The sequence below is a fragment of the Bidens hawaiensis genome, unplaced genomic scaffold (assembly GCF_021521415.1).
Source record: "Bidens hawaiensis isolate Kalapana, Puna unplaced genomic scaffold, B.hawaiensis_p1.1 tig00046678_1, whole genome shotgun sequence".
Taxonomy (NCBI): Eukaryota; Viridiplantae; Streptophyta; class Magnoliopsida; order Asterales; family Asteraceae; genus Bidens; species Bidens hawaiensis.
Genome location: NW_027498323.1, coordinates 284 through 72372, shown reverse-complemented (window position 1 = coordinate 72372; position 72089 = coordinate 284). Strand labels below are relative to the sequence as shown.

The window sequence follows — 72089 nt, the reverse complement described above, 5'->3', positions numbered from 1 at the left end:
AACCCATTTAGAATATATCTACTCCCTGCTTTCTCTCCCTAGGAACCGTAGCTATATTCTCTTCCATCTGTCTCCCACGTATCGATCTTTGTCGCCAACATCAAATCGATTTCAGGTGTGATTCCATCTAATCTCCATCTAATCGATATACTTTTAATTGATTTATGGTTAAAGGCCTGATTTTGAATTTCATCTGTTAATCGAATTAGGGTTTCTCTTGTGTAAGGCCCCGTTACCGGTAGCCCTAATTTAGTGTTGGATTTACTCATAAACGCAGTTCTAAATATCAGAGTTAATTAAAACATTCGCGGAATATTAAAACTTCAACCAGAATATATTACATGGATTTCAAATCTCATCATAATAAACTTTCAAAGTAGTTTAAACATAAAACATTGTCCTTGAAATAACATAACACTTCCTTGAGATGTCAGTATCTTCAATTCCATGCCATGCGTTCCCCTCAAGCGAGCTGTCTCATCCTACTCACCTGCGTGCATACTAAAATTCAGCTACGCTGAGTGAGTCCTAGTTAATCACATAACATACAGTACATTCATAACTACATACTTTCATACTTTCGTTTATGATATACTTACTTACCTTCGTACTTTCTTTCTTTCATTTACTTACCTTATGTTTTAAAGAGCATTACGCCCTATAACATTCGCATATATTATTAGGGTATGCAACCCTTTATCCTTCGCATACATTATTAGGGTATGCAATCCTTTATCCTTCGCATATATTATTAGGGTATGCAACCCTTTATCCTTCGCATATACTACTAGGGTATGCAACCCTTTAGCCTTCGCATATATTGTTAGGGTATGCAACCCTTTAACCTTACCTAGCCTTTCATTATCATATCCATACATATAATATCATACACAACATAATCGTACATACTCCCTTATTCATATACACATATCATACATACTACACTATATTTGCCTTAATAATACGTGCAATACCCGAAGGTCGTTCACGTACTGTCAAGCATTCATTCATATATAAATCATATAAGGCATGCACTTACCACATACGGTAAGTGTATTACTAATCACATCGAGTATGCACACAGCCCCGAAAACATAACAAGGAATGGGGCTAGAAACTCACCTGAATTCGGTTACGTTCACCGTTTATCGTTATTCCCTTCTTTGAGCTGTGCACGACTAACTGTATAACAATTACACGTATCAATTAACTATCACTATCCATATCATCTTTCTAGTTTGATTATTACCCACAACGAACGCCCCTAGGGGTGGCAGCCCCTAGCGGGGTCCAAGGGGCAGAGCCCTTGGCTGGGGTTAAGCTGGCAGGTCAGCTTGGAAAAATTTTATTTTCATTAACTGTCTTAACACATTTTCCATTAGCATTTTAAGTTATTTTCTAAGTTGGGCTTGTTTGTTTAAGCTCCAAGATAATGTGCTAGTTTGTCTAAATTGGATATGGGCTTAGCTGATTCAGGCCCAACTGTCCATTATGGTATCTGGGCCCAACTGGACTCAGGCCCAAATCCAAACAGAGAACAGAGTGACCGAGAACGCTTGGCAGAGAACCAGGATGACCGAGAACCTGTTCTGACCGAGAACCCTTTTCTGGTCGAGATCTCTTTTCTGGCCGTGAACTCTTTTCTGGCCGAGAACACAAGATTTCCGAGAACATCCTGGCCGAGAACCCTTGTTGGCTGTCCTTTTGACCGAAAACCATAAAGGTTGATCATGGATTCCCAAACTTGGCCGAGAACCCCCAGTTCAGCCCATTTTTTATCTTATGTTTCCATTCTACCCAGATTACTTGGTTCACGGTCAAATCATGAACTTTTAACCCTTAATCATCAACATTCATACCCGTTCTACACCCATGGCTATCACGGCTTCAAGGTCTAACCCAACCTAGTCATAAAGATTGAACCTTTAATCCTAAAAACGTTCTTTAAGCTAGTTCTAGGGTTTTATTCATAAGCTGTATCTAACCATGAGCTCTCACGTCCATATAAATCATCAAGTTTGAAGCTTTATGATTTATCTAGTCCCGACCTAGTTTATGTTCAAGTTTCATGGCTAACCGTTCATAAAAATGCAAGCTTTAAGATCAAGAACATACCTTTATATGGTTATTAGGTCACGGCTAGCTTGTTATGAAGTATTGATCTTGTATCTAGCTTGTATCCCAAGATCTATCAATAGAAGGTTTGGTTTTGATCTTGGTTCCTTGATCTAGGTTGCGACCAAAAAAGGAAAGAGTGGTATGTGTTATGGAGGTGTAGGGAGAATAAGATGGATGGAAATGGAAAGATTTAGGGTTTAAGGGGTATTTATACTCCCTTAAGCCCATGGACCTAAGGACCATTTTTCCTTTCTAGTACATGCTTAATTCCCTTTATTAGCCTACTTATCCATCCATCTTGGTTATTTTATTATTTGCCCATCAACTCACGTAAACTTTTCCATTATAAGAAATAATATGTAAAATATTATTATTTGAAAATTTCGGGGTGTTACATCTTGGATCTAAACAACATTGCTCATAGGTTGCCCTTCAATCCAAACAAGATCAAACTGATTAACCTTTAGCTGTCATATATAACTGAATATTATGTTTCATTATTGGCGTCGGTTTCAGTTTTCGTTTTATATTTGTGACGTTTATTTTCTAGCAAATCGATTCCTTTTAATATTTATGTCGGAATCGAATTTTGTATGAAGTTCGTTTGAACAATCATCACGATTACTGTTTTTCTGACCCTTAAATTACAACGTTAATGTTGATGAGCTCAAATAATTGTATTGTTGATTACCTAGCCATTAGAGAGTTATTGCATTGTTGCAAGTATGGGGTTTTTCTTGAAAGTTTTGGCAGTTTTATACCAATTTGCAGGTTGAAGTAATGAATCTTATAACTTTTTTTATGAATTGGTGTAGTTTATTACTAACACTTTTGGCTTTTATTATGAAATATTTGTTGAATTTAGGTCAAGTAGATAATTTTAGGTAATACACAAGTGTGGTCTTCAAATGTTAGTCACACAAGATTAGTTTTCTTGATTGTTTTCATATGTGTCGTTAACTTGAAATTCGAGAATTTTTGTAGAGATTGAGATTCTTTAGGCTGTTATATCTACCCTAACAACAACAATTGAATTTCTATATTACTAATATATGTTTTTAGTTACTTTACTTATTTTTCTTAATTTTATTTTTGCTGCTTATCGCATTTGCCATACCTGTTTATTAAATTTTTAACGGAGGTAAGCATTTTGTATGTTTGGTTGTTTCTTCATATATATTCACTTTAGCATATTAACATATATATATATATATATAGGGAAAGGTTAAAATAAAAATCCACTCCATTTGAGAAAACCATGTAAACCCTATGCTAGCCATTGATCTTGATAAATGGATGGTTGAGATTGGATGATTTAAAAAAGTCTCATTTTGTAATTAAATAAAACATAAAAAAAGGTACAAAAGGACAATTTGGACAATTTACAATTATTGCTTTATGTCACTAGTCAAGATGCAGATGAAAGACCCCCCCCCCCCCTCTCTCTCTTCATTACCAAAACCAATAATTCAAAACCAAAACTCTCTCTCTCTTCATTCATCTTCAATTCACACAACCAAGACTATTTCTCTCTCTTCCTTCATCTTTCATGTTTCCATTTTCCTCCATCAAAACCACGACCAAAGCATATCGAAGCCAAGATCCACGGTGATGACGGCGGCGAAGGCCTTGGTGTATCGGAAGCTGATGACGGCGGCGAAGGCCTTGGTGTATCGGAAAGTTCCATGTAGCGGCGGTCGATCCACCACTTGATCCGGTGATTTTTCTCTACAAAAGGTTCAGATCTGAAGATTTTATATTGACAATGTTCTGAACAAGATTTTATGGATGAAAGCTGTGACATCTGCCCGATCCGACCCGACCCAGGTACCCGTTTCTCTGACCCGATCTCTTTCTTTTATGATTTAATATTTATTTATACTTATATTTTACTTTTAATAATAATAATATATTTTCCTTCCCGCCTCTTTCTCTCTCTTTCCGCCGTCCCCTCCCTCTTCCTTCTCTCTTTCCGCCTCTTGTCGCCGTCCCGCCCTTACGCCTTGTTTCCCTCTTTCTTCTAACTCTTTGCTTGTCCTTTGTTCCTTCCCGCCTAAGGTTGTCTGCGCAGCTCCACGCGCCAGACCCCTTACAAGGAATCCTGCGTGAAGACCACCTGTTACAGCGATACGCGAGACGAACTCTTCTCGCAGCGCGCTAAGAATTGTAATTCTTCTCGCAGCGCGCTAAGAACGGTAGTTCTTCCCGCGACGCGCTAAGGATTTGTAGTTCTTCTCGCAGCGCGCTAAGAATCGTAGTTCATCCCTCGACGCGCGAAGAATTATAGTTCTTCCCGCGGCGCGCTAGGAATTTTAGTTCCTCCCGCGGCGCGCTAAGAAATGTGATTCTTCCCGCGGCGCGCTTAGAAATGTAGTTCTTTCCGCGACGCGTTAAGGTTGGTTCTGTCTGCCTTCGCGCTCGCGCTCTCTTGACCTTCTGTGTCTGCCTTCGCGCTCGAGCCTTCTCGCGCTAAACCCTTTGAGTTTTCTTCTGTTTAATCTAGCCGTTTGCTTTTGTGTTGTCTTATCTGTTGTGCTGTTGACCTAATCTGCTTTATGTCTGAAAAGCCACTTTTGGCGCAGCATGCGCACCAACCCCATTGGTTGGCAGAAAAAGTGACTGACATAATCTTTGGAGATCTACTTTTGCCATGCTTGACCAGTACCTTTATCTGATCCGCCCATGCCTGTTACTGTTCCCTGTCAGCCTTTTTCTCTTTTTCCCTGCTGCCATATCTTTTGATATCTTTTGCTTTTGGAATCTTCTGCTTTTTGAGATCTTTTTCCCCTTTTCTAGGGATTGTGTTCCCTAGGGTTTCTCTATAAATAATAGTATTATTTTTCCTAACACTACACACACAAGCACTTAATCTCTCCTGTTCTCCTTGCTCTCTCTGCCGCCTCCCTCTCTGCCTCCGTCTTCCTCCCTGTTCTGTCCTGCTTTTCCGGTAATATATATATTATATATAATAATTTACTTATTAATTATGCTAACTTATAATCAAGACTTAAAACAATAATCTTATTTATAGGTTAACTTGTGCTTGTTTAAAGTTGGTTCTTGCTTTATCTTACACCGCATCGTTTATCATGTGAGTAATCTCGTACCTAATCCCTTTTTGCTTTTAATGTTTTGGGATGTTCATGTGTTCGTACAAACTTAGAGTCTTAAACTTGTTTATGAACTTTAGTCGCGCAGTATCCCATGTGTTGAGGACGTTTACTTGGCTGTTTATTTGTATGTGTGTATCATTAACCGCTTTGTTCGGCCTATTCCGAAGTTTTCATGGATCCATTAGATGAACACGGGAGACCTATCGTTTACGGTTTTCTTTGTTTACACTTGCACAGATGTTTTCTCGTTTTTGTGCTCAATTGGGAGCACGGATTGAACTATGAACTATGAGCTATGATCTATTTAGGCTTGATCACAATCTGATTGCACCCTTGTTAAACACCAGACATACACGTGTTGCGCGCAGATTTATTGTTATCTATGTATTGTATTAAACTTGATTTCTCACCAACACGCAAGTGTTTGACGTTTATTTTAACACATGTTCAGGTTTGCAGTAGCTGTTTTGGAGCTTGTGGACACATAGGAAGTTTTCTTTATTTTGGACCTAGATTAAAATGTATCAAGACAAGTTACTTGTTGTTCTAATATTGTGCCTTATAATATGTTGATTTATGTTATCTTGTGTTTACTCTGCGCGTGCGCGAATGAATGTATTTATTAAATATTGACACCCAATAGTGTCACGAGTAATGAAACAATATGTGGCGCCCCGATGTATAATCCGCCTTTGGTCGGGGTGTTACAGATTGGTATCAGAGCTCGTTGACTTTAGGATAGGTGGTTAGACGTAACGGCCTAGAATACCTAAGAGTCCCTTCTCGCGCATGAGAGAAATCTCATGTTTGCACGCTTATTGTTAATTACTCGTTATTTATGAATATGCTCGCGCTTGCGCAGTATATGATTTTATGTTTTATTTCGCGATATTTCAATTTTTGTTGAATTTCGATTTTTATTGATTTTTCTTACATATTCGTTTGTTGGATTTGAAAATCCGAAAAGTCATGGTGATACATGAATAGTTGATTTTCAATTTCCATTTACGATTATGTTCTGAGGTTGGAGACTTGAAAAGTCATGGTGATACATGAATTGTCAACCTCCAATACTCATTTTCTTGTATATTTTATATTGAAGATTGAAAAGTCATGGTGATACATGAATCGTCAATCTCCAATACTCGTTTGCCCGTATATTTTAAATTGGGAATTCGGAAAGTCATGGTGATACATGAATTGTCGATTCTTGATTCGAATTTGTTACCTTTATTAAGTCTGCATTTAGGGTCATTTATTTTACTTTAACTTTTGACAGTAACTGACTCCGCGAAACCAAGCTTTATAAGGTTATACTTTGCGATAAAACCAAGATATTAACTAAAATTAAAACTTTTATAGAATGCCTCCACTATCAGCTCGCCATCTCAAGAAGAAAGAAGCCGCGCGCAGACGTTCGCAGCAACGTTCCCAGGAAATGGCCGCCGCAATAGCCCAAGCTTTGAGCCAAAACAATACCAACACCTCTGGTTACAACATTAAGTCCTTTAACGCGGGTAACCCTCCAAAGTTCACAGGTCTTGAAGGAGCCACCGTGATGCTCCAGTGGCTTGAGAAAATAGAAAACACTTTCCTCCATACCCAATGCCCCTCAGACAGACGAACCCTATATGCTTCCAGTGTCCTGGAATCTAGAGCGCTTACATGGTGGAATGGAGTAGCTCATGCGCGTGGCGCAGAAACTGCTTCCAACATGCTCTGGGAGGAATTTAAGGAAATTCTGACGCGAGAATTCTGCCCTCCCAACGAAGTTAAGCGCTTGGAGGAAGAATTTTGGAATCTTAAGCAATACAGTGGCGAAGCGCGCGAGTACGCGACGCGTTTCCATGAACTAAGCCTGCTTGTCCCTCACCTTGTTACCCCTTCCCGCCGAGCCATAGAGAAATTCCTTGGGGGTCTCCCCATGGAAATTCAAGATTCTGTATGGGCCAGAAACCCAGTAACCCTCTCTGACGCCATCGAGTTGGCCGCTGTGCTCAGCGACAACCATGTCAGAGCAGGAACCCTGTTCCTGCGGGGAACAGAAAAGACCAAACTCACCAAGACTGCCCCTGAACCAACAGAAACCAAACCAGAACCCTCAAACCGTAACAACCTCAAGCGCAGGCGCAAAGCCTATGCGCTTACCAACCCGCCCATTGTCCAGCAACCCATCTACCAACCTCCAGTTTACACGCCTACCCCACTGACAGCCTACCCAACACCTCCTGTAGTCCACAACTATGCCTTAACCAATCCAGCACTCCTTGCCCCGCCACTTAAGAAACCTTACACAGGAAATCAACCCTTTTGCCCAACCTGTAGACTTCACCACCCAACCCAAACCCCGTGTCGACAATGTAACCGATGTGGCCGCGTTGGTCACTCTGCCGAATACTGTAGAGTCCCTCTCGCCAACACAATTGCGCCAACACCACCAGTCTACCCGCAGAACCCACAACCAACCTACCAAAACCCACGAACCAGGTCGTGCTATAACTGCGGTGATCCCAGTCATTTCCGGAACGCGTGCCCGAGACTACAAGTGCAAATCACACAAGCGAATCCGGTGAACCAGATTTCGAACCAAGTGACACGCGGACGAGCTTTTAACATAACCGCGCACCAAGCGCAAGCGAATAATGACGTAGTTAATGGTACATTTTTGCTTAACGGATTTTATGCTTCTGTACTTTTTGATACTGGCGCCGATCGAAGTTTTATCTCTCGCGCCTTCGAGCAGAAGCTTGCGCGACCGCGCGATAACTTAAAAGAAGATTTTTCAGTTGAATTGGCTAATGGCGAAACTGTTTTAATTAACTCTGTGATTAAAGATTGCACGCTTAACCTTAACGAAAACGATTTTCTGATCGACCTCATCCCCATGCCTCTTGGAAGCTTTGATGTTATTATTGGTATGGACTGGCTTACGCATAATCGCGCCGAAGTTATTTGCGCCAAGAAGATGATTCGCATTCCTCGAGAAAATGGTGATCTTCACATCTACGGCGAAAAACCCTCCCGCGGTCTTAAACTTATGTCTTGCGCCGAAGCCCGAAGGCTCATGCGAAAAAGGTGTATTGCATTTTTAGCCCATGTGGTTAAACCTGCCGAAGAAAAGAAGAAGCTTCGCGATATCCCTGTTGTGCGTGATTTTCCTGAAGTTTTTCCTGATGATCTTCCTGGTATCCCTCCCGTTCGGGAAGTCGAGTTTCGTATTGATCTTGTCCCTGGTGCTTCCCCCGTAGCTAAATCTCCTTATCGTCTTGCACCCGCTGAAATGCAAGAATTGGCAAGCCAACTTCAAGAGTTGACTGCTAAAGGATTCATTCGCCCTAGCTCTTCGCCCTGGGGTGCTCCGGTGTTGTTCGTTAAAAAGAAAGATGGTTCGTTTCGCATGTGTATTGATTACCGCGAGTTGAACAAACTCACCATTAAAAACCGGTATCCCTTACCGCGTATTGACGACCTCTTTGATCAACTCCAAGGTGCCTCTTGTTTTTCTAAGATCGATCTCCGCTCTGGCTATCACCAGTTGCGCATCCGCGATGAAGATGTTCCGAAGACTGCTTTTCGAACTCGTTATGGCCATTTTGAATTCTTGGTCATGTCCTTCGGTTTAACCAACGCACCCGCCGTTTTCATGGATCTAATGAATCGGGTGTGTAGGCCCTTCTTGGATAAATTCGTGATTGTGTTTATCGATGATGTTCTGGTGTATTCTAAGACCAAGGCCGAGCATGAGCAACATCTTCGGTTGGTGTTGCAAAAGCTTCGAACCGAGCAGCTATTTGCTAAGCTTTCCAAGTGTGAATTCTGGTCTGATGAAGTACAGTTTCTTGGTCATGTTGTCAACAAGATGGGTATCCATGTCGACCCATCCAAAATTGAAGCAATCAAGAACTGGATTACGCCGACCACTCCTTCTGAGATCCGTTCCTTTTTGGGCTTAGCTGGTTATTACCGGCGCTTCATTTCGAACTTCTCGAAAATCGCTTTGCCTTTAACAGCTCTAACGCACAAAGGTAAACCATATATTTGGGGCTCGAAGCAAGAAGAAGCCTTTCTAACGCTCAAGCGATTGTTGTGTGAAGCTCCTGTTCTTGCGCTACCTGAGGGTAATGATGATTTTGTCGTGTACTGCGATGCCTCCAACCAAGGTCTCGGTTGTGTTCTTATGCAACGAGGCAAGGTTATCGCTTACGCATCAAGGCAACTTAAGGTTCACGAAAAGAATTATACAACTCACGACCTCGAACTTGGTGCAGTTGTTTTTGCCTTGAAGATCTGGAGACACTACCTTTATGGTACTAAGTGTATCCTCTACACTGACCATAAAAGCCTTCAGCATATCTTTGATCAAAAGGAACTTAACATGAGACAACGCCGATGGAACGAACTCATCAGCGATTACGATTGTGAGATCCGGTATCATCCTGGTAAGGCTAATGTGGTAGCCGATGCGCTCAGCCGAAAACCCTGCCAGCTTAACTGTATTTTGCCGCTCACCCAGCTTCACTTCGCGCCGATTCAAAGCAACCTTGAATCGCGTATTCGTGACGCGCAGCGCGCATCCATCAGTAATGGTAGCCTTCGCGCCGAGTTAGCGTGTGGCGCGGAAGCGCATTTTGTGCCTAATCTGAGTGGAATTCTCTGCTATCTCAATCGCATCTGGATTCCCTTTGATGAGAATCTTCGCGCTGATATCCTGAGTGAAGCGCACAAATCTCGATATTCCGTTCATCCTGGCGCTGATAAGATGTACAAGGATTTGCGCATAACTTATTGGTGGCCCGGTATGAAAAAGGATATTGCTATGTTCGTAGCTAAATGCCTGACTTGTTCTAAGGTAAAAGCTGAACATCAACGCCCATCTGGTTTGCTCGAACAACCAGAAATTCCTACGTGGAAATGGGAAGGTATAGCGATGGACTTTATTACCAAGTTACCTTTGACAGCAAGCAAACATGATAGCATTTGGGTAATAGTGGATCGTTTGACTAAGTCTGCTCACTTTCTGCCCATTCGTGAAAACTACCGTGTTGAGCAACTCGCGCAGCTTTATGTCAAGGAAATTGTCTGCCGCCATGGTACTCCTTTGAGCATCATATCCGATCGCGATGGCCGTTTTATATCTCGCTTTTGGAAATCTCTCCAATCTGCGCTAGGAACTCGCTTGGACATGAGTACGGCATATCATCCTCAGACTGACGGTCAGTCTGAGCGAACTATTCAAACTCTTGAGGATATGCTCCGATCTTGTGTTCTTGATTTTGGAGGTAATTGGGATTCACACCTGCCTTTGATTGAGTTCTCTTATAATAACAGCTATCATTCCAGTATCGGTATGGCCCCATTTGAAGCACTTTACGGTCGTAAGTGCCGCTCCCCGATTTGTTGGAGCGAAGTGGGTGAAACTCAAATCACAGGACCCGAACTTGTTCAAGAGACAACCGATAAAATCGCCAAGATCCGTGATCATCTGCTGACTGCCAGGAGCCGACAGAAGAGTTACGCAGATCGTAGGCGGAAGCCTCTCGAATTTCAAGTTGGTGATCTTGTTCTCCTCAAAGTGTCGCCCTGGAAGGGTGTTGTCCGCTTTGGGAAGAAAGGTAAGCTTGTTCCTCGATATGTTGGACCATTTAAGATTCTCGCGCGTGTAGGAAAAGTTGCCTACAGACTTGACCTGCCGCCCGCGCTCAGTAATGTGCATCCAACGTTCCATGTATCCAATCTCAAGAAGTGTTTAGCTGACGAGAACCTTCACATTCCACTTGATGAAGTTCAAGTTGATGAAACTATGCATTTCGTTGAGAAGCCTGTTGAGATTATGGATCGCGAGGTAAAGCAAACCAAGCGCAGTCGTATCCCTATCGTGAAAGTTCGCTGGGAGTCCAAGCGCGGAGCCGAGTTTACATGGGAAAGGGAAGATCAGATGAAGATCAAGTACCCGCACCTGTTCTCTGCGCAACCTACTTCGAGATAAATTTCGGGACGAAATTTCTTAAAGTAGGGGAGACTGTGACATCTGCCCGATCCGACCCGACCCAGGTACCCGTTTCTCTGACCCGATCTCTTTCTTTTATGATTTAATATTTATTTATACTTATATTTTACTTTTAATAATAATAATATATTTTCCTTCCCGCCTCTTTCTCTCTCTTTCCGCCGTCCCCTCCCTCTTCCTTCTCTCTTTCCGCCTCTTGTCGCCGTCCCGCCCTTACGCCTTGTTTCCCTCTTTCTTCTAACTCTTTGCTTGTCCTTTGTTCCTTCCCGCCTAAGGTTGTCTGCGCAGCTCCACGCGCCAGACCCCTTACAAGGAATCCTGCGTGAAGACCACCTGTTACAGCGATACGCGAGACGAACTCTTCTCGCAGCGCGCTAAGAATTGTAATTCTTCTCGCAGCGCGCTAAGAACGGTAGTTCTTCCCGCGACGCGCTAAGGATTTGTAGTTCTTCTCGCAGCGCGCTAAGAATCGTAGTTCATCCCTCGACGCGCGAAGAATTATAGTTCTTCCCGCGGCGCGCTAGGAATTTTAGTTCCTCCCGCGGCGCGCTAAGAAATGTGATTCTTCCCGCGGCGCGCTTAGAAATGTAGTTCTTTCCGCGACGCGTTAAGGTTGGTTCTGTCTGCCTTCGCGCTCGCGCTCTCTTGACCTTCTGTGTCTGCCTTCGCGCTCGAGCCTTCTCGCGCTAAACCCTTTGAGTTTTCTTCTGTTTAATCTAGCCGTTTGCTTTTGTGTTGTCTTATCTGTTGTGCTGTTGACCTAATCTGCTTTATGTCTGAAAAGCCACTTTTGGCGCAGCATGCGCACCAACCCCATTGGTTGGCAGAAAAAGTGACTGACATAATCTTTGGAGATCTACTTTTGCCATGCTTGACCAGTACCTTTATCTGATCCGCCCATGCCTGTTACTGTTCCCTGTCAGCCTTTTTCTCTTTTTCCCTGCTGCCATATCTTTTGATATCTTTTGCTTTTGGAATCTTCTGCTTTTTGAGATCTTTTTCCCCTTTTCTAGGGATTGTGTTCCCTAGGGTTTCTCTATAAATAATAGTATTATTTTTCCTAACACTACACACACAAGCACTTAATCTCTCCTGTTCTCCTTGCTCTCTCTGCCGCCTCCCTCTCTGCCTCCGTCTTCCTCCCTGTTCTGTCCTGCTTTTCCGGTAATATATATATTATATATAATAATTTACTTATTAATTATGCTAACTTATAATCAAGACTTAAAACAATAATCTTATTTATAGGTTAACTTGTGCTTGTTTAAAGTTGGTTCTTGCTTTATCTTACACCGCATCGTTTATCATGTGAGTAATCTCGTACCTAATCCCTTTTTGCTTTTAATGTTTTGGGATGTTCATGTGTTCGTACAAACTTAGAGTCTTAAACTTGTTTATGAACTTTAGTCGCGCAGTATCCCATGTGTTGAGGACGTTTACTTGGCTGTTTATTTGTATGTGTGTATCATTAACCGCTTTGTTCGGCCTATTCCGAAGTTTTCATGGATCCATTAGATGAACACGGGAGACCTATCGTTTACGGTTTTCTTTGTTTACACTTGCACAGATGTTTTCTCGTTTTTGTGCTCAATTGGGAGCACGGATTGAACTATGAACTATGAGCTATGATCTATTTAGGCTTGATCACAATCTGATTGCACCCTTGTTAAACACCAGACATACACGTGTTGCGCGCAGATTTATTGTTATCTATGTATTGTATTAAACTTGATTTCTCACCAACACGCAAGTGTTTGACGTTTATTTTAACACATGTTCAGGTTTGCAGTAGCTGTTTTGGAGCTTGTGGACACATAGGAAGTTTTCTTTATTTTGGACCTAGATTAAAATGTATCAAGACAAGTTACTTGTTGTTCTAATATTGTGCCTTATAATATGTTGATTTATGTTATCTTGTGTTTACTCTGCGCGTGCGCGAATGAATGTATTTATTAAATATTGACACCCAATAGTGTCACGAGTAATGAAACAATATGTGGCGCCCCGATGTATAATCCGCCTTTGGTCGGGGTGTTACAAAAGCTGCTGGGATCTCGTCGTTTTTGTCGACATAGTTCAGATCTGGTCGTTTTAGTATTTTTGTTTTTTGAGATATTCTTTGAAATTTTGTTTGGATTTGAATCATATTTTATATTTTTTGAAATTTGTTATTTCAGAGTAGAAAAATAACTTCATTATTCTGTTTATTGTTGGCCCTTAAAAAGATTTGGTTTTGTTGCAATTCTTGAAGAAATCTTGAATTTGGTAATAAATCTTCATCTTATTTTTTGCTGGAAAAATAAGACATTGGAGTGGAGCGGTGTTTAGAGTTTGTATTGAAAAATATTATTATCCAGCTTTTTTAAAATATATACGTACATTTTTAAAACATATGTTACACTTGTCTATAAACGTATGTTTTAATGTGCAAAACATATGTTACACTTTTCTATAAACGTATGTTTTAATATGAAAAAACGTATGTTTTTTTGTATCGAAATATAATTATTTAAGTGGACCATTTACACACTTTATTTGTATCGAAATATTAATAAACGTATGTTTTTTTGTATCGAAAACATATGTTACATTTGTCTATAAACGTATGTTTTAAATATGCAAAACATATGTTACACTTTTCTATAAACGTATGTTTTAATATGAAAAACATATGTTTTTTTGTATCGAAATATTAATACTTAGCACAGATATTAAAATATGGATTTCGATATTAAGTTTGTTGATACCATTACTTAATTTACACACTTTTTATGAATCTTCCTTAATTACTTAATAAACAATATACATAATTTGGTAAGATTAGATGAATAGTAGACCCTTGAAGGTGATGGAAAGTGATGGTGACATAAAGTAATAGAAAATGATATATTTTATTTGTTTAATAATAGTACACACTTAAAAATGATGAAAAGTACTATGATTCTTGTCAACTTTTTTACTTTTGATACATTTTAATATTGAGTATTTAAATATTCAAACCCCTATCATCCAACAAGATATTTAATCCAAGATTTAGATTTATATAAATTAGAAATAATAAATAACATATAAATAAATCATAAAATATAAATAAATAAATATAAACAAAGGTAGCATGCCCTACATATTTTTTTCTTGTAACCTACTCTTTTTCCTATATGTTTTTTCTCTTTCTATATTTTTATTTCAAAAAAAAAGATTGAATTTAAATCTACATATATTCATGGAAAATTTGAATATCCAAATTAAAACATCAAAAATATCCCTTATGTAAACAAACCCTACTTACAATTGTAAACAAACACATGGCTGGAACAAAAAATTCAAAAACTTGCCGGAAAAAACCTTCAAAAACTTGGTCGGAACACCCTTGGCCGGAACAAAAACCAACCTTGGATCTTTGAAGTCATTGCCTAAAAAGAGTCGGTGAAGATGCAGATCTGAAACTAGCCTGGACAAAACCAACCATATCTGAGAAAGCGTCGATGCTAGGATTCAAATGTAATACAATAAAGATGCGGGTATGAAAAATGGAGATATGACCAGAGACGATGAAGATGCATATCAAATATCAGCTACTCTACCGGATTTGATGATGCAGCTTACAAATTTAGTGATGGTGAGGGATGGTGGTGATGGAAGAGATAAAGAGAAATATAATAAATTTGTGTGGTTTGTGTTGGATACATGTGTGAATGTAGGGAAGAAAGAGAGACATTATAGATTAGATAGTTTTGGGAAAGACAAAGTGGGCAAATAAAATTACATAACTAACGTTGATGATTATAAAACAATAAACTCAAAAAGCACCCATGTGGCTGCATCTAGAACCACATAATAGACTTTCCAGGGTTTTCTCAACTCAATCAAGTTTTCTTCTTATACTTTCCATATATATATATATCTTTCAATCAATATGGACATTTAAATTATAAGATTAATGTAGAATTTAAATTATTATTATTATTATTATCTTTTAATACAGTTGACTTTACATGTATCCATAGCGTATAGTAACCACACTCATATATTATATTTAAATAAACCTAGTACATTTTAAAGGATTTTAAATGTATTTTGACTCACAGAGGTGAGTCCAAGCTCGTATAAGCTTAAGCTCGGTTCCTTTATTTTAAAAGTACTCGAGCTCATACCAGCAATCAATGGATGTGTTTTTGAAATACGTATTAGATTTAACTCGAGTCATAGCTCGACAAGTCATTCTTTTGATAATCATCTCCGTAGTCTCTTTATTGAAATAAGACCTTCCAAAATCAACATATGTGTATGTGAAATGCTTATCATATTTAAGTGCATTATAGAATAACTATTGATTTCCATTAGTGATCATGACTTGTTTTGTTATCCTTTCACTTTTATTGGAAGTGTACATTCAGCATGTATGATAGCTGACATGTATTCTTGATGTTAGCAATTATAACATGGCTTGATGAAAAAAGGTTTACAACGATCACTTAAACTTTTTTAGCTAGGTGTTAATCGACAAACAATCAACACATCAAATCTACTTCTACTTATAACACTAATATTTAATTTTCAAATCCATATCTTCAAGAGTTAGAGAAAATAATTAACGTGTGGAAGAACTGTGTCTATTCTTGTCAAGAAGGGCAAATAAAATATGTTGAAACAATAAGCGATGAAGAAATGTATATTTTCAATATATTTTAAAGTAAGAAAGAGGTGTATTGCGATATCACACTTACAATAATGGATGATGTGCTTCATTCTTGTGTCGGATAAAAGAAATACATGACCTTCTATAGATCCTAAAGTGCTCACATAGACATCAGGCTTGAGGGTCAATTTTGATAAACGTTTGGTATATGGTATTGTTGGTTGCATTCAAGGAGGGATCAATGAAATGAAATGAAATGAAATGTGGTGATTTTAAGGAAAACATAAATCGTTGTTTACATTGTAAACGGTCATTTATAATCATCTTCGTTCAGTAAGTTTGACGGACCAACACTAACAGTGGCCGCGTTCGTGAACATCTGGTAATGATTATACTTCTTGAATTAATATGTAATCGTCTATGTCTGTATGTTCATTAGAATTGTTTATGTATGTTGTCCATTAATGTTTATTAGTGTCTGTTAGTGTTTGTTTGTTTATGCCTGTGTGTTTGGTCCGTTAGTGTTTGTTTGTTCATTAGCGTCAGTTTACAATATTAACGAACGTGCACCGACAAACTCCATTCTTTAATGGAAAGAACACAAACACAAATTTTTGTTCGATAGAGTATTCATGAACCGTCCGTTTATGCGCTGAAAGCTTAATGGACGAATACATATAAATTCTATATCGTATGGTTCGATTCGATCCATTTACAGCCTTAAGGGCATGGGACGGGTCGGGAATGCTTAATGCAAAATTACTCGTGAATTATTTTCTAGACTAGAAGATACACAAATAACTTGCTCAGGAGGTTATGACTGACTTTCGAGGGTGCTTGAAGTCTATCTGGAAGGAACTAGACCATTCCATTCCATTCCGTCTTCAATTACTTGATTGATTCCACTCTCCGATCAACGATCCAAACGCCTCACGATCTGCTTCAGCTTCTGTTCCTAAACGTGTTTTGTTTTATTTTATTTAACATAATAATATTCATTTGGTAGACTCGAGATCGATCGAAGATGGTGAGGAGAAACATCTCCAACGGCATGATACCCTTGATGTTATTACAGGCTGCCGAAACCTACCGGAGGCTTGAACGCAAACCTCCCGTCACCGCCGCTCTTCTTGCCGCCAACACCATCATTTATCTTCGCCCTGCCTTCCTTAATCACGTCATTCCCCCAATTGATGACGTCTGGTTCAATGCGTATCTCATCCTCAAGGTACGCTTTGGGTTAAGGATTCTTTTCTTCTTGATTTTGATCATAAAACCCACCCATGTTTGTAATTGAAAAATTGAACATGGGTTTCATTTATTTTTAAAAATTGAACATGGGTTTCTTTTATTTTTAATTTTTGTACTAATTTCATTTTGGGTTCTTGATTAAAAATTGAACTTGAGTTTCATTAAATTGAACATGGGTTTCCTTCATTTTTAACTTTTGTACTGATTTCAATCAAATGTTAATCAAATTGAACATTGTTTTGATGAAATTATTACTATGAATTTGCATAAAGCACTAAACTTTTGGTTAGTTTTAATCAAATGTTAAACCCTAGGGCTTGTAATTAAGAAATGAACATTCTTTAGATGAAATTAGCATAAAGCCCTAAACTTTTTGTTAATTGTGTCAACAACAGCATAAATATGTGAAGCGATTGTTGTTATCTGCGTTTTATCACCTCAATGAGCCCCATCTGTTCTACAACATGACGTCTTTGTTATGGAAAGGCGTACAATTGGAGAATTCAATGGGAAGTGTTGAGTATGCAACAATGATTGCAGCCTTAGTTGGATTGTCACAAGGAATCACATTATTGTTAGCTAAATCCCTTCTGTGTTTCGATTATGAAAGAGCTTATTATAATGAGTATGCAGTCGGATTCTCGGGTGTACTCTTTGCGATGAAAGTGGTACTCAATTCACGGTCGGATAGCTACACTTCTGTTCATGGAATCATGGTGCCTGCAAAACACGTGGCTTGGGCGGAGCTGATTATTATCCAACTACTTGTTCCTGGAGTGTCTTTTCTAGGTCATCTTGGTGGGATTCTTGCAGGCATTGTTTATGTTCAGTTAAAAGGTTCATCTTCGGGTCATTCGCCTTTGACAAACATGGTTAAAGGGTTGACTGCTGTGTTGGGTTGGCCTTTAAGGTCACTGCTAGGTTTCTGGCGGCCCGCCAGCCACGGGTCTCTGGTAGGGGGAGAATTGGTGGTGGTGAGCGGAGCACGCGCGATGTGTGGAGGTGTCGGGCTTGCACGTTTGATAATTCTGGGTGGTTAACTGAGTGTGAGATGTGTGGGACAGAGTACGGTGACGATGGATTGTCTTCGTCACATGGGTCAAGCTTGGATCATGTTTTTTTGGATGAGATACGCCAGCGTAGGATTTATAGGTTTGGTAGATGATTTTTAGCATATAATGTAAGATAACTTTGTGATGTGTTATAAAGATCACAAATATGCATTTTCTTTTGTTAAAAGATAGTAATATCAAGATACTGCATCCTTCTTGAGGTGAATCCTTGCCAAGTCTAACACACTTAACAGAAAGTTAAAACACAGGAGTTTTACTAGAATTCATACTAAACTCATGGTTCTCACACGGTGTAAACGCATTATGAACCTGTTATGTCAACTAAGTCAATCTGCTTGCAGAACCCACCATTTTGGGTCCAACTATTAAAGTTCTTTGCATATTTCTTATGAAAATCACATTCAACCATGTCAGCTGAATTAACTCTTTTAAGTTTTAACTTCTAGCTAAGAATTCTGTTAATGATTAAACAAGTAAGGTCTTAGGACTTGTAAATAAAAGATTATGAGCATATGTATATAGTCATGCTAAGGCTTTCTCACGCCAGCGACACACCATCTCTATCATTTAGCCACATCCACCCTTTGATACTCATGTTAGGAATTTCCTTTAGTATAAACGTCTATGTGGTTAAAATCACCATTACAACTGTAACAACACGGGTTTTCAAATTATTATTTATTAACTGTTACCCGAGCCGTTTTCGTATTCGGGAAATTTTTATCAAATAGAAATATCACGTTATTCGAGTATTTATTATTTTATTAATAATTCTCAATGTTTTCAGACCCGGCCCGGTCGTTGACCCGGACACCTTACTGGGTCAAAGGTCGGACCGACCCGGGAGGGCGGACCGGTGTTTGACCCGGATGACGTCATGAATAATTTATATATATATAATTCATATACATATAAAAAAATAATAATAATAACAAACTTTAATGTTTATTTATATTTCACTACGTTATTGACCAGTGGGCGCCACGGGTGGAAAAATATAAACCATGTAACATTCACACGTTTCTAGCATCAACTGATATATATAAATCATGTAAAAACATAACATTCAACTAAAATAACATCCATTTTACAATTATAAATAAGTAAATAGTTCCTTATAAACCACATTTGTAGTTTTATTTATAATTTTACCTTCCTTGTTTAATATAAGCATTTTAACACCATCTATACTTTTCACTCGTGATAAAGCCACATATAGGGGCTGTTTGTTTTTTCTCAAAAGCTCTTCCAGACCACTTTTCTCTTCGCCGCGCAAAACACGCGCAGAGGTTTTGGTCTGCAGTGTGTTTGTTTTCCCGAAGAGATTTCATTAAAAAACCTCTTCGCGCCCTCTTCTCCTAGAAGTGTTGTTCCCACCTCTTCCCACCTCTTCATTCTTATTTTTTTCATCAGACCCTTCTCCTCTCAAACCCTCCTCTCAAACCATAGCCAAGCTCCACCATCTCTTCTCCTTCACTTCGCCTCCTCCACCCTCCACCCCCACTGCCGGCTGCCCTCCTCCACTCCGGCCACCCTCCTCCACCGCGGCCACCCTCCTCCACCGCCGGCCACCCTGAACAGCCGCCATATCTCTCTCTTTCTCCACCTCAGATCCGCAAATCTCTCCCTCTCCACCACAGGTTTGCTTCTCTTTTTCCCTCTTATGCTAATATCTATTACCTTTTGTTTGATTTTCATATGTGATTTTGTTAGATTTTGTTAGATTGTTAAAGTTTTAGATTAAAAGATTTTGTTAGTTTTTTGTTAACTTTGTTAGATTATTAGATTGTTAAAGTTTATTGTTAGATTTTGATAGTTTTTTGTTAACTTTGTTAGATTATGTTACATTGTTAAAGTTTTAATTTTTGTTAATTGTTAAAGTTTTTTATTAATTTGGTTAGATTGTTATTAGTTTGTAGAAAGTTTAGGTTTGTTGAATATTGTTATTAGTTGTTGTTGAATAAAGTTTGTAGTTTTTTGTTAATTGTTAAAGGTTTTTGTTAGTTTTGTTAGATTGTTATTAGTTTGTAGAAAGTTTAGGTTTGTTGAATATTGTTATTAGTTGTTGTTGAATAAAGTTTGTAGAACGTTTAGGTTCGATGAATTGTTGTTTTAATAGAATTGTTGTTTCTTATTAGTTGATCATAAAAATGGGAGAGAAACAACAATGGTCGAAAGAGCAAATAAAATGTTTATTAGAAACTTGCATTGAAGAGATGAACTCCGTGGGTAAAAAAGGGTTGAGTTTGCACAAAGACTCATGGGCTAAGGTAATAAGTGTTCTTAAGGAAAAGTTTGGGTTGGATTTGTGTCAAAGACAAGTGAAAAACGCTTATGATAAAATGATGTTTTTCGCCAAAGATATGATAGTACCAACTTCTTTCAATCCGAATCCAAACATTCCGGGACATAACAAGAGGCTATGAAAGATTTTTAAAGGAGCGGTTGGTGCACTAGATGGGACCTTGATACATGCTGTTGTTCCTACTAGGCAACAAGATTTATATAGAGGAAGGGGAAAGGGTGATTGTTATCAAAACGTATTAGCAATTTGTGATTTTAACAGGATTTTCACTTTTCTTGTGACCGGATGGGAAGGAGTAGCACATGATTCTATAATATTATCAGAGGCATTATCAGATCCACATGCGCCATTCCCATTTCCACCATCAGGTATTTTTATTGTTGTTAATTATTTATATGTTAGTCTAATATTGTAATTAATTGTAAATATTTACTGAGAAATACTATCTTTGTGACGCCGCCTATGCACACATACGAGGATTTATGGCTCCATATCGTAATGTGAGGTATTGGCTTGGAGATTTTCGTCGGAGACGTGCGTTAACCAATAAAGAAAAATTTAATCATGCACATGCAAAACTTCGAAACGTCATTGAGCGTGCTTTTGGTGTCTTGAAAGCAAGATTCCCTATATTGAAGAGGATGGCACCATTTCCATTGGAAACACAAAGGAACGTTACCGTTGCATGTTTCGCGCTACATAATTTTATTAGGAAACAGGGTTTGGACGATGAGTTGTTTACACAATACGATCAACCCGATGTGTCGCTTGGAAATAGTCGTGGGCAAATTGATGCTGATGAAGACGGGGTTGAAGCACTTGACACTACATCAGATCGGGAATATATGACTCAGTTACGAGATGAAATTGCTGAGCAGTTAATGCAAAGTACGGAATAAATGATTTAAAAAATGTTTGTGGTACTATTAATATTATTTCAGTGTTGTTGACTATTATTTAAATTTGGATGTTGAAGACCTTTTTTATTTATATTTCAGTTTATTTAAATTTCAGCTTATTTTAACAGTCTGCAGATGTTAAAAAACAAACAGTCTTCTTGTTGCAGACTGCAGAGTTTTGGTCCACCTCTTCTGCTACAGATGTTGGCAGATGTGGTTTCGCAAACTTCTGACATTTTACCTCTGGAAAACAAACAACACCATAGTTGACCATGTGTAGACACCGGTTCTCGCAGGTATATGCCAACTCTTGCTAGTGATTGGTCTTGACTTTTATTAATGGTCATTGCAAAACAAACCGCAACAGGAAACTGTCTTCGTTTCAATATGAATAGCAGTTTCTTATCTGAAGGAGTTAGACCACTACGAGCTATATAGGTGCGAAACCCAGTGTTAGTACCTGAAATAACCTTTACTTTGATAAAATGCCTCCCCATGTTAATTACTTGTAATCTGGTTCTGTTGCATAAACCGTTCTTTTGATCAATGTTCCTTAGTAACATTATTGGCACACCCTATCTTGAACAACCTCATTTAAAGGTGCAAGTATGACAATTTCTTGAAAATATGAAATATCATTATAATTTTTCAATCATGCTGAATATACAAAATCAATCAGATCAGAAATAGGATCGGATGAATCACTAATCAAAAGATCACATGATATATCTATAATGGCTTTGTTGTATTTATAAATAATGAAATGCAAATGTTGTATTTATAAATAAATGATAATTTTACATGAATTATAAGACATCATAACTTATTTGAATCAAATAAAAAGACTAACAAAGATAAATGAAAAATTAAAATATTTTATAACTTATATCATGAGTACAATAATAAGCAAACAAAGAAATTAGTCTCCAAATCAACAAAACAATTTTACAATTTTGATTCAACAAAACTTCTATCTCAATGTTGATTTAAAAGATGAACTTTATCTAAGACATTTATTATACATCAATAACCGTAATGTTTATTACTCTAAGATAGTACCCATGCTTATTTACACATCAATTTAAATATTTGTTGCACATCAATGTTAAAAGATGAACAATATTTAAGATATTTCTTTTTATAAGTATATTCTTAATTTATCTTCAAAAACAAACTATTATGACAATCTAAAACCTAAATTTAGTCTTTCATAATACTATAATTAATTGATCTTTAAAATAAAGTCTTAATCAATATTCAATAACATATTAATTTTCATTCAAGTATAGTTGACATATAATTGATTCATAATCATTTAGGAAATTAGGCAAAGTTTTCTCATCCTATTTTTTATAACTTCTTTATGGATAAATTATGTTAAATAATTATGGAATAATATATTAATAATAATCTAATATTGTTTTAATATATTGTGCTCTTTAGCTTTTATGCTTCTTTCATTGTGTATCCGTTTAAACTGTTTTCTTTATAGATGTATTTTTTTACCCATTTAGATAAATTGCATCTACTCGGGAGATTAAACTTTTCGTCATATTTTGTACATGCTAATTTGGTGGTGATGAAAGTAGGAATTTAATTTTGTTAAAACTTAAACATAGAAATAATTAAAAGTTGTTTTTTCATTAAGGGAAGAACATGAATAAACTAAAAAAACATTCCATGTTCACTAATGGTTATTTACGATAAATTAAGGAGAAAACATGTTTTATTTTTAGAAACCACAATTTGTTTGACAATTATGTTAAAATCATTTATGCATTATTTTTAGGTGTTTAAAAATATTAGATTTAATGTAAATTAATGTTTGTCAACTTAAGAATTGATTTGAAGTCAAAACTTATATTAGGTCAAAAAAGTATTATCATTTTGTACAATAAATTAGTGATTAAAATACGAATTAAAACATAAATTAGTAGATGATGTATATGAATATGGTTGATGACTATTAAGGAAACTTTGTAATTAATTTTATTTAAACGATTATAAGTTGAAAGTTAGAAATAATTTTTATTTCTAGTTAGGAATAAGGTATTGATATCTTTTGATACCATAATTGAAAGTGTAACAATTACTAAATAAATAATTAATTAATACGAATCAATTTTTTAAGTAATTGTATTTAATATAACGATAATTTTGGTAATACAATTATTATTGATATAAAACGAATATTGATTTTTGACTCTAACAATAATGGTTTTTTATTTTATAAAATATTGTAATAATAGAAATGAGTTAATTTGATAATAATGATGGAATAACAAAAACTTTTAAATGTGAACGATGCTATTTTTAGGCATATGCATCATGACATTTAGACATAATTATAAAATTGTCAAATAAAAAAATGTAAACTTTTCTAAGATTGAAAAGTTGTAAAATCTTTTAAATGTCAATGAGAATTGTTCAAATATTGTTTTCTGAGTTTGAGATACGACTACAAATAGAATATATTGCTAAAATTTGACAAATTATAATTGTAGTGTTTGTTAATAAGATTTGGAATGAAAAAAAAATACATGCTTTGTATATGAACAAAAACATCTAATTATATAAAAATTGTAATCAATAAATACACAAATTGTTATAAAATAAAGAATTTTTATTTTAACTTTTGTATAAGAAACATTCAATAACTTTTTTTTGTTGGATCTATTAAATCCAATGCTAGAGTTCACTTTAATGAATAAAAAATTATTACTAAACTTCAAAAAAAAAATTAGTACAGGTGTATTGTAATAAATAAACTTCAAAAAAATAATTTTTTATATATTTGTAATATTAAATGGGGGTTTATTTTATACATTAATTTTGACATTCAATTTGTAAAAGTTTGTATTTAATTTGTAAATTCCGTATTTAATCGGTTATAAAAAATATGAGGGTTTTAATAAATGTATGAATCTTGAAATTTAGACATAATTAAAAAATGGTCTAATATAAAAAATAGAAATAAGGGTTTAAATATGTTATGAATATTAACCATAAATTAAGGGTATTATATAAAAGCCGAATTAAATAAATGTACATTTTATTATATATTTTATTTTTGATATTTAGGAATAAATATATTAACAGCTTTAGTTGAAATTTACATTAAAATCTTAATAAATTGAAATAATTAGAAATAGTTATTAAAAATAAATTTTATTACTTAAGGCATTAATATTGAAAATTTATGAAATGGTCAAATTCGTTAAATTTCAGTTTTTGAATAGTTGGTGAAAGTCAAACTATATAACATATTTTTGTAAACTTCACATAAATTGTGAAAATCCAAATTTGAATGATGAAAATCGATTTCTAAAATGCCATATTAAATGTGTATTATTTTAAAATGTTAAATACGATAATATTGGAAAGTATACTAATGTTTTTAAATTGCGTTGACATTAGTGATTTAATTGGAATTTGAACAACAACAATATAAGATTGATTATCTTACTATAACTAATTTAATGTATTATAGAATGATCAATTAATTTCATTTCCGGATTATATAATAATCAATTAAATTACATGAATTGTGGAAAGAAAAATACATGAATAATAACTAAAATCTTTAAATACTATTAAAGCAATACAATGTGGACACGTGGCCTTCAACTAGGCTGTCCACATGTGCAATCCAGTCATCAAATTACCATTTTCAGAAGCTCTAATATTGGGCCATGTGTCATGTTGACCAAACACCAAAAAACTTATTTAAAGCTTAATATTTTCCACCAAAATTATTTTAATCTCTCTCTCTCTGTCTCTCTCTCTCTCTCGACTTACTAACTCCACCATCCACCATCTTCTATATTCCGGTAATGTAGATCGGGATTAATCGTTTTCCGGTAAGGTTATATATTATACTCTAATGGCCAACAATGTTATTTGATTTTCCAGCAAGGTAATATCTTTTTCCGGTAAGGTTTTCCGATATGGTTTTATATTTATTTTAATTTTTATATGATTGTGTAATAATCTCTTTAGGTTGTATATCAAAATCCAAGATTGAATTGATATTTTGAAGTTATTACGGTTTTCCGGTAAGGTTTTCCTGTAAGATTTTTGTTTTCCGTTTTTGTTTGTATTTAATATCTATCTATCTCTCTCCCTGTCTCTCTCGGCTTACTAACTCCACCATCCACCATCTTCTATATTCCGGTAATGTAGATCGAGATTAATCGTTTTCTGGTAAGGTTATATATTATACTCTAATGGCCAACAATGTTATATGATTTTCCGGCAAGGTTATATATTTTTCCAGCAACATCATATTTTCTTCCGGTTATTGTAGATCTAGCCTTTTTATCTTTGTTTTCATTGTTAACTAATTTTTTTTTAAATCAGTTTAGGTACTAAATCAAAAACGGCGATGAAGCTAATATTTCTACGTTTTTACGTTTTTCCGGTAAGTTTTTCCGTTCATGTATTATACCCATAGTCACAAGGATCGCTCAACATGCCACGAATTTCGATCTGGATCGTGTGTACCCAAACGCGGTATGAATACGATCTGGGTATGCTTTGGATCGCGATTCAATTGCTTCAATTAGCGTTCCAGATCTTCAATTCAATGGTACCTGATGCTATTAGGATCGCCAACCAATTCAATTCGACCCACGATCTGATTCAGTTGAAACCATGAACGCCAATTTGGAGTAAGAATTTGGAAGGTTACGACGTTTCTATAAATTCAATTAATTGGCTCTGTAATTACGGTTTCCAAAAATCCAATTGATTGGCACCATAATTACGAATTCTTGAAGAAAAGGGAAAAGCTAAAATTATATTTGTTAATTCTACCATTTATTTATGGTTAAAAATTTATTTAATTAAGCAGAACAATTGATTTTGCATTAATTGAGTTTATTATTAATTAGAAACATTAATTGATTGACGCCATAATTTTAAATTCCAAATTTAAGTTAAAGTTGAAATTTGTAAATTGTTGGTCAATATTCCATAACGTCTAAACTTACCATCATTACAATTTATTATTTTCTAAAACTATTTGATTAAAAAAGTTTAAATTTCCAAATTAAATTTAAGTTGATTTTTTTATTTAATTGCTGATCAAACGTTTAAGTTGGTCAAACATTTTTAAATCGCCTGGTCAAACATTAAAGTTGATTTTTGTAACATCCCGAAAATTCTAGAATAATATTTAATATAATATTTGCGTCGGGTGAAGTATTTGAGTTAGTGGGTTAATGATAATAATATGATAATAAAGTTTAAGGGGTAGCGGGCTTGGTTAATAGAATTAAAGATGGACCAAAAAGGAAAGATGGGCCTTAGGTCCATGGGCTTAAGTGAGTATAAAAACCCCTTAAACCCTAATCCTTTCCAATTTTTTTATCACTACACCATAGCCTACACCTTGATAAACACACACAAGCATTATCCTATAACCCGAGCCAAGATCCGGAGACGAGAACCTGAGCTTGTTGGTGCTAGATCGTCGTGACGAACCAAAGCAACATCAAAGACCAGCTCGTGTTCGTAGTTCGACTCGTTTATGGTACGTTTATATCGAGAACTTGTTCGTTTAGGTTCGGATTTAGTCTAGAAATCATAGATCTGTTTTACTATGGCAAAAACAAATCCAATGAGGCTAAACTTACTGAAATTGATTACAGATTGATAGGTTAATCGTTAGTATGAAATACCCGCATGTATATACATAAATCGCACCCTGTAACCCCGATGTTTTGAACGATTGAACGGTTATGGTTTGTAGGCGCTTCTTAGACGATTCCAATGATACCTAAATCATGATTTTTCGTTAAGAAATGAAGGTTTAATCGCAGATCTAATATAGTCTAACTGTTGGGTGTTCTTGACGATTTTGACTTTGACCCTAAGTCAAAGTCTGGATAAGAACAGAGATGATTCGTTATGATTGACCAATTCGTTACGCGTTCATAACGAATGGGACCCAATTCGTGAGACTTGATAACGAATGAGCTCTTAGTTCGTTATCTATCCATTCGTTAGATAAGTTAACGAATCTGGTAATTCGTTATATGCTCATTCGCTATGCTAAGGTAACGAATCAGATGATGATCAGACAACGAATTAGCATAACGAATCGAGTAACGAATCAGGTAATTCGTTACTTGCCAATTCGTTATGTGAAGATAACGAACCAGACGCCGAATCAATTTATGATGAGATAACGAACCAGAATAGCGAATTAAACCACGAATCAGCTCGACCCCAGCCAGGGGCTCTGCCTTTTGGACCCTGCTAGGGGATGCCGCCCCTAGAACCCCGTTGTCAGGGGCGCTGCCCCCGAACCCCCGTTCGTTGAGGGTTGTAAATAGACTAGAAACGCGATATGGATAGTAATAGTTAATTGATATGTGTAATCGTTATACAGTTAGCCGTGCCAACTAAAGAAAGGATTAACTACTATCAGTGAACATAGCAGGATTCAGGTGAGTTACTAGCCCCACTTCCTTGTTATGTTTTCGGGGTTGTGTGCATACTCGATGTGATAGTTAATACACTTACCTTAAGTGGTAAGTGTATGCCTTGTATGATTTATGTATGGTACTTGTTTGACGGTGCGTGAACGATCTTCGGATATTGCATGTACCGCCGGGTAGTAGCTAAAGATAAGATTTATATATATGATGTATGAATGATGTATGTATGTTACGTTGATAGTACGGGAACAATCTTTGGATATTGCGCGCACTGTCAGGTTATAAATAAAGATATGAATGTTATATGTAATGTATGGATGATGTATGAACATCATAAATGAACACTTGTCGGGACGTGAACGATCTTCGGATATTGCACGAATCGACAAGGGGTATGACTGTTAAGTGAATGATGTGAAGAACGCCTAGAGTGTTCTTATGCTACAATGTAATTATTGTATATGTGAAGTATGTGTGTACAGGTACAGAAATGGCATTTGAGTTCTACGTCCGACGTAGCAAGTTAGGATGGCGAATCCCTCTAACTTCTGTTGGACCTAGACTTGGCAGGTGATGGCGTAGTTAAGGACTACGGGCCTTATACGTGATATAGATGGTAGATGTGAAATTAGATAGGGACGGCAGGCCTTATACGTGTTATAAGTGATAGACGTCAACGTAGATAAGGACTGCGGACCTTATACGTATTGTAGATAGGTGTCAACGTAGATAAGGACTGCGGACCTTATACGTATTGTAGATAGGCGTCGGCATAGGAAAGGACTGCGGACCTTATGCGTGCTGAAATTGTTGTGCTAGCATGAGGGAGGACTGCGGACCTCGTACGTGCTATGATATAGGTTGCAACATAGGGAAGGACGGTGGACCTTGTACGTGTTGTTAACATAGGATGGTAGAGGGAAGGACTGTGGACCTTGCACGTACCATAAATGGTGAACATAGGTAAGGACTGCGGACCTTTTTCGTGTTCACGACCTTGAGTATAGGTATAGACGGCGGACTATGAACATACTCTCGGTAGGCTGAGATAGGTAATAGTATGTGTGCATAAATGTATGGTAGTATGGTAACTGGTTAAGTATGGATTTGTATCTTCGGTTATGTATGTACGTAGGATATGTGTAGGTATTGTATGTCGCCTGATTATCTAGAACTCACTCAGCGTAGCTGACTTTTAGTATGCACGCAAATGAATATGTTTAAGGAGCAAGCATGAGGTGGGCACATGGCATGGACTGTACGGCTGGCATATGAAGATAGAAGAAATGATGTTTTAAATATGATGTTTTATGATATGGTTCTAAAGAAAAGATAAATGTTTGTATCGAATGATTAAAGTTAACGTTTCCGCGAAAGTTTTAATTAACTCTGATTTGTAAGAACTGTGTTTATGAGTAAATCCAAAGTGAAAGTAGGGCTACCGGGAACGGGGCCTTACAATTTTAATTTTAAGTTGAACATTTTAAATGGGTGATTAAACAAACATTCATAATTTCTAAAATTACCATCACTAAAATTTATTATTTCTAAAACGATGCAATTTAAAATTTATAAATTTCCAAATTTAAATTAAAGTTGAATTTTATGAATTATTGGGTAAATTTTTCATAACATGTAACATTACCACGATTAAAATTTATTATTTGTAAAACGAATATTAATATTTAATTTTCTCATTTCAGGTTATGTTCCCAAGTTGATATAGCTAATTTTATGGGTTGAAGATTTGTTGATAAGATATCTTATTTTTTGTTTAATATTGATGTATATTTTTGTTATTATTCATGTATTTATGTATTTTTTACAATTCATGTAATTTATTTGATTTTTATATAATCAATCATATATAGTTGTTGGTTTTGTGCATTTAATATATTTTAATCAGAACCAATGTATTAAAGAAAATTTTATTTTTGTATCTTATATTTATCTATTTATTAATGATAATCTCTATAATTTATAATAATTTTTATAATTTTAGTAATTTTGTTATTATTAATTCATTACATTTTCTAATTAGTTGTTACATCTTATTTTGACAGAAATAATAACATTTACAGCTTATCATTTGTATATTTCAATATATTTGACTTAAAACATTATTATGTTATTATATTGTAAGATACATTATATTTTCTATATATAACCAATTACGTTATATATGGAAAACCCAATAAATAAGTTATAAAGTTTTCATGATTTTAATTACAAGATATTTAAACTTCTTTTAAATTAAATAATTTCTAATAATTAATACTTAATATATCATAAATTAAAAACCGTTTTATCATCATTTATAAATATTATTCGGCACATATGATTTAGTGAATATTATTAATAATGGCAACTTTTCATAAAATATTAATGTCACTTTCTATTCAAAAATTAAATTAATCACATATTAATTTCTTATTGTTATTATTTGTAGTAGATTCAACTGATTATGAGATTTCACACCCGAAACATAAGTTTCTTTTTATATTCACAGTTTTAAATTTGGTTATGTATGTTTAATATATATTTTTAAATTTGTGTTCACAAAATATTAATGTCACTAAATTTCTCAATAATATATAATAAACACGTATTATATTTTTATCCATTTTAACTAAAAAGTTTTTTAAACATAATATTAATCTTCTAATTATAACATCCAAACAATTTGATAGTCTAAGTCTTCATAATGTTTTCAAAGAATATTAAAAATATTTGATAATTTATTTCCTATACGTTTATATTTTGTTTCATTGATTTTCCATCATATTTTTCCACCTTTAATTATTTTCAAAGTCAACATAAAATTTTTTAATCTTTCCAAAGTTATTTGAAAATTCATTTATTGTAAAATGTTTTCAAGTTTTCCAATTTTAACAAAATATTAATGTCAGTGATCATTTAAAAGTTTGTTGCAAGATTGGTCAAAAATCAAACAAAGTTTCATAATTTTTTAAAGTTGACTAATTCCAATTTTTTTTATATTTTGTAACTATTTTGAAAATATTTCAAAACAGGTTGTTTTAGAAGAGTATAAAATTTGTTAAGTATAAAATAACGGCCAACAAAGGTTTTTATATTTCAATATATTTAGTGACAAGTTATTCCACCGCGTGTCACGCGGTCCTATACCCTAGTATACATTAACATTAAACAAAAAATAAAACATCTTGTCAACAAATCCTGAATCTATTATATCAAGTTGGGGACAATAATCTGAAATGATAAAATTAAATATTAATATTAATATCTCATAATAAATAAATTACCAATTATGGAAGATTTGAATTATGTGAAAAAATGTAAACCTTACCGGAAAACGACATAACCTTACCGGCAGAACATATAAATGTTTATTAGTACAAACTCAGTGAAAACCTAACCGGTAAATATAAAAACATTCACCGTCCAATAATTAGTACAAAATTGTGTGAATAATATACTAAAATTAATGAATGTGTAATTTGGAATAAAAGTAAAAGACCGGATTATGGTAAGCTATTTATTTTATGTAACAATACCATTTTTGTGACATTCGTCAAATTCGGATTTTGATTTTCTTTAACGCTTTATTTTAATAAGTTAAACTTCGAACCCATCATGTAGACGTGTACTAATCATTGTTCATTTTACAAAAATTAGTTATAAATTGTAAAGGATAATACTTACCATTTTTGAATCTATATTAATATTTCTTAAGTTTAATACCCTTTCGTAAAACCATTAGAACTTGGAGGGACATTTCGGTAAATATGTAAAATACATATAAATAGAATAATACCTAAACCTAATTCATAAAACCACAGCCGCCATCTATCTTCTTCTCTCTTTTCCGGCCAGCCGCCGCCTCCGGCGAGCACCACCGAAATCCGGCCACCATCCTCAGTACCACCTCCGACGCACTACCCCACTTCCCTGCCGTTTTTCCGGCCACCCCGACCTCCGACACCCGAGCTCCGGCCGTTTTCCCCTTCTCCCTCTCCGGCCACCACCTTCAACGCCATCACCACACTCCCGTCTCCCTCTCGGTTTTCCGGCGACCTCGGAACTTTCCGACGAAAATTCGGCACCGCAGCTCCGCCTCTCTTTCTGCCTCACTCTCTTTCCCGCAGATCTCTCTCTCTCTCTTTCTCGTATCTCTCTCTCTCCCTCTACGTCACACTCTCTCTCTATCTCTCTCCGATTCGTTTTCTTTTCCGGCGAACCCGTGCTTCCCTCCTCTCCGACTTCGAGTAGGTATTGTTAATTTACGGTTTTTGCTCGGCATAATACATGATGTTGGATTTTATGATTTCATTATCGAGTTCGTTTTCGGATTTAATTAAATGGATTTAGGAAAGGGTTATCGGGTGTTTATTGTTGTGGGAAAGAGTTGGTTTTAATTTGTTATTTAAATTATGGAATTGGTTGGTTAACATATTGTGTTTCGGGATTTGGATTGTTGAGTCGTCTCGTCAAGACCCGAGTTCGAGTCCCACGTTAAAACCGATTTTGTGTTATCGTTGTTAAAAGACGTATAATTAATATAAAACTATTCAAATATATAAAACTCATTATTTTTAACAATTATTATTATTATTATTAACTCTGTATAAAAATATGTATATCCTTATTTATTTCTAATTATTAGTACTAAATGTTCTATTTATTAATAGATCTTTAATATGAAGAACTCGTTTAGAAACCGAATCAAAACTTAGTATGGAATCATTATTTTACTATCAATATTAATTGTTATTATTATTATTATTTCTATCAACGACACTTTAATTAATACTAAGACCTTTATTCTGTAACTATTATTATTAGTATTGTAGAAAATAATTATTGTTATTATTATTATTATCATATATATATATATAATATATCTTTTTAGAATTATTATTATCATTACTATCATTATCATTAATAATATTATTATAAACTTTAATATCAATTCATTATTATAAAACCGAACTCTTGATTTAAAACCCGTCTCGTTGCTATTTAATATTGGTTTAGTTATTTAAAAGCCCAATAAAATAATATTATTTTCATATTAATTATCATTTAAGTACGAGTCCCTAATCGTTAACAAACTAACCGGTAACCTGATTAACAACCGAACATTCTTATTTAATGCTTCAGATGTAGTTTCAACTAAAGTTCAAGTCCATTAATATATTTTATTTATTCGTTTTCAATTAGCTTTCAAGTCGGATTCGTTCGTTTCGTTCACAAGCTTTTTATATGTCAATCATTTATTATTTCCCGATTCGTCAATCGAGGTGAGTACTTTCATACCCCTTTTTCCATCTTCTGTTTTGAGGTGACATTTCATACTTATTAAACTAAATGCTTTAATTACTTGAATCTTTAAACCCACAAACGTGATTGTATACTTTACCTGAATAATTGCTTGATTTGGTGTCCTATGCTTACATGCTTATATGCTTATGTGTTTATCGCTTTTGGATGGTGGAACTATAAATCCTATACCATTTGGCAACCCCTCATGGCAAGGTGTCATTAACGTAATGCAATTAACGATAACTATAAAATCCTAGAATAGCTAGGTGGTGCTAATGTGTTTAGCAATTGTCATAAAATCCTAGATAGCTAGGTGGTGCTAATGTGTTTAGCAATTGTCATAAAATCCTAGATAGCTAGGTGGTGCTAATGTGTTTAGCAATTGTCAATTTATCCAACTCTAGTGCTTTTATTCATTGTTTTGTATACAAGTTGTGTGGCTTTTTATTACTATATACTTATATGTTCAAACTTATGAATTGCTCACCAACCTTTATGTTGATAAACTTTATTTTATGAAATGTTACAGGTTTGACTTTTGTTGACTCGAGGACTTGACGAAAACGTTACCAAGACTATTAGGATATTAGTTAAACGAACAATATGATTGCTACTTGTTTTCAAATTTGTTTATATGAATGAAATGTGTTGTTTATTGATTTATGAAATAAAATGAGTTGATTAAATATTGTCACTTTAAATAGTGTCTTGTGTATTTGGGCAATCGGTTGCACCCCGGCATGTTCCGCCTTTGGTCGGGGTGTGACAATTTCATCTTACAAAATCATCTATACCGACCAATCTTCTCCGTGCTTGTTATTGTCCTTGAGACGCCATAGTTTCAAAATACAAACCTTAAGGACACAGTTTTTGTTAAGCACATCCAATTGGTTCAACATTGTAATGTTTGTTGGCTCCATCTTCCTAGTGGTGAAAAATTAAAAATAAACAAACTATTAATTTCAGAACAATTATACTTTGAACCTAACAACTAAACAACAAAATGAATTATATAAACACGACCAAACTATATACCTTACAAAGAAACAAATTCGTGTTTGCTAATTCCGGTGTGAGAATTATCGTGTGAATGTCAGAGTATTTATACATAAGTATTATATGTTTGAATTTTTGGATAGGTGAATAAATAAGGAAGGTATAAATGTAATTAATTAAAAATCATAAAATTAGGGATTTTGAATTAGCTTGAAATATGGACAAAAATTAGGAGGTCGATTACAGATTTTGAAATATTTGAATTTAATGTTGTTAAATTATATTATTATATTATAATTACAATATAAATAAAATTAATATGTTTAAATCAACACCATATTTCAACATACAACATAAAGATAGTAATGTAAAAAAGTATGTAACTAATTTATTTATTTTTTATTTATTACCATTAATAAAATTAATCTTCAATTGAATAATTGGGTAATTGATATAAGTTGTAGATTTATGATAATTTTAGAATACCTATAATAATTGTTGCTTGTATAATGAATTTTATTTTTTATTTATTAACATCCCTAAAATTAGAATCATTATGATAATATTAGAGCCTTAATCATATGGTTGATTTGATGATTATGTTAAAATCATTCATACCACGTATATATCATAATTGATTATAATTTTGAAATTCCGTAATCAAAATAATCCTTAATCATATGGTTGATTTGTTTCTAATATAGAGAAATTTACTTGCAATTAATTACGGATTTCAAGTTTACTTGCAATTAATCGGTCAGATCTTATTAATCTAAAATTGAAACCATTATTTATCAATTAATAAATTAAACAATTAAACATTAAGAAATAATAATAAAAAATAACAAACTGACATTTGATCGAACACCTGGTGGGCAACCTAAATTAGTGTATGAAATCACAAAAACACAAAACATAATTTCATGTGAAACAACATACACAACATAATACCTGATGCTTTAAGTGACCGGTAGAAACGTTGATGGTTTGTTAACACAATCATGAGTAAGCCAAATTGCTGTAGATTAAACGCCCTGCTAGTGAACACATTCAACGACGGTGGACAATCAATGTGCCGGATAAATGAAATGAAGGTAAATATCCGTGGAAGAACATGATAGATGCGTGAAAGAGGGGATAATTGATTTGGGTTTAGGGTAAAATTCGTTATAATGAATAATGAAAAAGGATTAATATAAATGATATAAATTAATATTAATAATCAATAATCATTTAATAAAATTTATTGTCTAGTATTATTATTTATTTTAGAATTTTTTTATTCACATAAAAAATAAAGAAGTTGTAGATAAAAATGAAAAGTTTAAGAATCCACCAATAAAAAGAGGTCATGTTGAGTTAAACTCATTTGTTTTAATAGTATAGTTAGATACATTGCTTTTGAATATCTATTATTTATATTAGATCAATAAAAACATCAATGAATCTTGGTTGGTTGGCTCATGAGTAATTGTTAAAGTTTCTATATAAGAAATGACCCAAGTTGGTACGCTCCGGTACGGGAACGTGGAACGGGATCGCATTTTGCTAGGTTCCTAAAATTCGTATGAGAGGGGGTGGACTCATTTCGGTTCACTCAGTTATGTTGTACCATATTATGTGGTATAATGTACCGGTTAAACTTGGTGCTATAAACAAAATAAATAAACAATAAACTAAGTAAAAGGAAATAGTATATTTTAAATATTTAAACACTAATTTTCTTTACATTGGTCACAGCGTTTATTAATTTGGTCATTCCTTTTAAATTTTGTTTTATGTATAAGAGAAATATTATGCTCATATAAATCAAACAAGGCCCACCATTAATTTTTAGAAAGGCTCAATTCATCACATAAATTAAGTTATTTGTTTCCTTCTTCCTCCTTTTTTAATCTATTTATCCATCTATCTGATTTCTAGCCGCCATCAACAAACTTTCTAACATGCCAGCTGTAACAACTTAAGTTTTTGCTTACTTATTTATCAATGTCTAATACCCGACCCGTTTTATATTCGAGAAATTTTATCAATAAAATTTTTGCGTTTATCGAGTAAACTAATTATTTTAATATTATTGTTTATTTACTTAATATATATATACATATATATAACTTTCAAGATATGCAAAGTTAAACTTTTACCCCAAATGTGTTTCCATCTTCATTGTTCAGGGACTAAAGTGCAATTTTAAATATTATAATCCACCAAACCAGTATCCAAGATCCATAACCCGTTAACACGTATCCAAACCCGCAACCTGTGACCCGCTTGATTTGTTGCACCCAAATTCTCGCACTATTTTGGGAATTGATTATTGTGAATCACTTTTGATGCCTAAACGGACGCACCGACGAAACAAATTGGGAAAATTAGATCAAGAAGATACGTATTATCAATATAATGAAATTGTCATACGCGTTTCCTTAATTTGCAATTTACACATTATTATAACACAATTAAACTGGCATACACCCTCTCCTGGACATCTCGGATTATAACCCTAAGTTAAATTACATTACATCTGCTGCAAGGATCGATCGTTCGTTCTTTTTGGACCGTCAGTTCTTGCTCGTCGTTCAACGTCAATACAGCATCAATTGAGGTAATAAATGGATGCATTGTGATCGAGTTAATCAGTGTAACTTTTACCCTAACACTAATTCATCTAATAACAACCGATTTGAGCAATTGCAGAATTAGGGCTAATAGCTTATAAGGGTTATTGTAGTTTCTGTATTTCAATATTTGTTTTCATGTCTCAACAGATGAACACCACAGATCAGCTGTTGGTGTGTGTTTGATTAACTCTTTGAACGCGGCCAGGGGCGCGGTTTCCAGCCCCCTGGACGCAGTTTTTGTTCTTTTTTTTAAGGGGTTTTAAAATAAGTTATCAATTAATATTAAATATGAAATAGATATTTTTCTTGTTAACCAACAATTTTTAATTCACGTTTCTAGTCACTTAGCTACGAATCTTGTCAAGATCTCGTTAAAAGTTTTCGTTTATGTATATATAGATATATGTATTATAAGTATATATATTTATATCTATATAATTATATACTAGGATTTAGAACCCGCGCTTCGCCGCGGAACCATTGAACCGAATAAAAAACATACGTCAAAACGTTAAACCACGAACGCGTTGCGAGTTGACGCGAATTTATCCTATATCAGGTTAAGGCATTGGAACTAAACAAAAGAAATAAACTCGTCAATGCAAAATACAACAAATTATTGTATGTAAATCGGTATGTTATGGTTGTGAACCGATGCAAATTCTGTTAGTATTGGCGGCACCAACATAAATTTTATAAGATAAAAAACATATTTTAAAGGCGCAAACATATTCTGAAGGCGAAACGTGGATATAAAAATATGTGATGACGGGATATTTTTAAATCATGATAAAAGTTTCGGTCATTGTAAGACCAACTATAAGAAATACAAAAGCAAAGTTAAAAAAAATAGTTTAACCGACTAATAAAACATGTAAAACTGACACTTGTTCAAGTTTAAAGTTTAAAATTTTAGTTTGTTAAATTTTATAATTAGTTGAAAAAAAGTAAGAAAAGGGAATTAATTCCAAGTGATAGTGTATAGATCTCTTTTAAAAAAAATAAACCAACAAAAATAGAATGTCTAAGTACTTTAGAGAATTTAACAACTTTAGAAAATGAGTTGGTAGTGGAAATATGTTAAAATCTTTGATTAAAAAGAAAACACATTCCCATCATCATGAATCCGGATCATCCCATAAGTGATTTCCAACCGTCCGATCTTACCCAATCAACGGGTGACAAAACAAAAACTCATAGCACACGGATCACCATCTCCACCGTCTATCCAAATCCACATCCACCGTCAAAAGAAAACCATGGCGCCCAAATTTCAAAAACCCCAAACATTTCCCACATTATATAAACCCTAACATTCTCATCTCTTCCCACAATCCAAACACCAATTCAATTCCAAAACCTTAACAATGTCAGGCCGTGGGAAGGGAGGAAAAGGACTCGGAAAGGGCGGAGCAAAGCGTCACCGGAAGGTGCTCCGTGACAACATCCAGGGAATCACGAAGCCGGCCATCAGAAGACTGGCGAGGAGAGGTGGAGTCAAGAGGATCAGTGGCTTGATTTATGAAGAGACCAGAGGTGTGCTGAAGATATTTTTGGAGAATGTGATTCGTGATGCGGTTACGTATACCGAGCATGCAAGGAGGAAGACTGTCACCGCCATGGATGTTGTTTACGCCTTGAAGAGACAAGGAAGGACCCTGTATGGGTTTGGAGGTTGAGATTGTTTTGGTTAGTTTGCTGAGGCATTTGCTGTGTTAGGGTTTGTTTCGTAGTTACTATGATTGAGCATTGGTATTAGCTGTGTAAATTCAAAGTTATGTGGAAACAATTCAGTAATCCTTTTAGCTTTATGCCATATTATGTTCTGCTTTTCTTTCAATTTTATCCCTGTAGCTAAGGGTGGCAAACACAACCCAAATGGGTTGGTTTGTGTCATGATTCATAAACTTTAAAAGTAAAATGAAATGGCTTAGGATGATTCATAAAAATTCTATAAGTGGGTCAGGATGGGTTAAAAATATACAAGTGAGTTTTTTTTATAGATTAAAATGGGTCAAAACAAAATATCCAAGTTATTCAAAATTTATCTATTTTAAAATACCCAAACTATCATGTGCGAAACGAAACTCATTCGAAACCCATAAAACGATCAAAACGAAACAAAAACCTCGAACTAACTAAAACGATACTGAACCGAAATAGAAAAACGACCAAAACGAAATGAAACCGAAAAACTGACAAAATTGAAATAAAAAAAACGAAATGCAATCAAAAAGCTAACCAAAACTAAACAAAAACACCGAATCAACCAAACCGAAACAAAACTGAATCGAAATAAAAAACCGACTAAAACGAAACAAAAAAACCGATATGAAACCGAAAAGTTGACTAAAACGAAACAAAAAAAAATGCAACTGAAAAACGGATCAAAACAAAACAAAAACACCGAACCGATCAAAACGAAACAAAAACACCGAATCGAAAGAAACAAAACAAAAAAACCAAAACGAAACTAAACCGAAATAGAAAAACGACCAAAACGAAACAAAAAAAAAGCGAAATGCAACTGAAACCTGACCAAAACAAAAGCACTGAACCGACCAAAGCGAAACAAACAAACCGAAAATAAACTAAACCGAAATAGAAAAACGACCGAAACGAAACAAAAAAACCGAATTGAAACTGAAAAACTGACCAAAAGGAAACGTAAAAAAACTAAATGCAATTTAAAAAACCGGACCAAAACGAATCAAAAACACCGAACTGACAAACGAAACAAAAAACGGAAAGGAAACTAAATCGAAATAGAAAAACGACCAAAACGATACAAAAAACCGATATGAAACGAAAAACTGACCAAAACGAAACAAAAAAAGCGAAATGCAATCAGAAAGCTTACCAAAACGAAACAAAAAAACTGAAACGTAACCGACCATAATAAAACAAATGAATCCAAACGAAACAAAAAAAAAAGAAATGAAACCGAAAAAACTGACTAAAACAAAACAACACTGAAACCGAAAAAACCGAGAAATCGAAACCGAAATCATTGAAACCGAGCGGATACCGAAACCGACCGAAATGAATAAAAACAAAATCGAACCGAAAAAACCCGAAAAACTCGGAATTGAACCGGAACACAAAGTTTTTTTTTTTTTTTTTTTTATGAACGAGGAGGATGGGGAAACATTTTAGTTATTTTACATTTTGCGTTTTTTATTTATATTTTGAGTTATTATTTTTTCAATAGTTTTTTTGAATATTTTTTTGAATGGTTTTTAAAACACTTTGTATGTTAACCTTCACTTGGGTCAAGATGGGTTAGTTTTATCCATCTTGACCCAAATCCATCCTAACGCTCTATTTTAAAAATCCATCCTGACCCATACCCATCCTGACTCATCACCCAAATCCAACTCAACTCACTCCCATTGCCACCTCTAGCTGTAGCAGTTATTTAATTTGATATCAATTCGTTCACGAGTATTTACAGAAAATAATTGTTTTTTTTTCTCCAACAAATAAACAAATAAGTTCCAATAGCACTTAATTACTTGAAATATAAAAATGGTAGGGTCACTGTGTCCTTGCCAGCTTACATGAGAGTTATTACATCTGATTGTACAAGGGTGAAAAGAACCTGCAAGCTATAGTTGCTTGGGCTTATCCCTCAACAGCCTGCAGTCTATGCTTGGGAACTTCATTTGATTACTCGGGCACACATTGGTATCTTTAGATCTTGTCCTTTTTAACCTGAACCCGAACTGATAAACTAGCTAGTATATCTGTTCTGCCTGAACCTGAGGACCCTTAATTGGTCGTTTGGGTTCACCCGAATAACCCGATCTAGTTTAAGAAAATTAAATCCTGAAATCTTGTAGGTAATTATCCATCACCACTCACCAGCAGCAACTGCAATACAACTCAGTTCTGCATCGGGCATGATCAATGAAATACAATAAATAGAGCAAACGCATGTGTTTCTTTGATTACATCAAGCAGTAGCATCAATAATAAAATTCCGGTTCCTTCAACACTGACAAGTTTCAATCCACTGTCCATTGGCATATAAGGGTTAACCGTTTGGAGTTTGAGGTGTTGATCAAACAGAAAGTCAAAAATAGTTAGCCATTTGGAATTCCAACATAAAGGAACATATATAATGCTCTAAGACCACCAGCTATGGGGTGCGGTGGGGTGGTCTTTTTGGGCGCCGTGGGCGCGAAACACCATAGAGGGGCGCTGTTGAGGGCTGGGCGCGGTGGACGAGATTGTTGCAACGGCCGGCGGGGATGAGAAATTATGTGGGCCCTCTCTCTCTCTCAAACACACATACATACCTTGCCAAAGTTCCGACCAATTTCCGGCCGGCGATAACACACATGTTACTATCTTCGTTGGACAAATCTCCACGGCATTGGTAGAGACCAGTGATGGTGGTGGATGAATCGTTGTCTCCGGCGGTGGTTTTGAAGAAGGTGGTGGTGGATGATTGTGAGACGAGTGTTGTGTAAAGGGTTTTGAGGTTTTGGGTGGCTAGTGGGTTTTGGTTGGCGCAACCTTTGTAGATTAGGGTGGTGAGATCGGTGGTGGTGGTGGTGGTGAGGTGGAAGATGAGGAAGAAGAGGTGGAGGAGGTGGGTTTCCGGCGAGGCCATTTGAGGGGTTAATGAGTTATTGTGTTTGTTGATTTTTTGGGTTAGTTCCTTCGCTTACCGCCTAAGATGAATCTATTGTCTCCCCTCCCTCCATGAGTAGATATTTAGTATTGAATAGTGTCAAACCCAATCCCAAGCAATAGTCAAGAAGAAAAACTCAGGACTACGAAAGTAAGGCAGAGACAGGGAAAGCTAGGTTGATAGCCCTATAGATGAGTAATAGGATAGGGAGCACTCCGCTACACTCATTAGGACAACAACCTCCTAACTACTATGAGTTAAGCAGCTAATGGACAGACCAGACCGCATAAGACTACTGGAATAGAAAAAGAGAAGGGATTCACGGGCCTTCAGAAGCCCCCACACCATTGAGGGGCATCTTTGGGGTGGGGCTTTGAAGCCCCCAGTGCTCACATGGCGGTGGCACTAGGAAGGGGCTTCAAAGCCCCTCACCATAGAGGACAATCTAATGCTAGTATTAAGAAAAACACTATTCCTAATATTAGAGTACAAACTACAATCCTTAAAGCAGATCCAACTGTAAGAGTGAAAACCGCAACATAAAGTTTTGATTTTTGAGGTCAATGTTTGACTACTCTTCCGATAGAAAATTGCCATGGAAACAATGTTTTAAAAAACTACAAGAAATTATGTAAACAATATAGAAAATATAAACATGTTTAATTTTATAATTACCATTGTAAGGTAGTAAGACAGTTCATGTAAAGTTTGGATATGAAATGTAACAGGTTTGACCTTGAAAGTCAAAGTACAAATGAAAGCTTGTTTAATCATTTCGCAGCCCATAAAAACCCAATAAATTGTGGCCCTTTCGCAACTTTTAACCTAACCGAAACCCGAATAACACCGATCCGAAATAACCTGACTCAATAAACCCTAAAACCATTAGACCCGAATATAGAATGGTTCGGTTATCTGGTTATATTTTCATCTTTAACAGCTCGAAAAACCCGAAGAATACCCCTAATCTGATGGTATTCAACTCGTTCTATATGCCACTAAAGATCTTAAAAGTTCAAGGGAGCTTCCAAAAACTTGCTATGAATGAAGATAATACCACATTACGTCATAATGATACTTGGGGATCTTATACCACGATCACGATCATCCAATGTTGTGGGTCCAAATTGGTTTATCGCACCAAATATTACTTAGATTGTTTGGGGGAACGGCTAAAAGCCTGTCTCATGTCTTAGGGGGGGAGGGGTGGTGGATGTGATGAAATTTTTCATCACACACCCCACCCAATCAAATGGTATCACATCACCAACCCCAAATCCATCACATGTGATGGATTTTTACTAGGGATGGTGGTGTGGTGTGAGGGAACAATCATGAGAACCTTATCCTTCTGCATATAAACCCAAATCCAACGGCTCAATTCCTTGGTTTTCACCCTATCACACGCGTGATGGCCATCACGCAAAGCTCCTCCATCAAGTTTGACAAGGCAGTGGCGACGGTGTTGATAAACCCATCACGCGGTGCCCCGGGTGCTCTAAGGTTTAACCCAAATATTTGTTTATCACATCAAAGGGGATATTTGTTTATTTAGTATTGGACCATCTATAGCAATTATATTATTAATGTCATTTAGTAATTTCTTTTGGTTATGACATTCTTCTAGTCGATCACAACATTGGTGTTTTTTTTTATTTACTAATTTAATTAGGGTTGGAGAAATAATAAGATGAAATGTTACGTAACAACATTGTGTATTAAAATTAGAGAAAATTACTGTTTTCGTCCATATGGTTTGAGGACGGAGTCACATTGATTCCCCAAAGAAAAAATTAAACTGGTTGAATCCCCGTAGTTCCAAAAGTGAACTGGATAAGTCCCTTCATCATCTTTCTGTTATTAACACTGTTAAAATGATGGGCAAAGGGGTATTTCCACACAATAAATAAAATTATTCCACAGCCATGAAACTTGTATTCTTTCAATTTTTTATCCCCTTCAGCACACAAACCTATGTCCATTATCTACCAACAAACACTTTTACATACTGCACAACACAAACAAACAAACCCTTCACAAAACATTAATTCTCACAATCTCTTCAAATCCGACCAAACCCATCTTCAATTCACGTTTTCCGACAAAACCCATTTCACTCATGGCTTCCAATCCCCCAAATCTCGATTGCCGTAGCCCGTATGTACGAAGCCCAGTTTCCGGACGTGGACATTGGCGTCATGATTCAAGTCAAAAACATCAACGAGATGTGCGCCTATGTGTCACTGCTCGAGTACAACAACATCGAAGGTATGATTCAAGCTTGTTTGGTGTATATTTAGGGACGGTTGAATTGGAATCGCCGGAGGTATCGTTTTCGGCGGCGTTGGTTGGCTTTGAGATCTAATGGTGTTTTATAGCCGCGTTGATTGGAATCGAATTGTTGTTGCAGGTTGGGTGGAATCGTGATGGTGGTGGTGGTGGTGGTGATTGTGATTGTGGTGCAAGATACAACGGTGTTAATTCCGGCGGTGTGAAAGTAGAAAAAAATGGACTTTTATTTTATCACCGTGAAAGTACCCAAATGTTGTCATAAGATTAAGAAACTTGCAGGTTGGGTGTTAAACTGTTAATCATGGTGGTGGTGGTGGGATTTTATTTTATTGTGTGAAAAGACCCCTTTGCCCATCATTTTAACGGTGTTTATAACGAAAAGATGACAGAGGGACTCATACAGTTCACTTTTGGAACCATGGGGATTTAACCAGTTTAAATTTTTTTAGGGACTCGATGTGACTCCGCCCTCAAACCACAGGGACGAAAACAATAATTTTCTCTTAAAATTACACAAAGTTACATAATTCATCCATTATGTTTGTCACTAATTCCAGGTATCATTTTTAACGGAGTAAAGTGTCATTTTCGTCCCTGTGGTTTGACACTTTGACACATAATGCGAATTTAGTCCAAAAAGTTTATTTTTTGCATATGGACCCTCCATGTTTTACAGTTCTTGCCAATTACATCCAAATCACTAACCCTGTTAACTTTAATTGTTAAGTCAGGGGTAGACATGTCTTTTCACTCTATCTTTATTATAATATTTATTTCAGTGAACTGTGATTTTCGTCATCGTGGTTTGTCCAAATATGCGGTTTTAGTCCAATAGTTTCAAGTTTGCAATTTTCGTCCTTGTAGATTCGTTTCACTTGCAATTTAACCCGAGTTTATTAACCTCGTTAAGTTTGATCGTTAACCCATTTGCTTGCCTCTCACGTAACGACCAATTTTGTTGTTTTTCTCCCCAAATAAACCTTAGTCTTAATTCACAAGCCCTCTCACGTGAGGGGCTGGGGTGTATTTGGGGAAAAAGGAAAAATGAAGAAACAAAAATGCCCCTCACGTGAAGGGCACATTGATGGATTTAACGACTAGACTTAACGAGATTAGGGAATTCGGGTTTAATTGCAAGTGAAATGAAACCATAGGGAAGAAAATTGCAAATTTGAAACTATTGGACTAACATTGCATATTTGGACAAACTAGAGGGGCGAAAACCGCAGTTCACTGACTTAACGATTAAATTTAACGGGGTTAGTGATTTGGATGTAATTGGCAAGAACAGGGAAACTTGGAGGGTCTATATGCAAAAAATAAACTTTGTGGACTAAATTCGCATTATGTGTCAAACCATAAGGACAAAAATGACACTTTACTTTTCTTAATGTTTAAAAAACACATAATACATTCTTTACGTTTTTTTTCGTTTCAATTTTCAACATTTACCACTAACTCCATGTCTCGGTTAGTTTTTGGATTAACTCATAACATATACATAACTCAGAACATACCCTCGTATGTTCTGCATTTTTAAGGGTGAACGAGATCGTTAACTCGGGTCATCTGAGTAGCACGCAAGGAAGGTGGATAGGTCGTGGGATACCCCCTTTGGAGCGGGTACATCAAACGGGTAGTAAGAGAGGAGTTGGGAAACAGTCTCATAACCGTATGAGACTTTAAAAAATAATTAAGAAAAACCTTAAAAATATCCAAACTTTTTCACAAATAACATAAGGCAATGTTTAATTGGCCAATTCTCATGATTGATTTTATTATTCGACTATGAATATATGTGCACAAATAATAGAATTATTAGATGCAAAGTGACAATATCAAATAACATGTTAAAAAGTATTGTTGCGGTACCTTTTATAAAAGAACATGCTATATTGCTATATACGAAGAAGAATTGTTACAACACCTTTTGTAAAATAATATGTTAGTTGTTGTTTATCTTTTGTTAGGTAAAACAATTACTACCAATGATCTTTGCCTCAATTAACAAATGCTAAGTTATGTGTAAGACATGTGGGTGTACCGGGTCCCAACCACGCATGTGACAAAAATTATGCAGGAACTTCCATGGGTCCGGTCCAATTCCAACAAAGGAGAACAACATTGTTCTGTGATCGAACTTAAGTAAGGTGAGTCGTATATGAGTGGTAAGCCTTTCGAAGCCCCCTAGCAACCAGCTGCAGTAACAACGTTAATATAAAAGCTAATAAAATTGCTATTATATTATTTAACATGAATTATCTTTCAATTAGTTACTACTTTTCTCTCTTTCAAGCTCCGATTAAGCTTTTCTAGATAATAGAGGTGAAGAAGGTTTTTATTTTGGAGTTTATTTTGTGTGTGTGTAGGTGGGGTGGGGGGGGGGGGGGGTTGAATATATGAATAACATTTGTTGGGTTTTGTGGGATAAAGTTTTAAAAGCCAAAGTTGATGTTGGGTTTGGTTTGTGTTCTCTTATAGACTTCAATCTTTCTTTTTTTGTCTAGATGGTGGTGGAGGTATAATGCACAAGAGGATAGTTTGTGGAGGAAAAATTGGTAAAGCTTTGCATGCTACTCCGAGACCTTGGCCGGCTCTTCCCCGAAATAAAAAAAATTGCTCGGGACTTGGAGAAAAATAATTAATATTGATAAAAGGCTCGTATGAATTTTGATCAAAGAAAGGTAGAAAACTGTCACAAAATCAGATTTTTGTTGGATAATTGGCTTGAAGAAGATCCTTTAAAAGATCTTTCTATAATCTTTTATTGTTAGAAAATGTTAAGTCGTGCTTCGTAGTGAATCGTTGTGTGATTTCGACTGTGGTGTAGTGGCGTGTGTAAGGGTGTACACGAACTGAACTGGACCGGATGAGAGCATGTTCGTGTCTGTCCGTTTACGGTTAAGCTTTTGACGGACAAACAGATGGTTAATGAACACTCTACCGAACATAAATTCATGACTGTGTCTGTCCGTTAAGAAATTGAGTTTGTCCGTGTCCGTCCATGTTTGTCCGTTAATATTGTAAACGGATGTTAACACGCACTAATAGACAAACAAACACATTAACATTAATCGTCACTAATGGATAATCGAACATGTGAACATTAATGGACAACGGACATTAATAGATAAACATAAACGGTTACATATTAATTCCAAACATAAATCCAAACAACTTCACCAACAAATTCGAAATTACACCATATAATATCCAAAATACTTAACGCTTAATATATTAACATAAAGTGGATCACTATAAAAGATATCAGACATATATAGTAATACAAAAGTGTGATTAATAACACTAGAAATTCCATAATTCAATTAAATACTGGATAGATCTAAACACTTACAATACCGGAGGGATGTAACATCCCCAAAATTTCGATCCAAATTTGACAACTTAGAAAAGTTGAGGGATCAAAAATAATATACAAACAAGTCATGAGAAAATATTAAATAAGGAATTATAAGAAAAAATAAGGAAATAAAAATATTTCCTAAGTTAAGTATTCTTATATGAAGGAAAATAATAAAACTCCATCCCACATTGGAAAATGTAAGAAAGTGGAAGCAATCCACTAAGGTATAAATAAGGAAGATGAAATCCATCCCACATAGAAAGTGGTAAAGAAATGAAAGCTCTTTATAAGGAAGATAATTTCCATAGTTATATTCTTTTATGAATATCATGCACCAAGTGGTCCTAGCGGAGGGTGCGTAGCACCCGACGCGCACGGGCTCGGGCTCGGGCTCGGACGAAGGCGAAGGCGAAGGCGAAGGGCGTTGGGCGCAATGTGGCGCTTTGATGGCGCATGACGAAGGCGAAGGCGAAGGGCGTTGGGCGCAATGTGGCGCTTTGATGGCGCACTTCGCACGCTCGCATCGCCGCGAGCCGCTTTAGTATTTTTGGATAACGAGAATTAGACCTAGACATGACAAGCTATCAAAGAAGAGGGACCAAAATGAAAAATAAATATTTAAGGACCCATCGCGCTACGCGATGAGTCCAAGAAGACGGCCATCGCGGTACGCGATGGGCCGTGATGACTCAGAGACACGTGTCGCACTCCGGCGACACGTGGCAGCATACCAGGACACGTGGCAGAATGTGTCAGACCACGTGTCGGTCGCGGTACGCGACGAAGCCAGGAAGAGGACCCATCGCGTACCGCGATGGGATCCAAATTGGGCTATAAATAGGGAGGGCCACGGCTCATTCTCCCTCACACATTTCCACTATCTCTCTAGAAATTACTCTCTCTCTACACCATTTTGTGTGCTGAGTATCATTTGGCGTGCCGAACCTCGTAATCCGTGCTAAAATACCCGGTGTTTTTCTCGAAGTACGTGCACGAACCGGCGACACGTGAACATCACCTTGATTTGCGTGCCAAGGAAGGTGGATCAAGAACGCCTCGAGAAACGTGCATATAAAGTAGAAGTGCTGCCCGTATAAACTTAGGAATATCTAACTCCGAATACCCGTGCGAGGTAAGGGGTTCTGCCTAAGTTATTATTTTATTATTATAAATGGCTTAGACCATAGTTAAGGGTATAGCCCGAACCTTGATTACGAATAATATAACTTTTCTTAAGCAAATGTTATAGTCAAAATAAATATTTCTTATTGACTAGGAAATATAATACAAGAGGTTATAGTTTCTTCTTGAAGAAGAAACTCAGTATAGACGTTTCTTCCTGAAGAAGAAACGTAGCATATAAATGGTGAATAAACAAGAGGACTAAAGGTCCAAATGTTTTATAAAAATAAATGCTTTTTATCAAGGTTAAAGCTATACGAAATAGACTAAAGGTCTAAAGCTAGATCGTTGATCTAGTTATTTATACAAAAAGTTATTCTCGTACTGTAGGTCCGAGGTAACAAAACAAGAAGACAAGAATAAGAAAACAGGAATCAGTATCAGAAACTGATTATAAACAGACAAGGTGAATACGCCCCAAACCTTTTATAATGAGTCAGAATGTTTGCATAGGATTTACGAATCCTTAAAAACTTTGTGTACAATAATAAGAAACGGACACTCTGATTAAGAGTATACATGTGTCTGGATCCAAACATACATGGTGACTCGACATTTCCCCGAGGCCATGCATATCATCAACATGCCTCTGAAGGTCTACGTGATTGTTCTGAGAAATGATATTGTGTATATAATTATTTGTACATGGTACTTAGGGTAATTTGATCCCAATTTAGTTGTGTGCCTAATGAGTAGTCACAAAGGTATTATTGTTGGTTTCACAAAGGTATTGAAAAGAGATTTTAGAGTCAGCGTTATGCACCAGCTTTGTGCTGACGTATTTTCCCACCCATGTTACAGGGAAACAAGAAAGGTTAGAACATACAAGCAAGAAGGAATAGAAGATTGGAGTTATAGTCATTAGATGCTATCTGATGGCTCAGATATTTTATTTTAAAATATTACAAAGAGTTATGTTTTCTAAAGAAATGTATTGTAAACAATGGACGGGTATTTAAATCCGACTTTTTAATAAGTTTTCAAATGTAATAATATTATATTAAAGACTTCCGCTGAAATAAAAACCCGCAACTCTGATTTATTTTCAAAACAGGTACCAACTTGTAGTCACACGCCTAGGCCCTAAAGTGGGGTGTGACAAGGGACGTTATTGGACGGACATTACCGGACGTAATTGGATGAACATTACCAGACGTTCATGAACACTATCGAACGAACTTGGACCTTGTCCGTGTTCGCCCGTTAAGCTTACCGAACAATTTTTTTTGCCCATGTCCAGTTCGTTTATTAAACGGACGAACATAAACAGACTTCTTGCCGAACGGAGGACCAGACGTTCGCTGAACGTCCGGTTCGCTTACAACCCTAGGTGTGTGAGTTGATGGAATTACTCGAAAGACTTTATTATCTCAGATTAAGTGGGGACGGAGACAAATGAATACGAGGCATAATGCTTTGGGTTGTTTTCGACACATCGATGAAGAAGTTGCTATGTAGGGTAGTTTCTCTCAAAAGCGATTGTATTTTAGATTGGTATAATTGGGTCCCCATAAAGGTTAATGTAGTGGCTTTACTTAATCCCCTTCCAACGAGCACTAATTTGATCAAAAGGAAGGTTCTTTTGGGCCCGAGTGTGTGCATATGTTGTAAGGAGTTGGTAGAGTCGATTTATCATTTGTATACTAATTGTTATGTTGATTAAGTGGTGTGGAATAGCGTTTGTACGTGGTTCAGTATTCCCTTGATGCATGTTTCCTCATTTCAAGACATTTTCAACTTCTTCAAACATGTTATGAAAATGGAGTATAAGAGAGAAATGATGCTATCAATAATTATGGTGGCTTGTTGGTATATTTGGAGTACTAAGAACAAGTTGATGTTTGAAAACGAGCCCATTAGGAATAATAACATTCTATGCGATATTAATGTGTTAGGCTATTTGTGAATAATGCATAAGTCAAAGCGTATGAATTTAGATTGATCTAGACAGGAATAAAGTGTATGAATTTAGATTTATCTAAATGAAAATGTTTGACTTTGTAATTATTGTGTTTGATTATTTAATTACCATCACTTATTAGTTCCTCCTCTAAAAAGTCGCAGTTAAAAAGAAAGTGAAATTAAAATAACAAAAACCGAACCAGTCACTTTCTCCAATTTAAACCACAATTTAGATTTGACTTTGAATTTCTCAACTACTTTCTACAAGCGGGAAAACATACCATTTCAAATCCACCACAGCAAGCACTTTCTAGCCGTTTGATCGTCATCTGCACTGCACTGCACTGACTGTAGATTATTATTCAAATTAAGCTTCACTTTCAACATCCTCGTCGTACGTTCTCTTCTACACCTCCCTTCTGCTAAAATTTCAAACCCTAACCCTAAATTTGGTCATTAGCTTTCAGTTATTACTTCAGATTCAGCATCCTCATTTAACGTTCTGGATCTTCAATTGATTTTGAAACCCTAACCCTAATTCGATTGTTAGTTAATGCTGTTTATAGTTGCTGTTGACAGTTGAATTGAAAGATCTAGCTATGGGAGTTGAAAACTATCATGTGATAGAGCTCGTAGGCGAAGGATCCTTCGGTAAAGTGTACAAAGGAAGAAGGAAGTTCACTGGTCAGGTATACGCAGCTTCGGATTAATATTTCTTTTTATTTGTTTTGTTATTATTAATCCGGTAGTAGTCGTACTAGTGTTTATTTGATTGTATCTTTGTAATAGACTGTTGCAATGAAGTTTATTATGAAGCATGGTAAAAGTGAAAAGGATATTCACAATCTGAGACAAGAAATTGAGGTATTAATGTTACTTTATAAATATATATATTTATTATTTATTTAGTTTGTTTCATTTATGTATTGAGATGTAATTCGTTCGACGGCTACTTTTTGCAGATCTTGAGGAAGCTTAAACATGAAAATGTGATTCAGATGTTAGATTCATTTGAGAGTCCACAGGAGTTCTGTGTTGTTACTGAGTTTGCTCAAGTAACTAGCTTTGTCCTTTTTCTCACAACCCTTCTTTCAATTGTTTATTATGCAGTGTTGTAAGATTTAACTTTCTATCGATATTGATTGGATGCATTTTGATACAGGGCGAATTGTTTGAAATTCTTGAAGATGACAAGTGCCTCCCTGAAGATGAGGTGCAAAAGATTACAAAGCAGTTGGTACTTTACCAACCTACCTATTATTTTTTCACAATGCCTTTGCACTGTAACTGTACACTCTCTTTACAGAATGGACTTTAAGTGTTTGAATTAATTTTTTTTATTACACATTCATTAATGCATACAGTTTTATGTTGCTATATTTATTTATAAAATATGTATGGTATCAACATCTTTTAACATGTTTATGCTTTCTGAAAATACTCAGGTGAGAGCTTTGCACTACTTGCATTCCAATCGTATAATTCATCGGGACATGAAGCCACAAAACATTTTGATTTGTGCAGGGGGTATTGTTAAGGTTGGTTCTAAATTCAGAAACGACTTTGTTTAATAACACACACTATATGTGGCATTTTAGTTATTTATATATGTACACATATGTTTCTGATTGCTTGTCAGTAGAAGTCAGCTTCTTTATCTAACATTTACATATTTTTCTAAAGTAATTAACCATAACCATTTCTTTTTCTCTTATGAAACAGCTATGCGATTTTGGGTTTGCACGTGCTATGTCAAATAATACAGTTGTTTTACGTTCTATAAAAGGTACAATTAGCTTTATTACGTTATTTTTATAATCATATTTAGTTTATTAATTAAATAATTATTCATGCATTCTTTTTCTTTCAGGTACACCATTGTACATGGCCCCAGAACTTGTACGCGAACAACCGTACAACCACACGGTTGATCTGTGGTCCCTTGGTGTGATTCTGTAAGTTATCTTTTTCTAAAACTATGTAAATTTCTTCTGAAAGGAAATCTTAGCTTTATGCTGTTTTTCTATGATCATCTTTATTTTTCTTTTTTGAAAACTATACTGGGATATACCCACATCAAAGCTTTAACTTGTAACAATAACAAAGTTTTGACTTGTGTTTTTTATTTGATAAAGCTTAAATGTGTGGTTAGTAGACTAAATGTATTGATTTTTGGTGTCTAAGGCGTAAGTTGATCTGGATTCAGTTCTTTAGTTTGATATGTTTTCAGATATGAATTGTTTGTTGGCCAACCTCCTTTTTACACTAATTCGGTATATGCACTTATCCGACATATCATCAAGGTATTACCCTTTAAACCAAATTTAACCTTAAAGCAAAGTTCTATGATATTCAAGTCATTCTTATGCTACTTCCAGGATCCAGTGAAGTACCCAGAAACCATGAGTGCAAACTTCAAAAGCTTTCTTAGAGGGTTGCTTAATAAGGTACAAGCATAAATCTCTGTAGTTACTTGAATTATGTAATTTGTATGCATGTTTGTTTAATTATGATCAACCTGCAACATTTATAATCATGAGAGCAGGATCCTCATAGCAGGCTGACATGGCCCAAGCTTCTTCATCATCCATTCGTTGCAGAAAATCTTGAAGATGTTGAGGCTAGGGTACTTAACTACTTATCTTATGTTACTCATTTTTAAGTTGGGTTTTTGGGCCTAATCACATAATAATGACATCTTGAGTATGTTAATTGATTACAAGGAGCTTCGTGCCAACACTGCTGCTTCTAGAGGAAGCGATGCTTCAAAAGGGGAACAACATGTACAGACAACTGGTCTGATCTCTGCAAGTCCTGAAGGTATACCTTAACTGAAAAATAACTAAATTATCTAACTGACCTTGGATAAGTGTAACTAAATTAAGAGACATTAATGCAGGTAAAAGCCGACCTCTTACCGCTATGGATGAAAATACTATTGATTTGGGCCGGCACGGTCAACACTCAACTATTGACTGTTCGTCACCACAACCAGAGTCTCAGAGGGTAACAGAAAATGACAATGTACCATCAGGTAAATAACTCAACTCTAGATTGTTTTTATGAATTGCAAGTTCAAAACATAAACTTCACTTTTTTGATATGTTAACTTTATTATGTACTTGCCTGTTTGGGCTTTACAATGATACGCCGAATAGGGATAGAGACAGTAGAGAGAGAAACTAAGAATTCAGTCAACAACTAAGCAATATCATTATTGATTGTTAATACCGCTTAAGTACAGACCGTACCTAACAACCAACCTGTTTACGTTAATACCGCTTAAGTACAGACTGTACCTAACAACCAACTTGTTTACATCTTAGTACAAGCTGACCCTCAACTATTGGCACATATCACACCACTTGTTGATGATATTTGAAAGTTAAGTGAAGTTCATGCTCCAGGATTGCATAATATTAAATATGATTTATTGCTCACAACTTTCAGAGCACACTTGTTGTGATGTTTAACATATAATTGGATTAATTTTTACGATTTGGTTTCAAGGAAACCGCAGAAGGGACCTGAAACTGGACACATTTGCGTCTTACTAAGTTATTCTTATCTTCTAGTAACAAAGAACATAATTAGTTCAAAACAGTTATTTTCGATATGTTTATATAAATATTAAGGTAAAGATGCATGATTGGTTCTGATTTTTTATCAGGTTGCCAGCTACTGGACAAATTGGAAAGTAATTCTCGCAATGCTAAAGGTGCCAAGTTAATTGGCCAAGATAATGAAGCACTATCAGTTATCTTGTTGCCTCTTAAAAATAGGCAGTGCAGGTAAAAAAGATTTAACATACCATGATACCATTACTCATTTGTTTTCTTCACGCTAGCTGTTATCTTACGAGGTTTTATGACCAACAAAATGTCCAGGGATCAAGATATTCTTTCTGCAAACCAGTCCTTGAAAATTCTTTTAAACTTAGTTGCGGCTTGTGCCATCAATTCTCCAGGGATTCTTGATGAAATATTTTGGGAACTTATAGGCTTTACTGCTAATATACTTCGCCTAAAAAAGTCAGATTATAATGACTTACTGGTAAAGGTATGTTTGCTATTTGTTAAGACTTGCAAAATTATCAATTTGGGAACTTATATGCTATTTGTTAATAAGCAACTATTCATGTCTTCATATGTTGAATTTTCAAAATGTCTTCACTTTGTTATTAAGATGTTTGTCATTTACATCTTATGTGCAGTGTTTCTCAGTTATAAAGAAGTTATTAGATAACTGTGGAGGTGGATTGGGAGATTCATACATCAAGCATTGGGTTGCTATGGTGGAGCTTCATACAGAGGTCATACTCTCAACTGGGGACTGAATATATATATATATATGTGTGTGTGTGTGTTCTTTGTATAATTTCTAAGATTTATTTAAATTTCTCAAACTTCTGTATATAGGTTTCTAGTTCTACAGAAGATGCATCCGGAAGACTTCTAAGTGAATCCATTGCCTGCATTACTGTTATAGTATCTCGAGCAGCACAAGGCCTGAAAGCATCTTTGGGATCCAACCGTGTTGACATGGCAATCAATGGTCTTAAAGAGATATTAGATCATGCGAAATCATCAGGAGTATCAGACATTTTGCTTTCACACTTGGTGGCTTGTGGCACAAGCCTAATGTCTGGCTCATCAAATTTGTTACGCCTCGCTTGTGAAGCAAGTAGGGCTATTTGGTCACTGATAGATGCATTTGAGATTCTATCTACAAAGGAAAATGCACATGTCTTTCCATTAAGCTCAATGCATTCCCCCTCGTTGGATCGGCTTAATATTAATGGAGATGATTCTGAACCACTGATTGGTATAGAATCTGAAAAAATAGTTGACGGGGTTACTCGAGGATTTCTCAGATCCAAAGCTTTACAAGTTGCGTTTTATTACTGTCTTCGTCAACGCTTAGAGGCTGCATGGTCTTCTGCTATTCAGGTGATTACTTTCTTATTTTATTTACAGAGTACACACACACACACACACCGAGGCATGTAAACAAACTGAACAAACACGAACGGGGCTCGTTTGTATTCAGTTGTTTTAACTTTAACCAAACAAACGGATGGAAAATAACCCTTAAATGAACAGATTTTCTTGTTCATGTTCATTCGTTAAGAAAATGAATGTGTTCATGTTCGTTTACATTCTAAATGAACGGTTCATGAACACAACAAACATAAACTTATCTAAAACTATTCCCAAAGTAAAGTCTAAAATAGCATGGCCATTTAATCTAATGTTTACAACTTCAACGAATATACAATAAAGGTGTTATATATGAAAATCAAGTTGATTTTAAATTAATAGTAGTAAGAAATAAATTTGAAATGAATTATATATATCAACGGACATAAGTAAACAGATTTAAACAAATGCAAATTAACGCACATAAACAAACAGACAAACGAAAGTAAGTCAGCGGACAGGACATGTGTTCATGGTTGTCCATTTAATTAAATAAACAAAAAGTTGTCTTCATGCTCATCCGTTTATTAAATGGACGAACATAAACAAACTTCCTGCCAAACGGTTCATGAACAGTTCACTGAACGCCCGGTTCACTTACAGGCCTACACACAGGCACAAACCCTTTTGACCTGTTAGAGACACAACTTTACTCAATCTCCCATTACTTGAAGAGTGATGTAATCATGTAATTGTTTTTATTTTTAAATTTCAGATCATTTTAAGGTGTTGTCTGCACAACAGCTCAGTTAGTGGTGTATTATGTGGTCTTCCTAGTTCTTTACCTGTTACAACAGTTGTTAGTGGAGGCGGAGATAATACAATCATTTCAGAGATATTTTCAATATTATCTCTTTGTGCTTCCATTGACAGACCTTCACAAACAGGCGAAACAAACAATCTAAAAACCAAAATATCCAATCCATCTGCTTTAGTGTGCCATTCATGCCTTCTACTTACTGCAGTTGCACAATCTCTAAAGTCAACCGGAAGAAACTCTGCAGTTTTCATGCTGACATCATCAACCAAAAAACAACACTCTCGCCTCTCTGACCTCGCGCATCATTATTCTTTATGTGACAGAATACAAAACTCCCTTCAACCTCATTCCATGTCTGCCATGCTGGCGCTCGCTTCTATTTTGTCACTTGAAAGCAACTCTTCTGTTGAAACATCAATATCTGAAATTGCAGTGCCTTTGATTCCACGAAGCGCCACACTTTGTGGTTATTTAAAGGTTTTAACAGATAATAATAATGGAAACAAGCTCTCGTATTGGCATGGGTTTCGAGACGGCTGTGTCGGTTTGCTGGATTCCAGATTAATGTTTGGTGGGGCTTTAGCAATCCAACAATTATGTGCTAGTGGGATTCCACAAACTCTTATTGATTTGTTGAGAAACAATAATTCAGATCAAAATCAAATTGGACTCTCACCTGTTGGGGTTGTATGGACTGTTTCTTCACTTTGCCAGTGTCTTCCAGGTGGCAGTTCTACTTTTCGTCAGGTGCTGCTTAAACAGGAGCATGTGAAACTTGTGTCTGATTTGATATCAGATGTGCATCTTAAGCTAATTAGATGCTGGGGTGGACCTGGTGGGGGCAAAAATGGAATTAGAGATACAGTTAATTCTGTTATTAATCTTCTTGCATTTCCGTTTGTGGCCGTACAAAATGCAACAAATTCTCCATCTGCTGCTCCTGGTATTGCGACTGCTGCTTCGGTTAACAGTGGTTTTCTATTAAACATGGGGTCTCCTGGTGCTAAAGCTTGTGCTGATGATAAAGAGCTGGTTAAATCAATAGAAGCAAGCATGAAGAAGTATATTCAAGTTCTTTTAGAGGTCAATATTATCTTAATATTTCTGGAACTTATTTCAATTATATAGTGGTTTTCAAATTTCAACTTATTTTGCTTTTGTGTTTTGACTCTGCAGGTAGGGATTCCAGCTCATATAATTCAGTGCTTGAAACATGTGGAGTTAAAGGATACTGCAAGACCTGTTGCATTTGTAGCAAAAATGACTGGTCACGGGCCACTGGTTGTGCAACTTCTTCGCAATGGTTTGTTGAGTCCGAATATGATGAGGCGGTTACTTGATAATTCTTCACCAAGAGAAGTTAAACTGGATGTTTTAATGATAGTTTCGGATGTAGCTCGTATGCATAAGGTTAGAGTTGTTTACTAGTTATGTGAACATTTTTGGTAAATGATTGTTAATACTTTTTATAAAAATGTTTTTGTGTAGGATTTTTATGAGCACATAAAGGGAGCAGACATCTTAGAACAACTGAAAGGGTTCCTTTCTCATGAAGATCCCAATATACGGGCCAAGGCTTGCAGTGCCCTAGGAAACATGTGCCGGCATAACTCCTACTTTTATGGCTTGCTGGTATGTATCAACCACCATTTGCTTACATAAATATATCTACTACAATTACATGCTGGCTCTAAACAAGCCGATTCGAGCCAGGATGAGTTTGGTTCCGGCTCGTTTACAAGCCGAGCCGGCTCAGCTCGTTTTTAATGAGCTGTAAAGTTGAGCTCGGCTCGTTGAACTGGGTCGTATGTTTTAAAATTTTTTAAAACTTTTTATATTTCACGAGCGCACACACACATACACACACATATATATTAGATTTTAAAAAAATTCTCATGATTCCTCCTTTATATAAGAGGGTTTAAAAGAAAACCATTATGAGATAACCCAGAAAAGTACTATAAACCATTCATTTTTTCCAATAATTTTAATTATAATGTTAGTATTGTAAAAAATTTGTAGTTCATGAAATTTCATATATGTGTCTCATACGAGGGCCGGGGTACGACAATGTGACATAAATGTATATCCCGAACTAAATATAGCTTTTTGTGTTTTTTTTGGTAAAGATTAATGAGATCTAAGAATATTTTTTTTGTAAGTGGTTTTTCCGAAGTTTTCTAGTATTTTTAAGTTTTCTGATGACTTCCCGCCCCCACTCTCCATATATAAGCTAAAACTAATTTGTAACATACACATAGTGCAATATTTATAAACTACATAATTCATAATTTATATGTATTAAAATTTGGGCATTACTTTTAAACGAGCCAGATGAGAATTTTCAATATTAAAAAAGTTTTCAATATATTTTATTTTTTCATTAAATTTGTCATGTCATATGTGTGTGTGTGTGCGTGCGTGCGTGCATGCACATTAATTTGGGTTTTATTCTAAACAAGCCAACTACCGAGCAAGCCAAGCCAACGCTCGGGCTTGTTTACAAACGAGTAGATTTTGAGCGAGCTGTGAGCTTTTTATGTGGCTCTAATTACAAGACGGGTCTAGAATTAGCAACTGCCGACCAGAATCATCACTTTTCTTCATTGTCTTATAGGCAAAGCATAATATTGTCAGTCTGTTGGTTGATCGCTGCTCTGATGGGGACAAGCGCACCCGTAAATTTGCTTGTTTTGCGGTGAGACACCATTTTATCTTTTTAACTACAATATGCATGTTTATGCTGAATCATCACCTGCCTGACTTCTGTTCATTAAACAGATCGGTAACGCAGCATATCACAACGACTTCTTTTATGAAGAGCTGAGAAGATGCATCCCTCAACTAGCAAACTTGCTACTTTCTGAAGAAGACAAAACAAAAGCAAATGCATCTGGTGCTCTTAGCAATCTTGTTAGAAATTCCAACAAACTTTGTCAAGATATGGTTTCTAAAGGGGCAATGCAGGTTTGTACTTATGGATTATAAAAAAAGTTTAATATTAGTATTACAAATTTACAATATGGTTGTTGACTATATTCATGGGTTTTGCAGGCTTTGTTGAAGTTAGTGGAAGATTGTTCTGTTATTATCCCCAACCCAAGCCGGAAAGATGCTATTACCGAGTCACCTTTAAAAATAGCTCTTTTTGCGTTGTATAAGATGTGCACACACTTGCCCTGTAGACAGTTTCTGCGCTCTTCTGATCGGTACCCGGTGCTTGGAAAACTTCGGGAGTCGGGAGACGAAACGATTGCTGAATATGCTTCTGCCATTCTCAAAAAAACCGCTCAACCGTGATGGTATTTTGTTTGTTTTTTTACATCTTTGCTTGTTTGTTTTAATGCTTTTGTTGATTAACCTTTGTGTGGCACAGGGAGCATGGCATACTCAATTGAACCACTCACTGTATGTTAAATGTTACTAGTTTTTTGAATTATATTTCAACACTGTTGAATGGGATCAAGAATTTGTAGATTAAGGAGGGGAAGGTTGTTAGGAGTAAATAAGCATTTTTGTACTACAATATGCATACAATGTACCATTGTGTATTTCCTTGTTTGAATTTTATTGGTTAAAAGCATTGTGCATCTGGGTTGTTTCTATGTTTTATAAAAGCACGCCCTCGTGCATCTGGGCGGTCAAGTTCTTACGTTTGCAGTAACTGAGGTGAGGGGTGTACATGGGGTGCATACATTTGAATATCTGTTAAATAAGATTAGTAACATGTTTTAAGTTAGTGTAATGGATTTGCAAAAGATTAACATTTACAGAATCTTTGATACACATGTGCAAGTTAGTGATTAGGTTGACTTAAAAAAGTTTAATAAAACATGATATAGTGATATACAGAATCTTTGATACACAAGTGCAAGTTGTTTTGTTACATTGTTCATAAGCCAATTATTTTATTCTCAACTTTATTCCTTGCAAAATTTAAGTTTTAAGCTACTAGTTAGAGTTGATCAAAAAAAACGGTTCCTGGAACCGAACCGGTGGACCCGAACTGGAACCGAACCGGTTCCTACCCGTTTTTGGTAGGAACCGGACCCTATCTGATTCAACCCGATGATCCGTGACCGGTTCTTGCGTTTCTGAGTGGGGGCGGGTAGGAACCGGAACCGAACCGGAACCGGTTAGGAACCGGTTCTAGCCGTTGGATCGATTAAGCCGCTGGAAATCGTTTTTTTGGCCGTTTTTTGACCGTTGGGGTCAAAAATAGCCGTTTTTTGGCTCCCCCAAGCACCCCACTACTAGTATAAATAGGTATTTGGTGTCATGGGTTCATCACAACACTCAAAACGCAAACCCGAAAGCAAAAAAATACAAAAAAACGCTATTACAACGTTTTGAGTTCTCTAATCTCTTGTTTTCTCTTCTTCTATATTCATATTTGTTGTTATGGCTGCCTCACAATCATCGGTTTGTCAAGGTTCCAACGCCGAACCAAGTTTCGTTCGTATTGTACCTCATAATCGTAATCAAGAGATTTGGTGCAATTGGGATTTGGTTGAATTGAGTGACCATTCATTGAAGGCTCGGTGCAAGTTTTGTGGGGTTTATTTAAACCCACTTTCAAATTCAAATTTGAAGAAACACATCGAAAAACCGTATTGCAAGGCGTTGAAAAAGAACGTCGATTCGCAACAAACGCAAATGGATAGTGAAGGCGGAATATTTACATACCAAATTGATCGAGTTCAAGATCGTATGGCGAAGTTTGTGATTCAAGAAGCTTTGCCGTTTAGCCACTTCGACAACCCTCGCTTAACCGCCATGATTCGAGATACGTTTCAACCACAATACACTCACGTAAGTCGTCATACTCTTAAACAGAAGGCCAAAGAGGTACTAATTGCATATTTTGAAATTATAAATACGGGAATAAACTTAACTAGTGATGTTTGGTCGGCTCCACATGGTCTACCCGAATCTTATCTTTGTGTCACCGCTCATTGGGTAGACCCGTCATCGTGGGAAATGATGAAACGCACCATTGCTTTCGAACTCTTTGAGCATCCACCTACGGGAGATAATTTGTTTGCAATTTTAGATTATGTTATAAAAACTTATAAACTAGAAAATAAAATATTTTCAATGGCATTTGATAACGCGTCGAATAATACATTGGCGGTTGATAAATTAAAATTAAAATATACGCCAATTTGCAATGGTGTATTTTTTCACTCAAGGTGTGTTGCACATATCATTAATTTAATCGTGCAAGACGGACTTGCTTCGGATGAGGTTACATCGGTTATAAACGATTTTAGACTAATGCTACATGAAGTTTTTAAGAAAAGTAAAAAAAGACAAATGGATTATAGAAAATTTTGTAAAGATACGGGAAGAAAAGCTTTGGGAGCTAATTGGGATGTACCTCATCGATGGAATTCCACTTGCACAATGTTTCAAAGTGCTTTGGAACAAAGAGAAACTTTACAAATGTTTCATTCTAGTCTTGCCGAGAATGATTTGGCAATCCCCTTTTCAAATGAGAAATGGGAAATTATCAATGACTTATCGACTTTTCTTGAAGTTTTTAAAACATCAACTACGAAACTATCGGGAACGTATTATCCGACAAGTCCCTTGGTTCTTTCGGAGTTATTTTTAATGGTTAACAATCTTAAAGAATTTGAAAATAAAAGTCCAATGTTTTCAAACATCATATTACCAATGAAGTTTAAATTAAAAAAATACTTTCTTGAATTGCCACCGGTTTTTACTTGCGCCGCCGCTTTAAACCCAATGTTAAATGTTACGGGGGTTGAATGTGTGATAGACGAAATTTTTTCAGCCTTAGATATGCATGAAATTGACCTAAACTTTTCAACAGAGGCAAAAAATTATTTTAACTTGAATTTTAAATTTATGTATGACTTTTATTTAAATAAATATGGGTCAAACATACACATGCCTATGCCGGGGGGGTCTTCATCAAGTTCAAGTGCTACTAGAGTACGAGATCCCATGATTAGCCCTATGAACACCGTTCGCAACGTAATGGCTAAAAAACAAAGGGGTAACACCCCTTCAAGCGAACTAGGAAGGTATAGTGCAAATGATTACTCTACCGGTTTATCCGAAGAGTAATATGGCACTTTTGATGTTTTGGCTTGGTGGAAGGTAAAGGAAACCGAGTTTCCGATTCTTGCCACCATGGCCCGTGATTTACTAACCGTCCAAGCTTCTACGGTAGCTTCGGAATCCGCTTTTTCTCTTAGTGGCAGGGTAATATCGGTGAGAAGAACAAGACTAAATTCGGAGTCGGTGGAGATGTGCATTTGCTTAAAGGATCACTTGGACTCAATCGATCGTATTCAACACGTAACCACTCTCGAAGATGAAACACCACTTGATGTTCGAGTGCACGACGAACAAGAAGACATTTCTACAAGTAATTCCGAGGAAGAAGTCGCCGCTCAATAATTACGACGAACAAGAAGACTTTTCTAGAAATAATATGTCACAACTTTATATTTATAAGTTTAATGTTTTGTTAGTTTGTTTTTGAAGATTTTAAAACATGTAACCTTTTTTTTTGAACTTCTTAAAGTAAATAAAATGAATTTTATGTTAATTGTTTTGTTTATTTTTCATGCTATACAAATACGAATCGTAGTTTAGAATCCAAATCGCAATCGAAAAACGAAAAAAAAAAAAAAAATTTTTACACTGTAACCGGTTACAGTGTAGGAACCGGTTTAGGAACCGGTAAGAACCGGTTAGATAGGTTAGGGGTCCGAGGGTGGGAGAACCGCTAGGTTCCCTAACCGGTTCGAGCCTGTAACCGGTTTAAAAGGGGGTTTTGAATATAGGAACCGGTTAGGAACCGGTTCCGGTTCCTTGTCCCAAACCGTTTTGAACATCTCTACTACTAGTTATCTAGCTCGTGCTTAGTGGTTAGAAATTTTAATAAGTTTAGAAAGTTATACAAAAATAAGAATGTAATTCATGTGAAAATCGAAGTTCATTTCATCGTGTTTAAACACCAAGATTTTCTTTTATAAGTATCAAATCATCACAATGTTTAAATTGAAACGAATTAACTATTCAAGAAAGGGTGCGCTAGTTTACATGTAGAACAATTAATAGTTATTAGTTACATCAGCTATAAGTTCGTCGGTAAAAAAAATACCCAGCATAAACGCGTTCAGCGTTAACTCAGTTACTACCGGAGATTGACGTGTTAGAAGTAACTAGGTTATTGCTGATGCAAACACACTATGACTGCTAACATCTAGGTTATCGTCGATTGATTATTCAAGAATTAAAATTGAAGAGATGAGGGCATTGCTTGAAAGTTGAAACTAAAGACCTAGGAGGAACATATTAAGATTAAGGGGATAATGTATGATGTAATCTGCAATCTGCATGTTTACATTTGAAAGAGATTACTCCATAAAATATTAATCAACTTTGAAAGTTGTTCTAATTAGGTCACTGATAAAACTTTTGTTTCAATCAGGTTATTGAACTTTTATTTTTGTTCAGATCCTAGATATTTTACCTGGATAGTAGGTAATCTAGGTTTTTTTTAAAAAAACCCTAAAAAAAATTCAAAAAAATTAATAAAAAATCAAAATATAAAAAAACAAAAAAAGTAAAAAAAACCTAAAACGTTACGTCCGTTGTCCTCGTTCAACAAAAAAAAAAAAAAAAAAAAACCGATCCGAAACCCGTTTTGACCTTTCCGACCTGGACCCATTCCGACCCGGACCCGTTCCGACCCGAACTTGTTCACCCTAACCCGTTCCGACCCGAACCAAAACAACCCATTTTAGTCAAAACGTGCTGCAACAAGCTGTTAAGTGCTGAAACGAACTGAAAAATCGCTTAAACGAGCTGTTAGGTGCTGAAACGAACTGAAAACTCGCCTAAACGAGCTGCTAGGTGCTGAAACAAAATAAAAAAATCGCTTAAACGAGCTGAAAATCGCTTAAACGAGCTTTTGCTGTTAAAATGAGCTGTAATGTGTTGAAAACGCACTGATTCGTTGGTCCAAAAAAAACTGACCCGACACCTGTTTTTACTCGTTCTGTCCTTGACTCGTTCTAACCCGAACCTGTTGACCCTAATCCGTTCCGACCCGAACCAAAACAACCATTTTTTGAAATGAACTGAAAAATCGCTTAAACGAGCTTGTTAGGTGCTGAAACGAACTGAAAACTCGCCTAAACGAGCTGTTAGGTGCTGAAACGAACTAAAAAATCGCTTAAACGAGCTGAAAAAATCGCTTAAACGAGCTTTTGCTGTTAAAATGAGCTGTAATGTGTTGAAAACGCACTGATTCGTTGGTCCAAAAAAAACTGACCCGAAACCCGTTTTTACTCGTTCCATCCTTGACTCTTTCTAACCCGAACCTGTTGACCCTAATCCGTTCCGACCCGAACCAAAACAACCATTTTTTTAATTAACCTGTTTCGACCCTAACCCGTTCCGACCCATGACCCGTTTCGACCCAACCCAAGCCATTTGCCACCTCTAAATTAACAATATAATTAAAAGGATTGTAATTTATTGCAATTTCCTAAAAAAATAAACATTTTTGCATTTTTTTTTTTCAATTTATGCATTTTTTTTTCAATTTTTGCAATTTATTGCAATTTTCCGAACTTTTTTTGCAAATTTTCAGAATTTTAAAACTATATTTCGCATTTTTACTAATTTTCGCAACATTTAAAAGTTATTATTTTCAATTTTTGCATTTTCTTTTCAATTTTTGCAATTTATTGCAATTTTTCAAACTTTTTTTGCAAATTTTTAGAATTTTGAAACTATATTTCGCATTTTTACTAATTTTCGCAATCTTTAAAAGTTATTATTTTTAATTTTTGGATTATTTTTCAATTTTTGCAATTTATTGCAATTTTCCGAACTTTTTTGCAAATTTTCAGAATTTTAAAACTATATTTCGCATTTTTACTAATTTTTGCAATCTTTAAAAGTTATTATGCAAAGTAAAAATATTGAAAAATAAAAAAAAACCTTGATTACCTGCTATCCAGGTAAAATATCTAGGATTGAAACAAAAATGAAAGTTTAATAACATAATTGGAACAAAAGTTTTTATCAGTAACCTGAATGAAACAACTTTCAAAGTTGGTTACTATTTTATGAAGTAATCCCCATTTAAAATGGTTAAATACAACATATAAAACAAGAAGTCAAGGGGCTGAAATGGGTCACATGAGAAAGTTGGTGTCCCATATAAAACCAAAATAAAAAGATTGTTTCTTATTTGGTTTTTCATTAGTAGTAACAACATAACATGTTACTACTTTATTTAGTATAAACTAGATTTCCTTCTTCGTATTATTACGAGGTTGTTTTACATTGTTCTTTTATAAGATTTATAATTTTTTTTTGGGTTTTATTTTTTTTATTGTAAGAAAGTTAATAATATAATTAGTATTTGATGATGAAATGAATTCACAAATAAATGAGATATTATAATCCGATTTAAAAGCTATCTGAGTTTGATAAGACTCATGACCGCTTATTTAAGATCCATAATTATCATGTTTTTGGAATGGCCATCACAAATTTTTTGTTTGAAATAATAGTTGAAACATCACCATTGACTATTTACATAAAACTGCGGGTGTTAATTAAGTTTGCTCAATCTATAATATTTCTAACAGTGGTTCGTATTTGAAAATTTTATATAATGTTAAAAAACCCATAAACTGTTTACCCAAATGAAATGAAGGAAACCATTGGGATTGAGAGAACGTTACAAAGTGTAACGTCGTCTAAATGCTTAATTCCGATACCACATATTATTAAAACATACAAATAATAATGATAAAAAAACATAAAAGGCATGTGTGTCCACGTCATGACATTATCTATCAAATAGGAGAATGAGTGGTTACCTCAACACTGCATGGATTCTCAGTAGACCCCACCCAGCATCTGCATATGGAAATTCAGAAACCCAAAATCAGAGTCTTATTATTTTCAAACACAACAATTCTCATCACCACATAATAATAATAATAATAATATTGATTGAAACTAGGCTCTCTATCATATCACCAACCAAGTGAAGTGGTGATGAGTTTGTGGAACAACGAAGGATTAAACAACCATTGTTAACAAAGCAATGTTTATGGAAGAATGGCCATCACAAATATCTCATTAACATCATCATCATCATCATCAACTTACAGACATCCCTCAACATCTCTCACTTGCAGTCTAAATCCTTCTTCACGAAGGTCTTCAGTTTTTCTTCCTCACACCACTGGACCTTCTTATAATCCTCTTGTCTATCAGGTGAATTATTATTATTAATTTATTAGTATAATGTGACATGATTTTAGATAAAGGTGAATAATAATGTGGTAAATTGGTTGCCAATTTGTCTTGGCTCAGTTGTTGTTTGGCCCAACACAAGAATTAGGGGTTGTTAATTTACAAAGTTAGGGTTCTTACTTGCTAGGATTTAGCAAGAGAGACGTGTAATCAAGGTTTTTTGAGTTATATTCCTTGATAACTAGAAAAGTGCTCACATACATAGAACACTACCATTCTCAAATTATAGAAAACAAAATGCCCGTTTTTATGGTGTATTTTCTTTTAAAAACAAATATTAATGTCGTTTAAAATTAGTCATGAGGTAAGTTGGTTTAAAATTGAAGTTAATATTTGGGTAAAAGTCTAGTATTCTTTAAACTAACCAAAAGTTGGGTAACGATGAAGGGTTAAAATTGAAAGTACGTACATAAAAGACTATTTTGCTCCCTTAAACTATTGACCACATGATTAGCTATTGTACATAAAACGTTCACAAAACATGTACCTTAAGATGCCATTGGGTTCCGCATTATAAGAGGCTACATTGAGGGGCGATTTTTGACACATGACGCCACGTTAGGGTGTAGTGATTTGTAACCCAAAATCGCCCGAATAATAATATAATAATATTAGATTTCCAAGTTGAATGGCGACATTGAAGTAATATAATAATTGTGTGAGGGCGACGTTGGGGCAATTTCCGCCCAAATTTGCCCAATACACATAGCCTAATATAATGTAAATAATATTGGGAGTTGTCCAATTTTCAGGTTGTGTGTGTGTGTTTTCATTTCTTGTTTATCAATTCGTTCTTGAATTTAGACCTAACTTTGCTGCAATCATTAGGCTGTGAAGCTTCTAGGGCCTCCTGCAACATTTGATGCCTCAAAACTTGAAGTAATATTTAAAGGAGATGAGAAGGATCAGTACACAAGAATTGTTCCAAGGACTTATAATCTTTCTCATTGTGACTTCACTGCTAACCTCACATTAACCATCTCAAATCTTATTGATCATGACCAGGTGACTATTGCTTCCACACACACACACACAGGGTTGTTAATGAACCGAACTTCGTTTAGCTTTTATTGGACAAGTGAACAACATCTAACCAAACAGAATTTCTTGTTCATGTTCGTTCATTAAGGAAACGAACTTGTTCCTGAACGGTTAACAAACATAAACAATGCTTTATTTGATTAGGCGACTGGTCATGGTTCTCGGTCTGGCTACCAAGTTTGTGGTGGTGTATTTTTTAACATTTGTATACATATGTTAATTTACATATAAATCAATCACATTATACCCAAATTAATCACATGTAATGACACCATAGTTAGTAAGGGTTAGTTTCATTACAGAGCTCCAAAAAACTTAAGAACTCTGAGAACTCTTAATAACCAACTATTTATTTTGAAATTCTTTTATATATTATTACTGTTAGAGAGTAGTTTTATCATATTTTTAAAATAATTTTTTGATTACATATGTAAATCACAAGTTTACACATGTGTAAGATTATGTAATAACAAATTTACATGTGTGTAAAAAAACATAGATATGTGTAAAAACTAATTTTCATAATTGTATTTGTAAATTGTCGAAACATGAAATGAATCTGACCTGATCCATGACGATGTTTCCACGGATTTCGAGATGAACGAACCACATCTTGATCTTCTTCTCCGGTTGCTTGAGATCTGCAATGGCCTTTTGGGGGTGTGGATGTGACTGCTAAGAAATCTCAAGGATCTCTTGTTTACAGACACAAAAATGATATGATGGCAGCTCTTACTGAGCATCCTGCTTTAATAAGGAGGTGGAGACCTCCTTATATAGAGAGCCTCATGGCCACCATCATGGTACCCTAATGGGCCTAGCCCAGTTAGGGTTACCTCCACAAAACCCCCTCAGCCCAATAACATTGTATTAGTCCATATAATAAAATAAGCCAAACATAATAAATTTAGGGTCGTAAAACCGGGTTTAGTACCATACCCCTACATGGGCATGTTGGATTATGGTACTAAACCCGGTTTTACGACCATAAATTTATTATGTTTGGCTTATTTTATTATATGGACTAATACAATGTTATTGGGCTGAGGGGGTTTTGTGGAGGTAACCCTAACTGGGCTAGGCCCATTAGGGTACCATGATGGTGGCCATGAGGCTCTCTATATAAGGAGGTCTCCACCTCCTTATTAAAGCAGGATGCTCAGTAAGAGCTGCCATCATATCATTTTTGTGTCTGTAAACAAGAGGTCCTTGAGATTTCTTAGCAGTCACATCCACACCCCCAAAAGGCCATTGCAGATCTCAAGCAACCGGAGAAGAAGATCAAGACGTGGTTCGTTCATCTCGAAATCCGTGGAAACATCGTTATGGATCAGGTCAGATTCATTTCATGTTTCGACATTGGCGCCATCCGTGGGAGGGCAACGAACTACCCTTCGATTTTCGTCTCGGTTCTCAGATCTCTCCCAAGAAAAACCCAGATCTGGAAGTTTACAGAAAGAGGCTTCAAGACTTGTTCTATTAAAGCTCAAAAAGATCCATAGATCTAAAAGAGGCTTCCAGATCTGTGCAAAAATGAAGCTGAAAAGGATTTGTAGATCCAAAAAAGAACTACCTGATTCGGATGATCAAGCCTCCGGATCTGTGATGGTTTTAAATTCTCTTCGCTCCGAGCTTCAGATCTATCTAGATCTGATTTACAGATCTAGATCTGGATTACAGACCTGGATTTTAGGTTTAAAATTACAGTCTAGATTACGGAGACTTTCGCCGCCATGCACGCGCGCCCGCGAATTCTCACTCCGCGGAAACCACCATGTGGGTTTTGCGCAAAAGACCGCCACCATGTGGGTTTTGCGCAGAAGACTGCCACCATGCATGCTCGCCAGCGGGTCACCATTCCGCCGACATGCGTGAGCGCCCGTGGAAACCACCGCGGAAACCACCATGTGGGTTTTGCGCAAAAGACCCGCCGCCATGCATGCCCACGCAACTCTCCGCCATGCATGCGCGCCCGCGAGTCACAACTCCGCCGCCGTGCATGCGCACTACCAAGGATCAAGCTTCGCCACCATGCATGCACGCCCGCGAGTCACGACTCCGCCGCCATGCATGTGCAAGCCTGATTTTGATTTTTGCATACATGTTTCACACTTCCTTTTATTAATTTGAGCAATATGACAACATTATATTGACATCAAACTAAAAATAAAACGAAGTAAAACATACATGCGCGAGCTTCAAGCTCAGACGCGTTGACGAGTTTTAACTCTAAAACGTCAGGGCCTTAGCCCAATAATATGAGCCTTAGCTCATAAAGTCCAGCGCGCCGCCATGCATACGCGCCCGCGAGTCACGACTCCGCCGCCATGCATGTGCAAGCCTGATTTTGATTTTTGCATACATGTTTCACACTTCCTTTTATTAATTTGAGCAATATGACAACATTATATTGACATCAAACTAAAAATAAAACGAAGTAAAACATACATGCGCGAGCTTCAAGCTCAGACGCGTTGACGAGTTTTAACTCTAAAACGTCAGGGCCTTAGCCCAATAATATGAGCCTTAGCTCATAAAGTCCAGCGCGCCCGCCATGCATACGCGCCCGCGAGTCACGACTCCGCCGCCATGCATGTGCAAGCCTGATTTTGATTTTTGCATACATGTTTCACACTTCCTTTTATTAATTTGAGCAATATGACAACATTATATTGACATCAAACTAAAAATAAAACGAAGTAAAACATACATGCGCGAGCTTCAAGCTCAGACGCGTTGACGAGTTTTAACTCTAAAACGTCAGGGCCTTAGCCCAATAATATGAGCCTTAGCTCATAAAGTCCAGCGCGCCCGCCATGCATACGCGCCCGCGAGTCACGACTCCGCCGCCATGCATGTGCAAGCCTGATTTTGATTTTTGCATACATGTTTCACACTTCCTTTTATTAATTTGAGCAATATGACAACATTATATTGACATCAAACTAAAAATAAAACGAAGTAAAACATACATGCGCGAGCTTCAAGCTCAGACGCGTTGACGAGTTTTAACTCTAAAACGTCAGGGCCTTAGCCCAATAATATGAGCCTTAGCTCATAAAGTCCAGCGCGCCCCCGCCATGCATACGCGCCCGCGAGTCACGACTCCGCCGCCATGCATGTGCAAGCCTGATTTTGATTTTTGCATACATGTTTCACACTTCCTTTTATTAATTTGAGCAATATGACAACATTATATTGACATCAAACTAAAAATAAAACGAAGTAAAACATACATGCGCGAGCTTCAAGCTCAGACGCGTTGACGAGTTTTAACTCTAAAACGTCAGGGCCTTAGCCCAATAATATGAGCCTTAGCTCATAAAGTCCAGCGCTCCCGCCATGCATACGCGCCCGCGAGTCACGACTCCGCCGCCATGCATGTGCAAGCCTGATTTTGATTTTTGCATACATGTTTCACACTTCCTTTTATTAATTTGAGCAATATGACAACATTATATTGACATCAAACTAAAAATAAAACGAAGTAAAACATACATGCGCGAGCTTCAAGCTCAGACGCGTTGACGAGTTTTAACTCTAAAACGTCAGGGCCTTAGCCCAATAATATGAGCCTTAGCTCATAAAGTCCAGCGCGCCCGCCATGCATACGCGCCCGCGAGTCACGACTCCGCCGCCATGCATGTGCAAGCCTGATTTTGATTTTTGCATACATGTTTCACACTTCCTTTTATTAATTTGAGCAATATGACAACATTATATTGACATCAAACTAAAAATAAAACGAAGTAAAACATACATGCGCGAGCTTCAAGCTCAGACGTGTTGACGAGTTTTTACTCTAAAACGTCAGGGCCTTAGCCCAATAATATGAGCCTTAGCTCAAACTACTCATAGCATCCATCCCACGTATTGCGTAGCTGGACCATAACATACCTAAGCACAACTAAGGCAAAGCACATGCCAAAACATGGTGGTTGAGGTTTCAGGTCGGGGCCGCGCATTGGATTATAATGGATATAGGCAGAGTAACACATACTGACACGTAAAGGCTAAAAAACTCATTCATAATTCCCTATAATAAATGCACGATAACGTCGCGCAAAAGAGGAATAACGAAATGCCAAGGCGCGTGTCAGAATATTCAAAATATCGCAAAATAGCTCGAAATATGACAACTATGAAGGGGTACTTAGTAATTTCCTTACAACCTTGTTCAAATTTCAATGTGTAAGCATACCTTATATTCAACAAGCACACGCGCGCGCCATCGCGCATGCGCCACCATGGTTCGATGTACCGCCATCACGCATGCGCCACCGCGATTCAATACATCGCCATGAAGCAGCAGCGCGTCACCACGGATCACGATGCGTCGTCACGGTTCAATAATCCGCCACCAAACATGCGCACAGTCGCGGATTAACATTCCGTCGACATTCATTTGCGCTACGACAAGTGAACCTCGCCACCGCGTAAGGTCATTGCGCCACCACGCGTACACGCCACCGCGGATAACCATCTGGCCGCCATGGTGCATCCCACCATGCATGAGTGCCACCGCTATGAAGCAGCAGCGCGCCATCACACATGCGCGCTGGCGCCGAGCACCGCACCACCGCGATCCAACACCAACCAACCACGTGCATTGACGATTCGTTTTAACCAAAGAGATGGAATTGCGCGCAATGCGCGTGCAAGAAAAGAAAAAGAAAAAACAAGCCCTATTGAAAAAGCAAACTAGTCTAATATCTATCTTATCTCGCTCGCGCGAGACAAGACACATTAGACTGGGGGGCTTGAAGGGGGTATGCACCCGCCTTAACATCGAGCGGGGCGGGTCAACCCACAAAATATAGACGAGGCTTAAAATAGGA

At 36.0% G+C, this 72089-nt stretch overlaps 2 protein-coding genes and 1 pseudogene across 4 annotated transcripts; all 3 read left to right on the top strand.

Annotated features, from left to right (window-relative positions):
• Positions 1 to 16733: 16733 nt before the first annotated feature.
• On the top strand, positions 16734 to 18293 carry LOC143596538 (rhomboid-like protein 14, mitochondrial; annotated as a pseudogene). Its single transcript, XR_013146726.1, has 2 exons — positions 16734 to 17105; positions 17524 to 18293. The product of XR_013146726.1 is annotated as a rhomboid-like protein 14, mitochondrial (transcript).
• A 19808-nt stretch (positions 18294 to 38101) lies between these two features.
• Positions 38102 to 38508, top strand: LOC143596537 (histone H4). Its single transcript, XM_077075292.1, has one exon. It carries the CDS (start codon positions 38137 to 38139, stop codon positions 38446 to 38448), a length of 312 nt encoding a protein of 103 aa, XP_076931407.1. The 5' UTR covers positions 38102 to 38136; the 3' UTR covers positions 38449 to 38508.
• An 11918-nt stretch (positions 38509 to 50426) lies between these two features.
• Positions 50427 to 59632, top strand: LOC143596541 (serine/threonine-protein kinase TIO-like). 2 transcript variants are annotated; one of them, XM_077075295.1, is made up of 24 exons: positions 50427 to 50542; positions 50715 to 50837; positions 50938 to 51012; positions 51111 to 51203; positions 51311 to 51385; positions 51594 to 51686; positions 51871 to 51934; positions 52019 to 52103; positions 52379 to 52451; positions 52527 to 52595; positions 52694 to 52774; positions 52872 to 52968; positions 53048 to 53182; positions 53819 to 53939; positions 54036 to 54207; positions 54362 to 54460; positions 54567 to 55097; positions 55843 to 56970; positions 57064 to 57297; positions 57376 to 57519; positions 58505 to 58585; positions 58669 to 58854; positions 58942 to 59189; positions 59264 to 59632. In XM_077075295.1, exons 2-23 carry the CDS (start codon positions 50748 to 50750, stop codon positions 59185 to 59187), a joined length of 3972 nt encoding a protein of 1323 aa, XP_076931410.1. In that variant the 5' UTR covers positions 50427 to 50542; positions 50715 to 50747; the 3' UTR covers positions 59188 to 59189; positions 59264 to 59632. The 2 variants fall into 2 exon arrangements, with proteins under 2 accessions (XP_076931410.1, XP_076931409.1); XM_077075294.1 differs by having other exon boundaries at positions 50444 to 50542; positions 50728 to 50837.
• Positions 59633 to 72089: the final 12457 nt, after the last annotated feature.

What these genes read in the sequence shown, in the direction of transcription:
- LOC143596537 (XM_077075292.1), top strand. Translation starts at nt 38,137, where the DNA reads ATGTCAGGCCGTGGGAAGGGAGGAAAAGGACTCGGAAAGGGCGGAGCA.
- LOC143596541 (XM_077075295.1), top strand. Translation starts at nt 50,748, where the DNA reads ATGGGAGTTGAAAACTATCATGTGATAGAGCTCGTAGGCGAAGGATCC. An exon ending in TGGTCCCTTGGTGTGATTCT is followed by an intron (nt 52,104 to 52,378) that starts GTAAGTTATCTT and finishes ATATGTTTTCAG; the next exon opens with ATATGAATTGTTTGTTGGCC. An exon ending in TTATCCGACATATCATCAAG is followed by an intron (nt 52,452 to 52,526) that starts GTATTACCCTTT and finishes TGCTACTTCCAG; the next exon opens with GATCCAGTGAAGTACCCAGA.